This window comes from Haliotis cracherodii, unplaced genomic scaffold (assembly GCF_022045235.1).
Source record: "Haliotis cracherodii isolate W230 unplaced genomic scaffold, xgHalCrac1.p SCAF_1, whole genome shotgun sequence".
Lineage (NCBI taxonomy): Eukaryota > Metazoa > Mollusca > Gastropoda > Lepetellida > Haliotidae > Haliotis > Haliotis cracherodii.
Window position 1 is genome coordinate 36497440 of NW_027266264.1, and position 72089 is coordinate 36569528.

A 72089-nucleotide genomic window follows, 5' to 3' on the forward strand; every position below is an offset into this window, starting at 1 on the left:
GTACATTATGAGCAATGTCCCACACTGTCAGTGTATGTTGTCTGGACAACCAGTACATTATGAGCAATGTCCCACAATGTCAGTGTATGTTGTCTGGACAACCAGTACATTATGAGCAATGTCCCACACTGTCAGTGTATGATGTCTCGACAACCTGTACCTTATGAGCGATGTCCCACACTGTCAGTGTATGTTGTCTGGACAACCAGTACCTTATGAGCAATGTCCCAGAATGTCAGTGTATGTTGTCTGGACAACCAGTACCTTATGAGCGATGTCCCACACTGTCAGTGTATGTTGTCTCGACAACCAGTACCTTATGAGCGATGTCCCACAATGTCAGTGTATGTTGTCTGGACAACCAGTACATTATGAGCGATGTCCCACACTGTCAGTGTATGATGTCTCGACAACCTGTACATTATGAGCAATGTCCAACACTGTCAGTGTATGTTGTCTGGACAACCAGTACATTATGAGCGATGTCCCACACTGTCAGTGTATGTTGTCTGGACAACCAGTACCTTATGAGCGATGTCCCACACTGTCAGTGTATGTTGTCTGGACAACCTGTACATTATGAACGATGCCTAACACTGTCAGTGTATGTTGTCTCGACAACCAGTACATTATGAGCAATGTCCAACACTGTCAGTGTATGTTGTCTGGACAACCTGTACATTATGAGCGATGTCCCACACTATCAGTGTATGTTGTCTGGACAACCTGTACATTATGAGCAATGTCCCACACTGTGAGTGTATGTTGTCTGGACAACCTGTACATAATGAGCGATGTCCCACACTGTGAGTGTATGTTGTCTGGACAACCTGTACATTATGAGCGATGTCCCACACTGTCAGTGTATGTTGTCTCGACAACCAGTACATTATGAGCAATGTCCAACACTGTCAGTGTATGTTGTCTGGACAACCTGTACATTATGAGCGATGTCCCACACTGTCAGTGTATGTTGTCTGGACAACCAGTACATTATGAGCGATGTCCCACACTGTCAGTGTATGTTGTCTGGACAACCAGTACATTATGAGCAATGTCCCACAATGTCAGTGTATGTTCTCTGGACAACCAGTACATTATGAGCAATGTCCCACACTGTCAGTGTATGTTGTCTGGACAACCAGTACATTATGAGCGATGTCCCACACTGTCAGTGTATGTTGTCTGGACAACCAGTACATTATGAGCGATGTCCCACACTGTCAGTGTATGTTGTCTCGACAACCAGTACATTATGAACGATGCCTAACACTGTCAGTGTATGTTCTCTGGACAACCAGTACATTATGAGCAATGTCCCACACTGTCAGTGTATGTTGTCTGGACAACCTGTACATTATGAGCGATGTCCCACACTGTCAGTGTATGTTGTCTCGACAACCAGTACATTATGAGCAATGTCCAACACTGTCAGTGTATGTTGTCTGGACAACCTGTACATTATGAGCGATGTCCCACACTGTCAGTGTATGTTGTCTCGACAACCAGTACATTATGAGCGATGTCCCACACTGTCAGAGTATGATGTCGGGTGTCGATGTACCGACATGTGTCAGATTGTGTTTGCAATATTTGCATGTGATAGGAATACTCACGAGTGTAGTAAGATTTCATGTGGTCGAAGTTAGGTCGTTTTGACAGGAGAATGTATATAACAATATATAATCTAAATATCTGAAACATATTCGTACCAGTTTACTTTTATTCTTATTTGTGCCATTCAACAAACTATCACGTTAATACAAACATGACCTTTGTTGTTGTCGATTTTCATAACTAAAGTCGAATCGTTGATAGGTCAAAGTTACGACTGATTTCAGTAAGTGCGTTGTGTTTAACGCCACTGCTTGTACAGAATTTGAGATAAAGTGCCAGATAAAAGCTCAGAGCGACCGAAAGGTACTGTGATGACAAATCAAAGAACATACTCCGGGCGCATCTGCATAGCGTATCACCTTGTCTTAGACCACTGGGAGTAGTCTCGGGCCCCACACAGGCCTTCAGTGTTCCCATCGACAAATGCTTATTCGTGTCATGTACACACTATGTTCCATATGGAGTGAGTGACTTGAGTTCAACGTCTATTCAAAAAATATTTCAGTTATATTACGGCGTGACAGAATAGAATATATTTTAAACTCTACTGATACAAAACATGAAATAAAATGCGCTGCTCAACAGCTGAAAAATAATAAGTCTCTTGGCATTCACGGCATCATTTATGAGCATATTAGCAATTCAGTAGATGCATTGTTAGATGATTGTTTCAAACTATTTGACATAATATTCGACAGTGGAATAGTTCATGAATCGTTGCATGATAAGACCAATATATAAAAACAAAGTCTGAAAATTACAGACCTGTCACTTTACTAAACTGCATGGGGAAATTATTTACTTCAATCCTAAACACTCGCCTGACAACATTGAAAGATAGCAGTGGGTTACTTTCAGAAGTTTTGTTTGTTTGTTTGTTGTTTAACGCCGCACTCAGCAATATTCCAGCTATATGACGGCGGTCTGTAAATAATCGACTCTGGACCAGACAATCCAGTGATTGACATCATGAGTATCGATCCACGCCATTGGGATCGATGACATGCATCGAACAAGTCAGCGAGCCTGACCACCCGATCCCGTTAGTCGACGCTTACGACAAGTATAGTCGCCTTTTAGGGCAATCATGGGTTGCTGAAGACCCGAATCTTCACGGGTAACTTTCAGAAGTACAACCTGGATTCAGGAAAGGATATTCCGCTCCCGATCATGTTTTCACATTGTTTCACATTGTTTCACAACTGAAAAAAAACAATTATATTGGGGAATACATAGAATTCTCTGAATCATTTGACACCGCCTCAAGAGCAAGCCTCTGGTAAAAAACTTGTGACTGGTCATGCCGAAGGGAAGTGCTTCAATATAATAACAGTACATGTATAAATATATAAAACTTTGTGTTGCTTGTAGAAATTCAACCATTGATTAATTATTTATTTTAATGTTGGAGTGAGACAAGGTGAACATGTATCATCAACTCTATTTTTCCGAAGCGATGCACTTAGACATTTACCACTTTGGTGAACCCCATGAGACGGATATAGTGCTGACTATCCTGAAACATAATCGTGGCGAACCGGGATTCATAGATTTCTGGTACGCCCAAGGGACGCAACTCTGCATGACGAATTGGCCGCTGAAGGTGATCGGACATACACGAATTGATTGCAGATGTCATCTTAATATTTGCAGTTCGTGACATTGCCTGAAACTGTTCGACAACTAAAGATACACTTCGACAACAGATCAATTCTTTCTTTGTGCTTGGTATTGTTCTCCTGTAGTGTTAACCCAAGCCTCACCAGTGCTCAGGGGCTTTAACCTAGCAAAGCGTGACAGTCTACCTCAAAGATCAATATCCATCCCGCGGTGGATGTAAATTAAATTGATCTGGAAACTAAAAAAACCCTACAAGTCGTAAGCATAACACCACGAGCCCACTCCGAAGCAGATCTATCAGGTTTCTATGGCAACAAACAACAAACAATCGAATAAATAGATGAAGCTTGCTTTATTAATAAGAGACAGTTCCATATCACAGTTCACTTTGATAAATATATAAAACGTACTGTTTTGAATTTAAGTTATATTGTTGTAAATTAATATAAAGTACATTATGAATTCTCTCCAAATGTGAAATACAAAACTAGTTCATGGCGTTAAATAGGAGCAGTATGCACCTACTGTATACATGTTTAATGTATTTTTCCCAAAGTATAAAATCAGCGCTTTATGTTGACTGGAGGTCGTACATTCAAACTCTGTACATTCTATCGACAATGCACTGTTTGGATATACAAATGACTCCTGTCAACCTACCCGCAATTCTTGTGCCAAAAGGTGTACATCTAATTCATGTTATTTTATCTGGGTCTTCTCCAAAAGAACGTGAATCAAAAGGAGTGAGTGAGTTGGGTGTAACGCCGCCTTGAACAGTATTCCAGTTATATCACGGCGTGTCAGCAGTGTAAAGTGAGAGGAAAGCCCAAATTGATGCAGGTCTCAGACGTTTACCACTTTGGTGAAAACCACGAGCACGGGTAGGGTGCTGACAAACTAGAAACCAAATCGGGGCGAACCGGGATTCGAACCCATGATCATAGGTTTCTAGGGTGTCCAAGGACGCAACTCTGCATAGCGAACTGCAGCCTCAGATGACTGGGCCACGGATCACAAGGGTGGTGTCATTAAACAAGATCTTTTCATTGTAGACTCTGACCACGATTCTATCATAACAAGAGTGGGACGTTTCCACCATTAGCTCCACTCAATCACCGGTGCATAATATATAATATAATGAATCAGTTCGATGACATATACAACTTAACAACAGAATATTATATATTGTTTGACTGTGTCGCGAAATTTAGCTGTTGGTACACAGTTTTACAAAGAAGGTTTAATGTCCATATGTGTTAGAATGACATTCAAAACTCCTCGGGGCTTCATGGCAAAGTGTATGTTATCTTTCTTGGTTTGTTCAACCTATTTGTGATTTATTTGTAAATATTCAAAACATACATCACATAATGTTTAGACCCATGACACAGCACAGACATAGAATCGAGGATATGAAGGGATATTCTACGATAGAGCACAACCATGTTTCAAAACATTACAATTACCGTGGGTTCAACTGCTAAACAAAGTGTCCAAAACATTAGTATAAGTTAAAAAATGAGTTCCATTGCGAAATGCCGACCTGTGAATTATTTATATTCAGTGCACTAAGGAACCTCTATGTACAAATAACCCAGACAAATAACACATTGTCACAATGTGGGGAGGGGGTATATATATATAACCTATGATACTATGACTATATTCTCGAAACAGACCTAGTTCATACATTTTCAGCTGATTTTCATTGGATGTTGTTTCCTGCAAGCCGTGACAAGAACGTACTTTGATTTAACACATTATAAACATTTTAGAAATATGATAAGTGTATTTCTCTGAAACAATCTGACACCAGACGAATACGTCCTTCCACGCTGTCTGGAAACCAGGAACGGGTATGATGATTATTTAAGAATGATTGGCCGTGTCACATACACTTTGACCTCTTGTACACAGTCAGAAATAATTTCATTTGAACAGTATATGCATATACGCGTCTGAAGCAGAATCACAGTAACACTGATAAGTGCGTGATCTCCGAATATGTGATTTGACCTTACTGAATAATTTGGAAGCTTTTGCAAAGTTTCAGATGAACTTACACAAAGGCTTACAAGAGTCTTACACGAGTCCAATGGGAGAGTACCACCCAACAGATCTAGCTGCCATGCGCAATTATCATGGAACATCGATTGATGTTTCAAAGACTGCAAATATGTTTAACGCTAAACAACCGAGATGAACGTTCACAGCAACAGCTTTCACGTGGACATTGGTTTTCAGGCTGAGTATTTATAATAGTACTAAAGTTTGTACTTCTCTGCGAAGCCTATTGTATTTATTTGTAATGGTAGACTATCATTCGCGTGTGACACAACCAACTCATAGTTTCATCTGCCAGACTAATGAATGAGCATGTATATAGATGCAGGACACCCTAGACACCCCGGCCACCTGGATCCGCTAGTGATCCCTAGCCTGTTTGAACAGTATTCCAGTTACGCGTACTGGTATATCCCGATATTCCACCTTTCCCCTTTCAGCAGTAAACCCCCCACTAAGAGCTTTATGACATGAACAAATTTATCTACTCTCTCCCATAGTGTTACCTCTAATACTGACTGTATCATAAAGCCGTTTCTATACAACTATGTACATACAAACACAAGTACATCTAGGTGTGAATCTACTACCTGTGTGTAGATGTGTTCATTGACAAAGGCTTACGAATATATTTGAATAATATTGCTTGAATACAAACATTTCTGTACTAGCCAAAGACGTTATACTAAGGAAGCATTGTGCAGAATCATTATGCTATGTGAGCGTTTATATGCGTACATGGTAACACGCGTTTACCTTTGTATGCATATCCGCATCACGAATGGTATATCCGTTAACAAATCATAACAGAATGGCCAAATAATAGCAACAATTTGACTTACTGTAACGTAAAACATGTAAAAACATGTTAAAGGTAATTCTAAAAGAAGAACAGCAGAGACTTTGAAATGCAACGCATGAAAATACGATCTAATTTAATGTGAATGTGTTGAAACTCTAAAATCAAAGATGTAAAATATGTGTTCAAAGTGAACACTGAAAGAAGACCGGCACAGACTTTGGAATATAGCGTATGGAATATACGGATTACACATGCAACTTACTGTTAGCTTGCCCTATGATCAAAGTTGTTGTATATATTGTATGGGCAACTTACCCTTATTCGAATGGGTGTATGTTTAACTTTCGTAGATCTGAGCACAACCTTATTCCGTCGTGTTATCGTCGTGTGGTTGAAGAAGATATTGAATGATATTACTATTTGGTTTGACTGGGTTTAACCTGATTCAGCTATGCGCTGTGTAATTTGGTCAGAGTTTCACACGAACCCTGAAACAAACATATGCAATACAGCCATGCAAGTTTACAATAGCTTGAAAGTCTAGATTACTGCAATATAAAGTATCTTGGCTCCCTTTTCTTATATTTTATTAAGAAAATTTTACAACTGCCTTTACCTGTAAAATATGTTCATTTCAGAGACTCGATGTTAGTCTATATTGTGGCCCAAGCATCAGTCTGTAGGATCATGAAATAGTGCTTCAAATATACTACAGTAATAAATCAAGTATTAACATTTTTATATCACAAAATGGGTCTCTTTCAGATACCGCTTTTGTAACGAGTGTACTTGGAGATAGAATACAAAATATTTTGATTTAGAAGCAAATTTGAAATTATGATTACAACTTGTAGTTGTGATTATAAGTATGTTTAAGTGTAGGTATACATATAAATCACTGCCTGCTATAAACCAAATATGACATTAGAAATAGAGCACAATATTATATATTAATAACCAAGACGTCAAAAGGCACTAATTGCAGCGGAAATGGGCACCAGGGATCTAAGGGATCCTTTTCAAAGACAATAATAAGGCACAAAAATATACACTAGTATAAGGGAGAAGGGTAACTTCCGCTTCCGCTGTCTATGTGGAAACATCGGTCCTTACTCTTCGTCTTTTCTGTTCACTTCGTTAACCACATTTCTTGTCTGAAACAGAAAACCTGGGTAGAGAAATGCAATCCCAAGGAGACACATGGGTGAGTTTGGAAGATAGTAGCAGTGTCGCAGGCACATCGAAGAACACCAGGGGTAAACTGAGCATATCAGGGTGAGGGGTCGAACTTGGATTCTCGGCGTAACGAGCGAACGCTTTAGCCACTAAGCTACGATGAACATGACAACAGCGAAGCTTCTTATGGATACTACACTGGGGAGAATAATGTTATTTCTTTCATTGTTTTGAAAAAGAGCCTGGTTTGGACGATAATTGCAGTGTCAGTGATTTTTCAATAATCTATTGGCTAATGCTTATTGGCCAAGAGATTACGATCTCACAGACGAATGATCTTGGCCCACGCCCTTGGTGAACGCTCCTGACTAGAACGCAGGACTAGAATGTTCCAAATCCGATTCAGTAGTTACTTGAGAGGAGAATCTTCCAGTTACCCTAATCAGGACTTGCCCAAGAAAACTAGATTATTTTCAGTTCCAAGATTCAGGGCATACCGAAGTGTAAACTACGTCAGTTCCTTGATTCAGGAGCTTACCAAGGCTTAGTGTATACTGTCTTACTTTCCAGATTCAGTATTTACCTAAATGTAAATTATCTTTGTTCTAAGATCCATCGTCTACTTAAGTGTTAACTATCACAGTTCCTCGATTCAGGACCTACCCAAGAGTAGAATGTTCCAGCTCCGTGACTGTTTCTCTTTACGTCGTCCATGTCGTACTTGGAGATGAGTTTGTTCGCCGTCTTGGCTTGTTCCGCCTCGACACCGACAATGTCAAACTGACCAACCCTCCTGATGACATTGTTTTGACCTATTGTCTTCATCAGCTTCACGATTCTCTGCCACTGAATATGACCAATATGAAAGTTGTAATTTTACTAAATATACGAAATGGGTGCAATCATAATCTGAGACACAATATCATAGTTGTATTAGGAAGGATCTATGTTGTATGTTCTAATTTCGTTGAATAAACCCACTTTTTATTTACGTTTTATTTACGTTTTATTTACGTCATTTTTTAGATGCTTTACAATACATAATGATTATAATTTTTGTGTTTTGAAAGCTTCCTGATATACAGATAAGGATTCAATTATGCCATCCGAAACTGCGTTGATATTAAGCTCAAAGTGCACATTAATACATGTTATAAAAACAGTTTTCATAAAAATTGACATTAAGATATAATATAAAAAAAGAAAACTCTCTGTGTTTGTTTCTATGCCCGAAATATGATATATCAAGACTATGGAGCTTCATCACCGATGGCCATATACCCAACCCAATACGTGACGCACAATAATTGCGTAACGCTAATTCAGCGCTGTTTAGAGCACTGTGGTGCTGATTAATCAGTTTTCACACATACGTCCACCTTTTTGAGTAGACGTGTCGATGTCAACACCAGATCTACATTACATCACGACCCACTCACATCGAGAGTTTCCCGCTTCTCTCCCAGGACTATGTAGGTCGCCTTCATCACGTCCTGGATACATGGCTTAGGTCTCTTGTAGCTGGCAATCTCGGACACCAGACGGGGGTTCAGGTCCATCACCTTCATTCAGAAGAAAGGTGTTAAGGCCAATAAAACAACACATTAGTGGAGTTTGAGATTTTAAGGTTATAAAAGTAATTAAATTTTCACCAAAACTGTCCATCCCACGGAAGGTCCAACACAAAGCATCAGAATACACAAATATTACATGTTTAGTACCTGTCTATTGAACTTCTTGACCCTGGCCAACTGCTCGTTTGTTTCCTTAGCCTCCTGGAAGTCTTCAGTGTCGTCCAGCTTGTCCGCCACCGCCGACTGTTCTGCATCTTCTAGAGCCTTCTGGAGCTTCTCTGCATCACGCTGTCGCCTAGCTTCCTCTAGCTCTTTTGGTGAAGGAAAAATAATTGAATGACTTGCCATGACAGTGTTCATCGCGTTTTGGTATCCTTACAAGGTGACAACGAAATATGCTAAAACTGGTTGTTTAAATAATACTGTCTTTAGTTATTGTATTAACATGTTGATGTATGGCAACATATGGCATTGCTGCACACTCTGATACTGTAGTCCACGTACTTTCCTTGTGCATGTCCATCAGGGTCTTCTCAGCCTTGGTGATGTCACCCTCGTCCTCCAGCCCAGCTCTCTTACAGTCCTCTAAAGCCTTGTCCAGAGCATCCATGTTGTCGTCAGCCTGTGCCTCAGCCAGCTTCTTCCGCAACTTGTCTTCTTCGGACTTCACTAGTTCTAGATGGTGTTACAGACAATGTCATAATGTTTTCACGTGTGCATCTTCTCGTTTCGTTTTTACTACACAACTTTACAAATTCATCTTCACATTTACAAGTCGAAATAAATTCTTCTCAATAACATTGTTTACATTTCATCTGAACGTTAAAATATTCTCGTTTATTTGTCACATTTTACCATTATGGTTATAAATGTCATACAAAGCGTTGGTGATGGTCGTGATCCTAATTTATAGCCTTTAAAATATACTTTGCATGGCTGTTCATCCCAAGTCAGCATATACTGGACTCTTCTTTACGTGTTAATGCTCCGTAACTAGACTTACTATTAGCCTTGAGCTTGACAAGCTTCTCCTTGGCCTTAGTTAGGTCTTCATCCTTCTCATCAAGGCCTGAGTCCTCAAATTCCTTGATGGCCTTCTCCAGTTCATCTGCAGTTGCATTCTCCGTGGCGTCCCGCATCGCCTCGCGTGCTCTCTGAGGATGAGATGCAACAAATAAACATCAGCCATTTTCCTCAATGATTAATATCAGACCTCAGAAACTCCCAACACACATTTTGTCGTACATTCTGTGAAATAGCTGTCCTGAAATCAAACACAAATATAGAACAGATATTTAATAAATTGTGTTTCTGTTAGATCTCATCGTAGCATAGGCAATACTTCTTTATTATCTTTATAATGACCACTATGTCATCAATAATCGTAGAAACCACATTACCTCGTCCTTTGGTTCAGGCTCCTGGTATGCATTGTTCTTCAGTTGTCTCAATCTCTCCTTGGCAAGGGTCAGGTCTCTGTCCCTCTCGTCAATACCAGCCTCCTCAAAGGCACGGATAGATTTCTCCAAGTCCTCTATAGAATCTCCATCTGTATCGTCCCTCATTCGTTGTCTAATAGCCTGTCAACGTTGATGAAAAGTTCACTCTCAATGTTCAATTAATCTACATTATGTCTGCAGGACTATCTGTCATTAGAGCGTTAGATTCACCAGGTAAAGAGTTTATACCGAACCGCCAATTTCTATGATTATGAGTGCAGTGATGCTTAAATTCATACATATCTAGCGATATGAAAGTGTCAAATTCAAAGGGGAAAACATCCCTTGAAAAACAGTCTTAAACTGTCTTTGAATGGCATTTAGAAGTAAGGAAGAGATTGTATGGATGTCAGCTTCGATATTAAGAGGGACACAACGTTTTAAAGTATATACATGCTCCTTCATAAGGTGAATGCCTAAGGAGAAAGCATGTACTCCGAAACGTTGTGTCCCTCATTATAAAGAAGTTGACGTCCATAAATTATCTCCCATTGTCTTGAATTGACTATTGAAACAGAAATATGAAATGATCAAGTGAACACAGAACACTATTCATGTGGAATTAGCTCTATCTAATTGTACTCTATATTCCACCTACATCTTCTTCTTCCTTCTTCTTCTTCAGCTGTTTCAGCCTTTCCTTAGCCTTGGTCAGATCCAAGTTCTTTTCATCAAGGTCTCCATCCTCAAAGTCTTCGATTGCCCGTTCAAGGTCCTCGATAGAGTCTTCCTTTGTGGCATCACGCATGCGCTTCCTTATGGCCTGTGTAGGGAGACAAACATAGTCATGAGCATTAGTGGAGATTTGTGTATGCAAGATGGTTGATGGCCTTTAGAAATTCCCTTCTGTATCATTCTTTACTTGTGCCAGGATCGGCAGATTATGGGTTCATATTAAAGATCAGGCCCCATATTAATCTTTGATTTTTAAGTCAGCCACATACTGATGATCCTGGGTTTCATCAAATTGGTAACCATTTACATTAATCTGAAAGTAATATAAGCCATTCGTGATCTTTATGCACTTTGAGCGAGTCGTTGAAGGCGCAGCACCTCGTGGGAGTCACAGTTTACTAAACTAGTACAAGAAACTCTCCCATGGCATGGGTGTCCCTGTCATCTGAGGCGCCGAAATTCACTGTGCAGAGTTCCATCCCTTGGCAAACTATGATCGCGCATTCTTATATCTGTTCATCAAACTCGTGGTGGTAACACCAAGGTGGTAAACGTCTATGACCAGAATCATAGCTTCCCTCCCACATCTGACACGTCGTTATAACTTGAACACTGATCATTCCAATTACATTTAATTTACTCTTACCTCATCCTTGTTAGCTTTGTTCCTGAGCTGCACAAGTCTCTCCTTGGCTCGGGTAAGATCTTCATCCTTCTCATCCAAATCTGACTTTTCAAAGTCCCTGATGGTTCTCTCCAGATCCTCGATGGAATCTTGATCGGTGGCACCTCGCATGCGGAACCGGGGACTCTGGTAACACAAAGTGACAGATAGAAGTATCTAGGCACGTGTCTATTATCTATACATTATGAAATAACGTTTTTTAGGTTAGATTTACTATTGGCGTATGATAACATGATTCATAACATTGCAATTGTACCTCAGATCTGACTGGTGTTCGTGGCCGCTGTCTCGGGGCAGGCTTCTGCTGGACCCTGACTTGTGCACGCGCTGGCCTCTGCTGGACACGGTTATTGGGTTTTGCGTCTGAATCATCCTTCCACTGGGCCTTGTCCGGCGTCAGGAAGTAGTTACAAACGTTCCTGTAGGAGTCGTGGCTGTCCTTCTCTCTAGTGTTAATCTCCAGAGCATATTCCGAGTCTCTAGTTAGACCTTCCTCCGGCATTGTCACGGTTATCTCAGCTTTTTTGTCGGTGACGTTTTTCTCGACATATTTGTCGAGTTCATCCAGTGTCTTGTCTCGATGATGCATCTTCGTCTCAAACTCGACAGGCTTGTCAACATCAAACTCAAACGTCATCTTCTGTCCGTGTTCCATAACTACAATGCCGCTGTAGGCGGAGGTGGTGACGAGACCAGCGTCCTTGGCTTCTTGGCTATAGCCATAGCCTATGTCTTTCTTTAGAGGGAAAGGGTTAGGGTTCTTCCCTTCTTCTTCACAGCGGATACGAAAGTCACAGATATGGGGTGGGTTGGGTCCATTGCCACCATATACACGGAGTTTATAGAGTCCCCTCACTGGGAATCTAAGGAACAAAGACTTCGTTGTGCCTTGGGTGTTCTCAAGAACATATCGTTCCAGTTCCTCAGATTCTGGCAACGTTTCATCTGATTCATCTTCATCGCAAAACAAATCATAGGAGAGAGATGGATTTTTGTCTTTCGCATGTTCGAATCGTATGGCTTCTTTGCCGTTCTTTGCAACAAGATAACATGTTTGTTGGTTTGTCAATTTAAGTCCGGAATTGAAGTATTCTGTTGTGAGATATGGTGCTTTGACAAACTGCTCCTCGCTCCATGGTTCCTTGAGGAGCTGCCATGGTTGACTGTTTGCACGGCAAAAATTCACAAAGTTTTCGGGGTCAGTGAGGAAGAAAAAATCATCGTTTGCTCGGATGTCCTTGCCCTTGTATTCTATTTCTTTCTCACGTTGACCTTCACCTTAAATAAAGAGAAGGAAATGAAGCACGAAATCAACTTTGCACCCTGAACTAATAGTTGAGCTAATTATTAACACAAAAATAGTTGTATATAACAAATGCTGTATATAATAAGTTGTAGCAGTATCACGAGAGGTACATGTGCTTTTATGTGTCATTTCCCAGGGATTTCCAGGGTGTGTGTGGGTTGGGGGGTGGGGGGGGGGGGGGGGGGGGGTTTGGTGGAGTGGAGTCGGGGGTGGGGTGACCTATGCATTCATACCAGAATATTACGTAGAAATATATTTCAAACCAACACCGGTTAAACCTCGAGCACCACTAGGAAGTAATAATTTCATTGGGGGTATTTCATATCACGTTAATAACATGAAGCAGTAGGTCGTTTGCATGGTCACACGCATGCACCAGCCAGAAGAAATATATAGTTTCATATATTTTGGAAGAGACGCATGACGTTATTGAGATGTATGTGGCCAATGCGATAAATAAGTTACTTCCACCTGTATGCATACCTTTCCTCTCTATCATCGTCCACTTGCCATTGCTGTGTCCCTCTACCCCAGTGAAGGCCCAGAGGGGGTGCACCAGCCGCCATTGACCTCCCACATGTACAGCATTCCACTTGCTGTTGAACTTTGACACGTCCTCATCACCAGGCTCGTACCCAACGGCCTTGGCCTTGCCTCTCAACACAACACATGGAATCTTGGCAGCTCTGAAAGCGAAATAAGCAGCCGTGATGTATTTTCGGAATGATGTCTCCACACGGACATGACGTTCTCCTGATGTAAGGTAAGCAACTCGAAAAGATTCGAGTTTTCATCATTGAAGGCGTATTTCTTTTAATTTCTCCCAAAATGTTTCGTTTTATTGTTATTATTATATTATACATATATAAACTGTGCTTAACCAGTTACTAGTATCTGCTCAAATGCGTTTGTTTTTTCTACTTGTTCCCCGACCATTGGATCCGTTTGCATTCTCAACTTCTTGGGGAGTATATAACCCAAGCTGCCAACGGGCGCTAGAGGGTTTTTAGATCCACCTTACATATCGGTTCTTGGTGAACGGAGGCACATTTGAACTAAGTCACTTGCCCAGGGTGACACCATACGTTTTCACACTTGTGTTTCGGGTGCATGTACGTATTCGTGTTTCCACCATCTGGTCATCTACCATCGGACGAGTAGGTTCTTATGAGTGCACATGGTGCAGTACTCTATACACTAGGGTTAGTGAACACTGCAAAGACCTGTAAACATTGTTGGTGCCAAGGCTGAATAACAACCCGGTCACTGGCGAGATACGATCTCAGCAACTGCCTACCCCTTAAGAGTGAAAATTTGTTGATCCTAACTTCTTTATTATGAGGGATACAACATTTCGGAGTATATGCTCAATCCTTCACCAGGTGAATAAAGGAGTGAGCATGTACTCCGAAACGTTGTGTTCCTCATAACAAAGAAGTTGCCATTCAATGCCATTGATGTTTGTTTCTGTCGCTTCTATTTATGCTTAACTTTGCCAATGGTAGTCAACATGATCATGTAACCGAGGGTGACATTTTTACCAGGTTATGAAATCAAAATAAAAGACTTAGAAAAATTGTTTTAGAAAATGAAAAGTCCATGATATTGAGTCGATGTGTACACGAAGATAGATTGAAACTTCCTCGTCGTGTCCTTGGCGGCACTGAAACGTCACATTGATTTCTCGACGTGTAAAAGAAGGTCACTGAATGAAGGCTAAATGTAAGTGCATCACACACCGACCTGCACAGCAGAGAGAAGAACGCCGCATAGCTTCCACGCTGTTGTTGTATGAGTTTCATGTAGCCGACAGGGGTGTTGGGGTCCTTGACGTTCCCCAGCCTCATCTGCTCGATGCGCTGAGCCCCCAGCCAGGTGAAGATGGCACGCACCATCTGGAGGTCCGTCTTCAGGTCCTCGAACAGGTAGTTGAGGAGGGACTCGTAGTCTGACGTCACGGAGGACGACGCCTGGAATGCCAGTAACGGGTACGTAAGAGACAGGATTGTTATCATCATTACTTTTATACGTGAGGGTCGTCACTAACTCATAGATTGTGTCCAAGGGATTTAGTTATAAACAAGAGAATCTAAGATCGGTTAAGATTACTCTTAGAGTGATATAAAGTTAGAATTATTTCTTCAGCTCAGGACCCGGGGCTCCCGGTCGACTATTAGAACCCCCATGGTAATCACAAACCCCAGGAATCTTGGACTTGACGGCTTGCACGCGCTTGCTTCTGAGGAGTTACCTTGCGCTATTTTGTCACTGGTGAAATGGAGTGGTGAAATTAGAAGAAGGAGTTGGGGCCTTAAAATGAGCAGTGTCATTAATGACACTTTGACTGGTCTGACATTGACTATGTGATGCAATTCATAAACTTCCCAATCATCGCATGTGTATTGCAATGGTCACATTTGACTTGCCTATGCAGGTGATGGTGATGGGTGGGGCAGGATACTCTCACCCTTTCGCGAACACATGGCATCATCACTATTTCATAGTGATTAATATACACATGCTCACGTACGGAATCGTACAATCGATTCTGCTTTTAGCAGATATTTCTTATGAATATGGAAATGGTTTTGTCGCTTTTATTTATATGTTTGTTTGGTCTATTTGAGAAGAAGTGAAGGTAACCAGTTTTATCAAATTGAAAATTATCTAAAACTTGCAAACTCTGATTTGGAGACGAAGAAATGTTGTATGGAGAACTGACAAAGGCAAAAGACACTTAACAACCTCAGATACAGAGATTTGGCCCACATGGGTGAGTGAGTGAAGTTCTACGTCACTTTGTAAATCAAATTCAGAATGTAACGGTATGTCAGTTTAATGTGGATGGAAAGACGGAAGTGATGCAGATAGACCTGAGACTTTACGTTTTCGATGGGTTTAGTGATGATAAGCCAAGGATCAAAATGAGACCGCAACTGGGATCCGAACCCACTTTCGGCGGCTCCTTGCACGACTAAGGAACGCAACTCCGAATTCAAACCCCTAAGACAATCAGTACCCCCTGGTAGATACCAGCAGTTTGAAAAAAGATTAGCTGTGGAACCAAATAGATGCGGGGAAAGTACCACGGCAACAATGAGTCTATTTGTGTCTGATTAGCTAACCCATCCAAAGGTAAGACGACCGACTGCTGAAAAGATGTCAACAAATATGTGCACTCAAACCCCATTATTACAAACTCCTCCACATTTACTGAAACACAAATAGTTCTAACAAGATTGGTACCAATTAATCTTAATCCTTCATGAGACACGAACCAACACACAATAAGCCCCACAGTTACAAATGGTTACTTTCATGGCCTTTATTGTCTCCAATAGAGCTTTTAGGTAAAGTATATTTTTATTCCGTGCACGCTCCATGTCCTTTTCCTCATGGCCTGTGGAATTAGATCTGCAGAATTTATTCTTTTTCTCATAACGAGGTCATGCTGGGTTTGTGCGAAAGACAACATTAGCATGCCCTGTTACGTGTTTGATTGACATCGTTCAATCAGCTGTAGGCGTGTAGTAGGTCAGGATGCCACAGAGATTTTATTGCCTGGACCGTGTTATTTTGTTTTGTGGCATCCTTTCATATATCACCATGGGAACGGACATACGCACATGGGCACAAAAGGTTTAGTGAGGTGAACGTGTGCATCAAGCCAAATGAGGACGCCGATTCCTTGTGAATGGCTCCAGATGGATGGATATATAGATTTAGAGTCCCACGAGAAATGGAACTTATTCTGACATCAAAATTGTGCTTAATAGCGTTATGTCAATCATACACACAAACCTATATGTTAGCTAATATATAATATACCTTCATGAGATGTAGCCATTTATATAAAGAATGAATGAATGAACGAACGAACGAATATCAACTATTGTAAACAGATGACATAATGGATGTAAATTTATCTCAGGTGGGATTTACAGCTTGCAACTTCACTTAAATAGTCATATTACATACTACATGAAAATGGTATGCATCCTCCATTGCAGCTAAGTTCACAAATTCTCAATCAATAATTTATGCTAACTACATCGAAAGTGTGATACAACTATTTGATATTGTGTCAAATTAACCTCAAAAAGATAAATCTGTGTTGATGCATTTGTTGGAGGGGAATATAAATTAAAGCCACGTAAAAGCACACATCTTGAGTTGACAATAGTTTGTCTTATCGATAGCAGAAGAGAACCTGCATCATTTGGTACACACTGATTGTTCCACACATACTACCATCACCACACTCGTGTAACAGGCATTTGACGTGGTGATATACTGAAACATACGCAGTGGTCAAAGTCAAGTCAAAGTCGGAGATATTTATTGTATTTAAGGACTCCGGCCCATATACAAAGGGGTTACATATATGTAGTTTTACATATTTGTATATATACTAATCGTTTCTGAGGGAACTTTCATTTTTAAAATATATAGCCAGTTTTAATGTGACAGCAGCATCTTTTTAAGAGAGAAGAGAAATAAATGCAGGTACAGGGTAGTTTGACAGATAGCCTTCTGGTATAAACCTTTTCTTAGATCACGATAATAAGGACATACAAAAGTAAATGAATTTCATTTTCTATAGCTGAATGATATAAGGGGCATAACCTCTTCGATTTTTCAGTGAACATTTTTTTCCTTCATTATCATTAGAGCAATCCAAGCCTAAATTGAATAAATTTATACACCCGCACTCTCCACTTGAGGTACATAGTTTTGCACACATTTTTACATTTGGACCAGCTCTATTGCCCGAGACTCGTAGAAACCATACCTCTGATACATGACAAATTTTGTTATTGTTACATAGAGTCTGGATCATAAACCAATGGCATTGACAACGATCGACTTCGGGCCAAGATGACAGAAAATGTCTAAGACGTTTTGAAACAAACGTACAATGACACACAATGTCTTAGATGTCGAGGTACGATGATATTCAATGTCTTAGACTACGGGGTACGGTGACACACAATGTCTTCGACGTCGGAGTACGGTGATACACAATGTCTTAGACGTCGGAGTACGATGATATTCAATGTCTTAGACTACGGGGTACGGTGATACACAATGTCTTAGACGTCGGGGTACGATGACACACAATGTCTTAGACGTGGGAGTACGATGATATTCAATGTCTTAGACGTCGGGTACAGTGACACACAATGTCTTAGACGTCGGAGTACGATGATATTCAATGTCTTAGACGTCAGGGTACGATGACACACAATGTCGTAGACGTCGGAGTACGATGATATTCAATGTCTTAGACTACGGGGTACGGTGATACACAATGTCTTAGACTACGGGGTACGGTGACACACAATGTCTGAGACGTCGGGGTACGGTGATACACAATGTCTGAGACGTCAGGGTACGATGACACACAATGTCGTAGACGTCGGAGTACGATGATATTCAATGTCTTAGACTACGGGGTACGGTGACACACAATGTCTTAGACGTCGGGGTGCGGTGATACACAATGTCTTAGACGTCGGAGTACGGTGATACACAATGTCTGAGACGTCAGGGTATGGTGACACACAATGTCTTAGACGTCGGGGTACGGTGATACACAATGTCTTAGACTACGGGGTGCGGTGATACACAATGTCTTAGACGTCGGGGTACGGTGATACACAATGTCTGAAACGTCGGGGTACGGAGATACACAATGTCTGAAACGTCGGGGTACGATGACACAAAATGTCTTAGACGTCGGGGTACGGTGAAACACAATGTCTGAGGCGTCGGGGTACGGTGACACACAATGTCTGAGACGTCGGGGTGTGGTGATACACAATGTCTGAAACGTCGGGGTACGATGACACAAAATGTCTTAGACGTCGGGGTACGGTGATACACAATGTCTGAGGCGTCGGGGTACGGTGACACACAATGTCTGAGACGTCGGGGTACGGTGATACACGATGTCTTAGACGTCGGGGTACGGTGATACAGAATGTCTGAGACGTCGAAGTACAGTGATACACAATGTCTTAGACTACGGAGTACGGTGATACACAATGTCTTAGACGTCGGGGTACAGTGATACACAATGTCTTAGACTACGGAGTACGGTGATACACAATGTCTTAGATGTCGGGGTACGGTGATACACAATGTCTGAGACGTCGGAGTACGATGATATTCAATGTCTTAGACTACGGGTACGGTGATACACAGTGTCTTAGACGTCGGGGTAAGGTGATACACAATGTCTAAGACGTCAGGGTACGGTGACACACAATGTCTGAGGCGTCGGGGTACGGTGATACACAATGTCTGAGACGTCGGAGTACGATGATACACAATGTCTTAGACGTCGGGGTACGGTGATACACAATGTCTGAGACGTCGGAGTACGATGATATTCAATGTCTTAGACGTCGGGGTACGGTAACACACAATGTCTTAGACGTCGGAGTACGATGATACACAATGTCTTAGACTACGGGTATGGTGACATACAATGTCTTAGACTACGGGGTACGGTGATACACAATGTCTGAGACGTCGGGGTACGGTGACACACAATGTCTGAGACGTCGGAGTACGATGATATTCAATGTCTTAGACTACGGGGTACGGTGATACACAATGTCTTAGACGTCGGGGTACGGTGACACACAATGTCTTCGATGGTGTATGTGTGTGAGTGTGCTCTAACAAGAAAATGATGTGTTTAAAGCCAGGTACAAGCAAACACTTGATCAAGACACATATATTGTCCCTCAACATCAAAACACATGATGTTCCACAACAACAATAAATGTTTTGGTGTTTAACGCCGTACTAGGCAATATTCTAGCTATTTGACGACGATCGGTAAGTAATCCAGTCTGGAAAGACAATCCAGTGATTGACATCATGAGCATCGATCCACACAACTGGGATACGATGAAATCCAACAACCAAGTCAGCTAGCCTGACCACCCAACAACTATAGGGACACGGGTGTCCCAGTCATCTACGTCACTGTAATTCAGTGTAAACAGTTGAGACGCTTAGGCGTGCAAGAAACATATGATTGTTCCTCCAAAACAAAGTTGGCGCGACGTGATATAACTGTTATATATACTGTTCAAAGCGGCGTAAAATCAAACTCACCTTTTCATTCGCTCTTTCGAGAACAGTACATTATGATGTGTCTGAACAACAAAACTTGTGCTTTTCATCAACACCAATGTATTGTAGCTTAAAAGTGCTTATGCAGCTAATGCTAATTCGCCAAAACTGTAGTTTCTGAGAGAGGCAGAAGTAGCTCGAAATGTCATGTTTAACATCATGCATTATGTTCGACAAAATGCATTTGATGTAGCTTGAGAGCATGTAGGATGTAACGGAACAACAGTGCATGAGGGGTACTAATCTCTTACAATAGAACATAACCACTTCATAATCATAGGGTTACATAATTTGGGAAAATGTATTTGAAAATGTGCTGAGGAATATGACACAAAAAACTGGATGTTTACTTATTGATATTATGACTGTACCTAACCGAGCCACCAGAACTAATCACCAAGAAAACTCCGGTCGTCGATGCGTACTTTCATTAGTGTAAGTGTGTGGGGATGTTTATCGTTCGTACCCATAGTAAAATGTAAACACAGAGTGCTGAAAAGTACAGAGTACAGAGTACAGTCATAGATTTGTGTGTTAATGTCTGGTGAAGACTCGGAGGAGGATGTTTTATTGTTGCCATCGCTACCACCGTCGAAGGGAAATAGGAAGACATGTATAAAGGCTCATGTTTATTTAAACTTAGTGGTGCTGTGACGTATGTAGGTGTGTGATCTGTCATTTATTGACAACTCATTTATTTTTGCGATCTTTAAGAATTTATGGAATTACAGATAACTCACTAACTGTTATGATAAATAGGCAGGAAGCACAACCTCAAGACTTTAATATTCAACCTCCTTTGTTGTTCTAGAAAATTAACATTATTATAGAAAATGCTTGATGACTTCTCTGGATTATGAAATTATAAATTATGATTAAATGGAGCAAGAACTGAATAATGTTTAAGTTTGAGGAGATGTTCTGTATGTTCACTATGACGGGTATGTGTCGCTTAACTTCATCTATAACTCACATATGGCAACAAAGCCTTTATTGAGGGAATTATTGCAATATACATGTGGTTACTTAATGGATATTTTGGCACTATACACACGAGTGGTTCTAAATGATTTGATATTGTTTGATATAGATATATGATAGACTCGATGTGGATAAGCGTCTGAGTTGAAAAGTAATTTAATTATATGACTGATTATCAGTTTGATGTGCGACAAAAGCCCCAAATGACACGCGTTTTGAACAAGAGCTTTGGCGCAAGAGATGGGTATGATGCCGCAGGTCCGGGCACAGCAAAGGGACGCAACACAGCACAGCTGGAGAGACACGAGGCTAAACATGGGTAGATTTGGTTGGGAATGGGTCAACTTCAACTAAAATGTGTTCTTAGATTAGTTTACAGATACCGATCATCGTCTGAACAGTGGTATAAGGAACGCAACCTCAGTAATGGTTGTCCTGGAGTTCTGACAAATCCGATAATCTGATAATAGTGAACTGTTCAAAGCGTTAATTTAAGTATCGATCTGTAAACGCTTTCCTCTTTTCTAAGACTTGCCAATTTAGGATCATCTTCCGCCCAATTTGATCACAATTAACTACTTTTACGAAAAAGAATTTAAAGTTTCGAACCAACGATGACAAAACCAGCATGTTTTATCTGCTACACATCAGGCTGTGTGCTATAGTTTGAAAAAGGCGCCCCTTTAACTTATATTGGATGTCACAAGTTTTCCTCACCATTTTTATCGGCACTTAATCGTAACATACCACATCACAAATCTTGCGCTTCGTAAACGCTGGCGGCGGAGGTCAGTTGTATGGGTTTAACGATCAGTAAGCTTGACTCCCGAGTGTTTCAGGGGCTTCGCCCCTGCCACATACTTAACTTTCTTGTTACCTGTGGTGTCTCCTTAGGCAAATGCCCAAGCTCACCCACCAGCGAATGGGTTACCGGTAGGATAAAATCTACCAGTGGATGCAAATACTTCTAGCGGCTAACAGACAGACTGGGTCGTGTACAGGAAGCTTATGATGTCATTTGTAATGCGCAATGACTCGTTGACGGGGTTATCGACGTGAGGGTTTATAACATGGCCCCTCCGTGGTGTAGAGTTTTGTGCTCTATAAGTAACCTGGTATTATAATATAACCCAGTAAGCAATCATTATCGCATCTGGTTCCTTGGTCAAGTTGAAATAAGACAAATCATTATCGATGGTCTAATCGTTAACTATCGACGACAGGCGATACTGTCAGATTTCAATTACGCCGTGAAAGAAACGTTGAAGAAGGAATATATGGATGGGTACAGCTGTGTCTGTGCTAGCCGTGTTATCAGTTGATTCATTCACAAATGACGGCAACCGTGACGTGTCACCTGAATCACTGCATCGCGTGGGGATGGCAGACGTTCCATGTGCAGTTAAAAAAGGTTGTTCTTACCGATTTGGCGTGACTGTCGACGTGTGCATAATCCGCTTCTCTGAACACGTCTGTTTTCCTGCTGATCGGTGGCTTGGGAGGGGGGTAGGAGTCGAGGGAGTCAGGGACGCTGATCTGAAACAACGGAAGGTGTGACAATGATGCATAATAAAGATGGAATGAACAAAGAATACAGAATATTCGTTCTGCCATACCCAGTTCAAACATCTACAGACGATGCACCAATATCACCTTCGTTAAGCTACTTGACAACATGGTGTTGTTGTTTTTTATTATAAACTTAAAATGTTAAGGACCATCCGATTCTGTCATCTTACTATAGTTAATCTGTTATGGCAGTATATATTGATATATCATGCATTACCTGGAACCCACACGCAATAACTTCCTGAAGATTATATCTAATACCTGTTTTGATAACTGAGCGGTAGTGTAGCCTAGTGGTTAAAGCGTTCGCTAGTCACGCCGGAGGCCCGGGTTCGATTCGCTACCTGGGTACAATGTGTGAAGCCCATTTCTGGTGTACCGCGCCGTGATATTGCTGGAACATTGCTAAAAGCAGCCTCAAAACCATACTCAATTTCTAAAAAAAAGTATTGCTAATTAGGTATTCAAAATTTTCATTTCAACGATGCATTGCTCGTATAGCTGGGGACTGCAACGGTTAATGTGAACATTTTATATTCATTTTGCATCTTAAATTGCTGGAATATACTAAACCTGACGGTTCCCTTGTTAACCTGTTTCCCTTCTGAACTCCACCTACCGGACTTATTTCCGATCCTTTGTTGTCTGTGCTGGAGGCTGTCCCCATGTCTGTGAGTCTGTTTGTTGTTACGTCAGTACCGCGGTATCAGGACATGTTCGACTGCAACACAAATACTGGTACATTAGTCGGGCAGTTTTCTTTAAAGCAATTCCTTCTAGCCAATTGCCACCACTCATTGCATTGGTGCTTGTCTCTGTCTCTTTCATGGATAGTGGTAAAGATCGTTTTCTCTGCATCGTTGTTTGCTATGAACAATGATGATTGCCACTGCTATGCATTTGCTGCTGTTATGATTAATGGAAATGCATATTGTGAGCACACTGACGACCTGACTCATCGTCAACAGTTATATTGCTTGTATATAAAAGCCACAAAACCCTGCTAAAAGTATAGTCGAGTGTACGATTCCGACTATATCATGAGTATGAGTTTATGAATCACTATTAAATAGTGATGATAACAGATGTTCGCGAAAAGGTGAGCGTATCCTGCCCAACCTGGTGCACCCGTCACAAACACATGCGAAGGCAAGTCAATTGATCACCAGTAAAAAATACGAGAATATATGGTACAAGTAACAATAGAGATTAACTTCGGACATCATTTCCTTCACTGATGAGTCAAATTTGGAAATTTCTTCATATATCTACCATAATACATTTTTGAAACCTTCATTTAGGCTTGAATGTTGTAACCTTCACCAAACAACGTCTGACTAAGGGCTGTATGACGGTCATTGAAATCTTGGTACAAAGCGCATGTTCCATTGTACCTGTAAAGTTGGGAAATGTAGACCCCAGGGGCTGGAGCTGCGGGATTATTACTGGACATAAGGGCAAAGCTGACTATTAGAAAATTGAAGTCAAGTAATCTCATGTTTTAATATGTGCTCACGTGTGTTCATATGAATACACTTACATGTGTTGGGTTTATAAAAAAACAACAATTATAAACCAACTACCACTTTTGCCTATAATAGTGTACGTATCTTGTTATGTCATAGTAACCGCGTGAGGTACTACTTTCAAGTGAGACTTGTTGACAGATTTTATATTTGAATTGTAAGACCTGCTTGGATTGTTTAAAAAGCCATTTAATGTTCATCTAATGCTGATGTTTGTCTGGTTACAAGTCTCAACGTTTTTCCACATGAAATAGACTCTGCAACATCACGTTTAATATTGTACCCCACTGTCTCACGTTTAATATTGTACCCCACTGTCTCACGTTTAATATTGCACCCCACTGTTTCCCACTGAACCACCGAAGCAGGTGATGGAAGGGTGTTCAATCTTACATGTCATGACTTGTCATGCTGCACGTGGTCTTTCTCTCACGCGCTTTCATCGAATTCGTTTATACCGCGACTACCTATGTTGCACTATTAGGTATTCCGATGTTTTCTTATTCTTTCCGGCATTCCTTGCATTTCGCCGATTCGTTGGTTACTTGAGACACTCCCTTTCCGTTTCCGTGGAAAATGTAAAACCTTCAGCTCCCTGAGGTTTTACATTTTCGTCCAAAACCGAGGAAGGAGTTTTTTTTAACTATAACTAAATGTATAGGTCAAACATGACAAATTGGAGGTTTTCGGGAAGCATTTACATTTTGCGAAAAGGTGAGCGTATCCTGCGCCACCAGTGGCACTCTGTGGCAACTCTTGAGCAAGAGTCGTATGAGGGTCTTCTCGAAAGAACATGCTTGACGAAACCCCTGAAGTAAACTGACCATTTGTAAGACATTTGAAACATGTTTGATAACTTTATACCAATATCTAAGTTTTCCAAAAAGCCCCTTATACACCTCATCCTTTAGTTTAACTTTAGTAAAACAAAGCCATAGAAATTGATATTTCGAAAACTAGTTATCATGTTCCTAGAATTCCTACATCAAATTGACCGCCTCCGTGGTCTAGAGGTAGAGCGTGCGTCTGGAGAGCGGAAGGTCCGGGAGCGTCATACCAAAAGTCGTTAAAAGATGGTACTTGTTGTTACCCTGTCTGGCGCTCGGCATTAAGGGGTTAAAACAAGGACTGATCGGCACCCAGTCAGTATACTACACACACACACACACACGCGCGCGCGCGCACGCACACACACACACACACACACACACACACACACACACACACTCGTCGTTATATAAGTTCTTTCGAGAAGAGCCTCATGCGACTCTTGCTCAAGAGTTGCCACAGAGTGCCACTGGTGGCGCAAGATACGCTCACCTTTTCTCAAAATACAAATGCTTCCCGAAAACGCGTCGTTTAACCCAATTTCACCTCACCTGACCTACATCAAATTCCCTCGATAACGTCATTGTTGTAGCTTCTACCCGTATTAATTACGCAAAGATAAACAAATTATATTTATTTGCAGCCATGAACACATCAGTAACCCTAAAATTAGTGAGGGCTTACGGTTAACACGGTTAACCAGTGACTTAAGACAGACCGGCTGGAACCGGAACGTATGCTAACTGAATCAATAGCTACGGTCCACGGCATGGCAAATTGCCTCACTAGGATGCCTGAAATCTCATTATACAAGTACTCGATTATCTACAATATAAATTATTCTGTTAAAACAAATTGAGGAATGACGCCCTACCTTTAAAACTATTGTTTGTTTATAACAGATCAATAAACACCGATCATGGGAAGATGATCACGTTACGGTACGCCCACCAGGTGCAACGAATAAAAACTGTCCACAGATATAGAAACACCCTTTAAAATAGACTTCTGGTGCCGGTTCTGTTTTAATATATTTGTTTAACTGATTTGGGATAGATGATGATTTTGAAGTAATTATATACTTTATTCTGATGCAGTTTCTTCTGATCAGCACAAGCAGAGGTTTTATTCACGATCTGGTGATAAAATATTGATTCTTTACCAACTTGGGATGTGAAAAAATGATTTCCACGAGAACTTCGGAGTAAAACAAAAATGCTTATTTGGCAACTTTTGATTCTGTTGGCACCTATATAGTGTGATTACAAGATGTTCAGGAAGAGAGTCAGTGAGTTTAACGGCGCTTTGAACTCAAGAAGAGATCACATATTTTAACATCTGTCAACGCCCTATCATTTCAATAGGTGTCGGTTTGTAAATGGAATTTGCAACAACGTAAATACCGTTTCCGCCTTTGTTACTGAAACAAACACAAAGAAATCCTACATATGAACATCACCTTGGCAACTCCTTAACGTATTATTGGATACTGGTTATTGGTTCGGAAAAATGGTCTGACAAGAAAGATTTGATGTGCTAACACTGAGATGAAGCAAATACAAGTTGGACAGTGTCGTGTTCAACACTTATATATTGATCCTTGTCATGAGGGTATAAATGTTATGGTTCACCAAGGAAACGATGGACAGTTGGACTCATAGAAACAAAATGTTTTGGTCTGTGGTGCCGGTTGCCATTGGGATGTATAGAAGAACGCCTAACTGTGTAAATGGAACAAGAAATAAATGATGCCAGATAAGTTGGTTATTGGCAAAGGAGCAATACGTGCCACCTTTGTTACACTTCCTATTGTTGTTGGAGGTTACGTTAAGTATATAGTTGTTGGACTGAACCTGAGAGATTTTATTTTGGAAGATAGACAGCTGAATGTTGCATGTAACCTCTCACGATCAATGTGTCGGTGTGTACCGGTGTTCTACTATTTGCCCGTGCATGTAATACAATCCCTGGTCGTCAGCGTGTCCGTATGGCTGGCTGGCTGTCAGTGTTATGTCTGCATATGTCTGCATATCCAGAATGAATGCCTGCGCATGGATGACAGCGGCGTGCGTATGTCTGCATATCCTGTATGATTGTGTATGCATGGCAACGTACGTGTGTCTGCACATCATGTATGCGTGTGTGTTCATGACAGCGTGCGTATGTCTGCATATCCTGTATGCTTGCGTATGCATGACAGCGTGCGTATGTCTGCATAGCATGTATGCGAGTGTGTTCATGACAGCGTACGTGTGTCTGCATATCATGTATGCGCGTGTATGCATGACAGCGTGCGTATGTCTGCATATCATGTATGCGTGTGTGTGCGTTCTCCAACCTGCATAATCTATCAGTGTTCATGCTCATAAGACGGAGGGTTTTCCGTCTGCAACTGTCTGCATCTGTGTGTCAGGGTCTATACATATGTGCATGCGTCCATCTGTGTATATTTTCCTTTAAGCGTTTGAATGCCGGTGTGTGTGCGACTATCATGAATACCCTACTCACTCCGAGCAGACCTATGCTTGTCGTGCGAGGTGACTTACGGGATGGGGTGGTCAGGCTCGCTGACTTGGTTGAAACATGTCATAGATCCCAAGTGCGTGGATCGATGCTCATGATATCAATCCCTGGATTGTCTGGTCCAGACTCGATTATTTACAGACCACCGTCATGCAGCTGGAATATTGCTGAGTGCGGCGTAAAACAACAAACCAACCGAGGCGACCAGACTGTGTTGTATCCCCTTAATGCCAAGCTCCAATCATTGTGTGCTACTGACAGTCTGCATTATCCGTGTATTACTTTAAGACATAAAAAGACAGCTGACACTAATAAAACGTTATATCTAACTTATAAACAACAACAATTAAGGCAAAATAAAGCAATAAGAATGATGATATGTTACCTATGACGGTATGTATATCAGAGTTTGTAAAACCACATGAATAGCACATATAAAATTGCATATCAGGGATACACGAGCTGTCGGGTTTGCAGCATAAACCACGATTTAGCATTTGACACAAATCAGAATAGTTTGTTAAATAGTGTTATGTCATAAAGTATTCACCTATAAAGGGTAAACATATCCACCTATTAAGGGTAAACATGTCCACCTATTAAGTGTAAACATGTCCACCTATTAAGTGTAAACATGTCCACCTATTAAGGGTAAACATGTCTACCTATTAAGGGTAAACATGTCCACCTATTAAGGGTAAACATGTCCACCTATTAAGGGTAAACATGAAGCTGGACGTGTCCACCTATTAAGTGCAATCATGTCCACTTATAAAGGGTAAACATGTTCACCTATTAAGGGTAAACATGTCCACCTATTAAGTGTAAACATGTCCACCTATTAAGGGTAAACATGTCCACCTATTAAGCGTAAACATGAAGCTGGACGTGTCCACCTATTAAGTGTAATCATGTCCACCTATAAAGGGTAAACATGTCCACCTATTAAGGGTAAACAAGTCCACCTATTAAGGGTAAACATGTCCACCTATTAAGGGTAAACATGTCCACTTATCAAGGGTAAACATGAAGTGTAAACGTGTCCACCTATTAAGTGTAAACATGTCCACCTATCAAAGTGTAAACATGTCCACATATAAAGGGTAAACATGTCCACCTATTAAGGGTAAACAAGTCCACCTATAAAGGGTAAACATGTCCACCTATTAAGGGTAAACAAGTCCACCTATTAAGGGTAAACATGTCCACCTATTAAGGGTAAACATGTCCACTTATCAAGGGTAAACATGAAGTGTAAACGTGTCCACCTATTAAGTGTAAACATGTCCACCTATCAAAGTGTAAACATGTCCACATATAAAGGGTAAACATGTCCACCTATTAAGGGTAAACAAGTCCACCTATTAAGGGTAAACATGTCCACCTATTAAGTGTAAACATGAAGTGTAAACGTGTCCACCTATTAAGTGTAAACATGTCCACCTATCAAGTGTAAACAAGTCCACCTATTAAGGGTAAACATGAAGTGTAAACGTGTCCACCTATTAAGTGTAAACATGTCCACCCATTAAGGATAAACATTAAGTGTAAACGTGTCCACCTATTAAGGGTAAACATGTCCAACTATTAAGGGTAAACATGTCCACATTGGGATTGAAATATCTTAGAGTTTACCCTTATCTTCCCGAACCTCATCTGATCAGTGTATAGAGAAGTGCTGATAGTGCTTTCTGTTTACTTTTATGTACTTAACAGCAAATGAATATTTCATCACTTCATGGCCGCTCCTGTCTTTATTTTTCAATCAGGCACGAAATTAGAAATGGGCACACAAATAGAACATTTGGACGCGCGTTCATTCTATATGCGTACCACGGAAATAATAAATATTGGAAATCATTGTCTTCTTGTCAATTTGGCCATAACAATTGTGAAACCACAACGTTCCTTGTTATTGACGCACTTTGCATCGCTCTGTCCATTAGCCATAACCTAACCAATAAGTGACAGGAATTGTGTTTGTGTTGATTGTTTGATGGGATGAATGGGAGGGACAACTGGTTTGCTGGGTCATTAGGACTGTTCTATTACAAGTACTTTCACATAAACAGTTCGAGACAGAGTCTTTGATCTATCAGTGTTATAAGGGGCGGTGGGCTAGTTTAGTGGTTAAAACTTTCGCTCATCATTACCACCGACGAGCACGGGTATGGTGCTGACAAACCTAGAAACATAATCGGGGCGAACCGGGGTTTCAACCCACAGTCATAGGTTTCTGGCGTGCCTAAGGGACGCAACTCTGCACAGCGACTTACAGTGTTTTAGACGACTGGGCCACCCATGCCCCCGGATTTTATGATAGATATGATTAAACGTATATATGATAGACACCAATTCTTAATTTAGGGATTACATAAAATGAATCGTCGGACAATGATGATTATGGATATCAATATTGTGAAAGTCGTTATATGTGTAGTTATTTTCAACAGACCAAACTGGTGTTCAGCCATATTATGTTGCTAAAATTCAAAGCAATCAGTATTTTATAGACTGTTTAATGGTGAACACTTTGAGGGGCGATAAAGAGAACATTGATTAAACGCAAATGGAAAACATAAAATGACAGTAAGACCAGTGAAACAGGCTTTGTTGGTGAATTCTGACTATAACTAGCCTCTGGCTGGTCACAATGGTACAAGGGAACTACGTCGCTGTCGTCATTGTATATCGCACCCGTATTCACTCACTGACTCTTCAGCGTCATTACCTTTAGGTACGAGCATATTGCTGAACTTATTTTAATTGGTTATAATAATATCTTAAGATATCTTTGTTGAAGACAAGCTACAAAAGAGACTTAAAATTGAGTAGAAATGCATCAACTTAAAATCGTAGACTACAAAAATGATGTTATGAGACGTGGCTGTATATGTATATGTACAATAATCCCTTGCGAAAAACAACTACACATAGACTAGTTTCTCAATACGATAAAAAACTCACCAATAGGGTATGAAGGAATGTTACATCCCGAATGACGCTGATACAAATACACTTGCTTGTTATCCAGGAATGTTTTTTTTAAAGTCAAACTTATATTAAGGGCACCGGATGTGAAATAATCTCAATCTCGACAACCTTCTGTTAGTTTCAATATCTTCTATATGACACACGCCTCTTCAGCTGTTCAATGTCAGACAAAATATGACATTAAGTTGCGCCAGATTCCCTTTGTGATGTTGCTGAGCAACACGGAAACAAAGTTTCTAAAACAGTAGAAAAATTGACTAATCAAATAGCAAGAGATAGCGAGGCGTGAAGAGAATGGCCTCAACGATTAGTTGAAGTCTTGCAAAGGGTGTGTGTATCTACTGCCTAGAAACCCGAACGGGGGAGGGGCTTGGGGTTTTGGATGGGGAGGGGTGATTCTGTCATGGTGTCTTTACAGAGCCGTCACTTTCAGATCGATAATTATAGATTTAAGTTGGAGTGTTGTAGATAATGCAGATATATAGTTGAGCATCATGCATATTTTATTTGAGGCTGTCATGACGTTTAGTATAGACACGCCTTGTTGGGGAAAATCGATTAGAGTTCAAAATGCCAATACAGTAATGAACAGAAGGATTGGTCATTGATGTGTTGATACACAATAACAGTTTGGTTTGAAACACAACGTGTTTAATGAAATACTTATGGATGCATCAATTCATTTTCGTAATATATAATTGTATTTATGCCATCATTACTACTGGAGTCGGTGTCGTCAATGTCGGTATGCTCGTCTCCTTGACATTAAGAAATACATACTCATTGCGAAGTTTGATCTTGAAATGATACCGCGAAATATTTACAGGTGTGTCGACCGTGGTGTAAAGTGGGATGACCCTTGTATCTGGTGGTGTAGAGTAGGATGACACTTGTATCTGGTGGTGTAAAGTAGGATGACACTTGTATCTGGTGGTGTAGAGTAGGATGACACTTGTATCTGGTGGTGTAAAGTAGGATGCCCGATGTATCTGGTGGTGTAAAGTAGGATGACACTTGTATCTGGTGGTGTAAAGTAGGATGACCGATGTATCTGGTGGTGTAAAGTAGGAAGACACTTGTATCTCATAGTGTAAAGAGACAAGACCCTTGTATCTCGTTGTGTAAAGAGACAAGACCCTTGTATCTCGTGGTGTAAAGTAGGATGACCCTTGTATCTGGTGGTGTAAAGTAGGATGACACTTGTATCTCGTAGTGTAAAGAGACAAGACCCTTGTATCTCGTGGTGTAAAGTGACAAGACCCTTGTATCTTGTGGTGTAAAGTAGGAAGATCCTTGTATATCCTGTTGTAAAGTAACAAGACCCTTGTATCTCGTGGTGTAAAGTAACAAGACCCTTGTATATCCTGTTGTAAAGTAACAAGACCCTTGTATATCCTGTTGTAAAGTAACAAGACCCTGGTATCTCGTGGTGTAAAGTAACAAGACCCTTGTATATCCTGTTGTAAAGTAACAAGACCCTTGTATATCCTGTTGTAAAGTAACAAGACCCTGGTATCTCGTGGTGTAAAGTGACCAGACCCTTGTATCTCGTTGTGTACAATGGGAAGGTACGTGTATCTCGTGGTGCAAGTGGGAAGACCCCTGTATCTTGTGGTATACAATGGGAAGACCCTTGTATCTCGTGGTGCAAAGTGAGGAGACTCTTGTATCGTATGGTTACAGTGAGAAGACCCTTATATCTTTTGGTGTACAAAGGGATGACGATTGTATCTGGTGGTGTAAAGAGGGAAGAGCCTTGTGTCTTGTGGTGTAAATAGGGAAAACCCTTGTGGTGTAAAGTGATAAGATCCTTGTGTCTTGTGTTGTACAATGTGAAGACCCTTGTATCTGGTGGTGTAAAGTGAGAAGACCCTTGTATCTTGTGGTGCAAATAGGGAAAACCCTTGTGGTGTAAAGTGATAAGATCCTTGTGTCTCGTGTTGTACAATGTGAGGACCCTTGTTTCTCGTGGTGTTAAGTGGGAGGACCCTTGTATCTGGTGGTGTAAAGTGAGGTGACCCTTGCATCTTGTGGTGTACAATGGGAAGACACTTGTGGCTCGTGGTGTAAAGTGGGAAGACTCTTGCCTCTGGAGGTGAACAAAATGAAGACTGATGTTGGAAATAGGAAGATCCATGTATCTACTGGTGCACGTTTAGAGGACAGTGGTACAGGATAACACGTGACGGGTAAATGTGGCAAGAAACTAACGTTTGAAAGTCATTTGGCAAGTTAACTTGCATCTAAAGTGGAAAATATACATATGCTTGCCTGTCATGGAGAAATGTAGAAATGAACCGCGAGATGTGAGCATCGAGGAAAAGGTAAATAGACTTGATTCTAATGTGCCAAGGGAAAGGACATTTGCTTCCACTCTCTACATTGATTGCTACAAACATAAGACCCATCAAAGGAGAACACCGACATGTTGAAAGGAGAATAAGGATATGACAAAAACAATGAAGCCAGTCACTTGTTGAAAGTTCTAATCAATAAAATTCTAAATCTACACATTCCACATTCTAACAACCGGATCGACATTGGTCGGCTCTTGCGAAAATCAACGGATAGTTAAGGCCTTTACATTTAGATAAAGTAATACGAGAACTTCATTTCTATTATGACATAAAGAAGTAGGAGAAACAGATGGATGCATTAACATTAGTAGACATTAGTATTAGGAGAACATCAGCGTAGGGATACATTAACATTTGTATTAGGAGAACATCAGCGGAGGGATACATTAACATTTGTATTAGGAGAACATCAGCGGAGGGATACATTAACATGTGTATTAGGAGAACATCAGCGGTGGGATACAGTAATATTTGTATTAGGAGAACATCAGCGGAGGGATACATTAACATGTGTATTAGGAGAACATCAGCGGAGGGATACAGTCACATTTGTATTAGGAGAACATCAGCGGAGGGATACATTAACATTTGTATTAGGAGAACATCAGCGGAGGTAGAAATTAAGCAAAATAATTATCAGTTGATTGAACAATAAGATTAGTAGTAGAAGAACATCAGCGGATTGATAAGTTAATATTAGCATTAGGAGAATATCAGCGGATTGATAAATTAACATAAGCAGCAATAGAGTGAGTGATGAGGTTTTACGCCGCTTTTAGCAATTTTCCAGCAATATCACGGCGGGGGGACACCAGAAATGGGCTTCACACATAGTACCCATGTCGGGAATCGAACCCGGTTCTTCGGTGTGAAGAGCAAACGCTTTAACCCCTAGGCTACCCGATCGCCCCTTAACGTATTGGAACATTATTAACATTAGTAGTAGGCGAACATAAGCCTATTGATACATCGACATTGAGTTGTAGGAGGCGCATTGCTTGAACCACATCAATGCGGCATCAAGTAGAAATTGAAACTACAGAGAGATACTTTCACAGAAGCAGATACATTGTTCAGTGTTGAGAACTGATACAGAATAGCATCCTCGACAAGTTGGATCGAAATGGCGAATTTTGAACCGACTATGACAATAATCGGTAACGGCACGCCCGTAGCACTTGGATAAATATCAATATACCAGTCGGGGTTAGTGTACGAAGGGTACAGAAAGTCAATCTGACAACAGTGATCGATTTCCTACTGAGTGGATCTTTCCTTTATTCAGGCATAAAAATGGACATGTAATGACACCAGTTACCTTTTAGAACCCATTCAATTCAAAGACAAATCATGTAGCGGTTATGAAGTCACTTTCTCAAGGCTGATTCGTGATCATTTTCACAAATTTTTTTCAACGGATGGGCCAGTTCCAATTAACGAACAATGAGAGAATTATATGAATGGTTCACCGAAAATCAACGATGACACCAGGTGTTCGCGAAGAGGGTAAACATGTCCTGCCCTACACTTAGCACCCGACACTCATACAATAGGAATAAAACAGAAAGTGTTTGTTTGTTGCCTGCCACACAGCAGGTCTCCTGGGACTGGCATAAAAAAATAATTAACATTATGTGTGTTTTTTATATTAATCAAGCCGCTACATGTTTGACAGTGAAAATAACTTTGTGCAAAACATATCCCATGTCATTGCAAGACAGCTAGATGATCTTGTATGAGATTAAATCTCTTTGGGGTGATTTTACTTATGTTGTGCTTTATCATATACTGACTGTTCATCAAACCGTATTCAACAGCCAACATGTCTCTTGTGTAATTACAAAGAAACAAAAGCTTCATTATAAAAGCTTTAAAATGAGCTACAAGGCTCTGTAGCTCACCTGAATTTGGGAGAATAATTACAACATCAACAAATAAACGTCATAAAAGAGAGGTGAACAGAAATATGCAACATGAGTAATGGTTCCTTCATATCTGAAGGTCATGCAAAGTATATTTCATATTAATCCATCAATAATTGCTAGAAAGAGGGTCAAAGTTTCGTTTCCAACAGGATTTCCATGATGATGCCAACCACATGTTTCTGAGCCTACCACACTCGTACTGCACACACTACACATAAATGGCAGAGTAATAGGCAATGAGTGTTGTGGAAACAATACAAGCGAACGACGTAGAGGCGGACAATAGACAAAGTATCAGGACGTATCAAGCCCACTTTGAAGTTTCATTTCAACTGAGCTCCACTATCTGCTGGTAGGATCATGTAAATATGTAAAACAGATAGTTTTGAGGATCACCAAATCAGTTCCTACCAACAAACTTCAAAACAACAATTTCAAAATGTTGAAATACTTTTGGTCCATTTTGATCCTTGAAATGCAATGCCTGAAAGAACAATAGTCGCATGTAGATCAATGATTTATTCCAACAAAACAATATTGACAACCATTACAAAATATCCGACATGTCGCTCAAGGCCGTTCCAATACATCTCTGTAGACTTATTATCGAGCAGATCAGACCCTGTGGACCATGCAGTTGACATTGCTAAGGAACGGGCATTAAACAATGATTGACAGGGACTACAAAAAGTCACCGCTTTCCTCGTCGCAGAAGTCATGTGATTCAGGTTACATAGAGAGGTTATATCAGCCACCATGATACCTACTGAAGAATCGATATGAGTTTTGTTTGAAGATGTTATATATGACAGACGGTTCGAGCCACGGGGGTAAATATGTCACATGATGATTTATATGACCTGCGATGAATAAAATTTTACAAACATGTTTGATTCTTGTGGGCTTTGTGTTTTGATAACGGGATGGCCATTTGGATGGTAAAGATTCTATATCCTGCTGTACACAAGGGTTGAATTGGTTCGGGGTGAAATAAGTCAATACGCGTTATTGCTGTTAGATTTCGATTTGTAGCTCACCAGAACATGTGATTATGACACTGTACTTTGTTCGTCGTCTAGTCGTTAATGAACTGGCTTAACATACTTTGAAAAATGTTTGTAACCAAAGTGTTTTTAATGTTTAAGAATTCTATTCCCAGGAACCAGAAGACCCAGAGAGCTGAAACCATGGAAAGACCACAACAGTGGCATGTTAGGGGGCATGGGGTGGCCAAGCGTCTAAGGTGCCGCGATTCGCTGTGCAGGGTTGCGTCCCTTGGGCACGCCAGAAACCTATGATTGTGCGTTCGAATCCCGGTTCGCCCCGATTATGTTTCTAGGTTTTTCAGCACCATACCCGTGCTCGTGGGTTTCACCGAAGTGGTAAACGTCTGAGACCTGCATCACTTCGGACTTTCCTCCCACATTAAGCTGACACGTGATATAAGTGGAATACCGTTAAAAGCGGCGTTAAACCCAACTCACTCACTCAGGGCGTGTTAATGTAATACGCTTTTAGAAAATGATTGACGTTAAACGTGACACAAACAAACAAAGGGTAATCAATGTTTCACAGCCATACAGTCATCTGTACCGGACTTTACGCTGATCCGTGAAGATCCGAGTTAGAATGGGTCTCCAACAACCCATACTTGCCGTAAAAGGTGACTATGCTTGCCGAAAGAAGCGAATAACAGGATCGGATGGTAAGGCTCGCTGACTTGGTTGATGCATGTCATCGTATCCCAAATGCGTGGACCGGTGTTCATGATATTAATCACCGGATTGTCTTGTCCAGACCGCCGTCATGGAATATTGCTGAGTGCGGCGTTAAACGAGACACAAACAAACAAAGAGTAAACAATGTTTCACAGCCATACGTTCATCTAACCCGGAATTTACGCTGATGTCATGATGTCCTAAAACATTAAATAGACAACACTACGAAAATGTTTCTTATCACAGCGAACAACTTCTAGCTGCAAGTATATGAACAATAAAGAACTTTAAAGATTGTTAACTTAGTGTTATTCAAATGTCTTAAAGGTAGCCATCGCGGGCTCGTTCCAAGCGTTTTGTACGAAAACAAGGCTATATCATTGTGCCATTTTGAACACAGGCCGTAACTCATATATACATTTTTTTCCGGTGCACTTGTATGTGATCATGCAGGAATAAATCGTTATCCACCAACAATCAATAGTATTTACGTACTTATAGTATTTACGTAATGACAACTGTAACCAGCTGCGAGAGCAGTGCAATCAAGTACTAACAGGTATAGCTGATTATTATCTAAATAATTCAAAGATGAGTGTGTAAACGTGAGATGGAAAGCATGTATTTACAATGATGGCCTTAGTTACATAGTATTTGTTTATGTCTTCGTGGACTGGCGGCTACGTTCTGAAGATCATGGACTGCGGTTAAGATCTGAATGAAGGTCTAATAGTCATGGACTGTTGGTCAGTGTCTGATGGCCATGGACGGGTGGTAAAGGTCTGATGGTCAAGGACTGGTGGCCAAGGATTGATGGTCATTGACTGGTGGTCAAGGTTTGATGGTCATGGACTGGTGGTCAAGGACTACTGGTAATGGACAGATGGTTGAGGTCTGGTGGTCATGGACTGGTGGTCAAGGATTGATGGTCATTGACTGGTGGTCAAGGTTTGATGGTCATGGACTGGTGGTCAAGGACTACTGGTAATGGACAGATGGTTGAGGTCTGGTGGTCATGGACTGGTGGTTAAGGATTGATGGTCATGGACTGGTGGTCAAGGATTGATGGTCATGGACTGGTGGTCAAGGTTTGATGGTCATGGACTGGTGGTCAAGGACTAATGATAATGAACAGGTGGTTGAGGTCTGATGGTCAAGGACTGGTGGTCAAGGATTGATGGTCATGGACTGGTGGTCAAGGTCTGATGGTCATGGACTGGTGGTTGAGGTCTGATGGTCATGGACTGGTGGTCAAGGTTTGATGGTCATGGACTGGTGGTCAAGGTCTGATGGTCATGGACTGGTTGTTAAGGACTAATGGTAATGGACAGGTGGTCAAGGATTGATGGTCATGGACTGGTGGTTAAGGTCTGATGGTAATGGACAGGTGGTTGAGGTCTGATGGTCATGGACTGGTGGTCAAGGTTTGATGGTCATGGACTGGTGGTCAAGGTCTGATGGTCATGGACTGGTGGTTAAGGACTAATGGTAATGGACAGGTGGTCAAGGATTGATGGTCATGGACTGGTGGTTAAGGTCTGATGGTAATGGACAGGTGGTTGAGGTCTGATGGTCATGGGCTGGTGGTCAAGGTTTGATGGTCATGGACTGGTGGTCAAGGTTTGATGGTCATGGACTGGTGGTTAAGGTCTGATTGTCATGGACTGGTGGTTGAGGTCTGATGGTCATGGACTGGTGGTCAAGGTTTGATGGTCATGGACTGGTGGTTAAGGTCTGATGGTCATGGACTGGTGGTTAAGGTCTGATGGTAATGGACAGGTGGTTGAGGTCTGTGGATCGAGGTCTGTCGATCAGAGTCTGATGGTCAGGGTAGGAAGACAGGGTATTTTGTATCTTTATTCCATAAAATATCCTTTGAAATATTCTGGTTTCAGTATAGACAGCATGGATATGAATACAAAATGGATACCAAGATATCTATTATGTTTTATCTGAGCATCTATGCCTGGTGGGTTTTATGGGATTGCTGGGAAGAATGAGTCCCAAGTATTCCATGTATGTCTGAATCAAGAGCTGATTACTGAAAATCAGGTCGTTACATTGACCTGACTGATTCACTCTTTACATCTCTTAGAAAATATTGTTATAGTGGAAGCCACCACAATCCGAGGAAATCAATACAAATCAAAGCAAGCGCTGAACAGAGGCAACTTAATAAATAATGATATGAAAAAGCATCTGCATGTGTCATATTTCTGTCAAGGGTTTACTTAAGTGATTGCTTTGGGTTTAATGCAGCTTTGACCAGTACTTCTATGTTTTGATGCAGGTCTGCTTGTTTGTTTGTTGTTTAACGCAGCACTCAATATAGTAATATTCAAGCTTTATGATGGTGATCTGTAAATTATCAAGTCTGGACCAGACAATCCAGTGATTGACATCATGAACATCAATCCACTCAATTGCAATCGATGACATGCAACAACCAAGTCAGCAAGCCTGACAACCCGATCCCGGATGCAGGTCTGAGACCTTTACCACTTTGATGAAACCCATGAGCACAGCTTGGATGTTCACAAACCTAGAAACATAATAAGGGCAAACGAGGATTTAAATGCATGATCATAGGCTTCTGGCACACCTAAAGGTGCAACTCTTCACAACAAATTGTGAGCATTAGATGCTGGCAGAAAGCAACATCCACTCACTCAGTGAATGTCAACTGATCACATTTATTGATGTGAAGCTTTCAGATCTTGACATTACTACCTCCAATCAATTGTGGGCAGTATTGCATTTTATATCACCTTCCCCTAGACAAACAAGATGTACAGATGTCCGAGTCAAGGCAAGGTTCTATAATGGATATCGTGCACAAGGAATAATACAAACAGAAACTGATTGTGTCATTGTCACATTTGTTATTGACTAGATCCCCATTTACAGAAATAGTAAATGGATTACAACCCAAGGCATTAGGGTTTGTTTGACTAGCAGGACATGATATTCCTTTCTCGAACACTTGGTGTCACGGATGCAAGTTTACAGCGATCTATGATTCTGTATTTTTGGGTAAATTTGTAGCTTCCCTTTTCATACGCAGATCTAAAGTGGGTGTGCATGGGTGTGCATTCCACTTTTTGAAACACACCATTCATGTTGACTTGTTAAAAATACAACTAAATCATTTGGTGACATGCAAAATTACAATTAACGCCTTTTGGGCAAACATGTGCAAATAGTGTCCGAATTATTTTCATCCATCATTATATATTTTGAGTGCACAGACCTTGCCTTTTCCAAAAAATTGTTTCCCTTCCCCGCCATCCTTCCTCAAGCAGCTGGATCTGCACTTGCTTAACCCACCCAGGTGCGGGTGGCATAAATAGTCTGTTGTGAACTGATGCATCTAAGTATTTCTGGCTGAGGAAACATTCACTGAAACTCATGACTAATTCATTATTCTTTCCCCAAAGAACAAATAAACACATCAATATGACTGCCATGGTTTATTCACATGTCCTTGAGTATCAAATACATAAAGTGTTTGTGAATAGAACTGTGTTTTTTAGGTCTGCATGGTACCAGCAAGGCTATAAACATCTTCCTAAAGGTAGTGTCTGTTGAGGCAGACAATGGTGTTAGCAGCAGTAAGGGCACTTCAGGTATATCTGTACTCCCTATTGGAGAACCAGGTTTTTTTCACTTTCAGACTCTTTTTTAAAAGGACAATGAAAAATACATATATATTCATTGTTGTCCATTTAAAAAAGAGACTGCAATTGAAAACAACCCTCCAACGGACAGAGAGAGAGAGAGAGAGAGAGAGAGAGAGAGAGAGAGAGAGAGAGAGAGAGAGAGAGAGAGAGAGAGAGAGAGAATTTCATTCATTCCAGTCACATCAACACACAGGGCATACAATGCATGCTGGCTGTGGTAGGAACACGGAAGTAGACAACTGGACAGCGACCACTTCTTCTTCTATTCACACCTCCACACATTAACGTGCCAATTTCTTCAAATAAAAGCCCTTTGCTTGATGTGTGAAGTGAATTCAAGAGCTTTGTCGCCCAAACACCTACAAACACTGAGCATTACAGTCCGTAAATAATGCAGTATCTATAAATAATGCCACACAGTAGCCCAGTGGCTGATGTTTGCCAGTCAAAACTAAGTGCTCGTTTAGAAGTTCTGCTTCATTGGCCTGCCTCTAGAGTTGTGAGTGATGGTTGTTGAACATTTAACCGCTGTGGAAGTCTTCATGAAGTTGAAGTAGTGGCCACTGGTTTCAGTTTCTTGGCACCAACAGCTGCAACAGCAAACATGTTCTCATGGAATGTTCTCTCTACGCTGAGATTTACATCAATACTTAGGAAGTGGGAGTGAGTATGGTTTTACACTGATTTTACTTTTTAGCAGTAATCCAGCAATATGAAGGCAGGGGACACCAGAAATGGGCATCACACATTGTACCCATGTGGGGAATCAAATCCAAGTCCTTGGCATGACAAGCAAATGCCCTAACCAGTGGGCTACCCACCGCCCCATTAATACTTACACCTTCTAATGTTTATTAGTTAGTTTTAAAAAAACAACCAACATAAAAAAAAAAAATTTAAAAAAATAAATAAATAAATGACAAATGATTTTTGGAGCCAACACTGTTTCATGATGAGGTGTTGGTATAATTACCAGATATTTGGAGACTGAAACACTGAACCTGAAACTACTTTCTGCTGGATCAAAACTCCTGGATAACACACTTGCTGACAGAGATCAGGAATCTGGTGACACAAGTGTCAAACCATCGACTGCAAGCACAAGAGTGAGTGTCCTGCCACCAGGCTAAGCTTGCTTGCTTGTCTTTTAATTATTGACAGAAAGTGAAAATGGAAATGCATTTTTTTTTCAACCACCTACATTGAATTTGGGGCCAAACATTTTGTAAACCAATTGAGTTTGACATTATTACACCCTCATCCTTCGGGCTACTTTTACCAAATACTATTATCCATACAATTTATACTCAATCAAAATACTATGGGCATTTCTGGGCAAAGGAAAGACAAACAAATAATAATTCGAAAGTTTCATGCCTAAAAAATAAAATGGGCAGCTTAAACATTATCAAGATAATCATATCAAATTAAGATAGAATGGACAGTGTTCAGTATTTTCTGCACAATTTGTTTGTTTGTTGTTTTAAAAGAGGATTCAGCAATATTCCAGCGGGGCATCCAGCCACAGAAACTAATGTGACAGACTACTATGTCTCACGAAGCCCTTACCTTTAACATAGCAGACCTCGGCATCCACTCCCAGTTTGAGCAGGGCATCCAGCCACAGAAACTAATGTGACAGACTACTATGTCTCACGAAGCCCTTACCTTTAACATAGCAGACCTCGGCATCCACTCCCAGTTTGAGCAGGGCGTCCAGCCACAGAAACTAATGTGACAGACTACAATGTCTCACGAAACCCTTACCTTTAACATAGCAGACCTCGGCATCCACTCCCAGTTTGAGCAGGGCGTCCAGCCACAACATCTGTTTGTGTGACAGGCGATCCCCAGGGCCCTTCACCTCACAGATCTGTTGGGAATGAAGCCCTTATGGAAACATTACACTGTATTGTGCTGGACACTGTTTTAGGTCACTTTTACTCAATGAAATGAATTTTCATGAAAATATCTTACAAAGTTGAATTAAAAATGCATTTATCAAAGTTTAATATAGATTTCAAGATTTATTACAGAAATATTACAGATCTACACAAAACATTTGATAGATTTATTCACAAAGACCTATTGGTACAAATTACATCAGATTTTGTTACCAGGCGAAAACAACTCTTGCAAAAACATTGACATGTGTCATCGTCACAAGGAGTCTGATCATCAATTATAGGTGAGAAAATTTAAACATAAACAGGAAATTCTGATTTATTCTTACAATGAGTGAAGTCTGAAATGGACTACAGAAATATGTGCTTGCGACTCTGTATTAATTATATTAATGTAGTGTGTGCAAATGCACGTGTTGGTGTGAGGTCATCACCTTGGGACAGGTGTTTGGGACAGGTGTTCGGTAATTACTTTATCATCACTTTACCTGTAAAAGTACCCTTTTAGGCTAATAACAGTGTCAGTTAGGATATGTTAGATTAGGTAGATATGCATAATATTAATGTAAGCTATTTTCATAGCCTTATGATACATATTTAATAAATGAAACCAGAAAAGCATTTTCCTAGCATTTCCAGTACTACTTCAGACAGGCTACTTGTCACAGTGAGAATGGTAACTGTACCTTGAATGTCTTCGTATCAGGGTTCCACAGCGTGAGATCGGGGAAGCCGCTGCGTGTATGACGAGGTTCCATGGCGTACCGTCTCATCATCCCTGCCAACACCTTCCCTCCGATACAGCTGACCAGCCCCTGTAGGAAGACAGAACCAGACTCACAAACTAAATACACTTCTGATTTCCATGGACACATTAGAGTCAGTGGCCACACTTTGAAACAGCACCATCATAAACACTGTATCCACATGTGGTTGGTCAGACAGATCTTGTAGTAGTGAATGGCTGTACATCATGTTGTGAGAGTACCTGAGCATGTTCCAGGCTCTTGAACCTCTCCCAGTTGAGTCCTGCACACATCTCCCCATTGTGGGCATCCCAGGTGGCGGCCATCATCTCGTGTAGAGCCTGGCAAGGAGAGAGTGTGTATGAGAGGGGGAATGTAAGTGTTTCAGCTCCAGTGCAGAGGAAAGCCAAACTCTGGTCATAAATGTCTTCAAACCATTAAGTGTTGAAGGTGTTAGGACACTTGGTTACACTTTTCAAATCTGGACATACAAAGGCTGTCCGATATGGTTTGTGCTCGCTTGTCTAAATGCCTCACAAAATGTCCCCAAGAGTCAGAAGGTAAAATCACAAATTGGGTTGATTCTCTGAAATGTTGATTTGGCTGAATGCAGAATGTAGATGCAAAACAGAAATCATATTTGTAAAGGAAGGCAATGACAAGAGATGTTAGTAGAAGGAGTGAGTGAGTGAGTTGGGTTTAACGCCGCTTGTGACAACATTCCAGTTATATCACTGAGTGTCAGCTTGATGTGGGAGGAAAGCCCCAAGTGATGCAGATCGTGATGCAGTGATGTTTACCTTTTTGGTGAAACCCACAAGCACAGGTACTGACAAACCGAGAAACAGAATTTGGGTGAACTGGGATTTGAACCAACAATCATAGGTTTCTGGCATACCCAAGAGTCCCCAGCAGGAGATGTTTGTATCAGGAGACCCGAGCAGGAGATGTTTGTATCAGGAGACCCGAGCAGGAGATGTTTGCATAACGAGACCCTAGCAGGAGATGTTTGCATAAGGAGACCCCAGCAGGAGATGTTTGTATCAGGAGACCCCAGCAGGAGATGTTTGTATCAGGAGACCCCAGCAGGAGATGTTTGTATGAGGAGACTCTAGAAGGAGATGTTTGTATGAGGAGACCCCAGCAGGAGATGTTTGTATAAGGAGACCCCAGCAGGAGATGCCTGTATCAGGAGACCCCAGCAGGAGATGTTTGTATAAGAAGACCCCAGCAGGAGATGTTTGCATAAGGAGACCCCAGCAGGAGATGTTTGTAACAGGAGACCTTAGCAGGAGATGTTTGCATAAGGACACCCCAGCAGGAGATGTTTGTAACAGGAGACCTTAGCAGGAGATGTTTGTATAAGGAAGACCCTAGCAGGAGATGTTTGTAAAAGGAGACCCCAGCAGGAGATGTTTGTAAAAGGAGACCCCAGCAGGAGATGTTTGTAAAAAGAGACCCCAGCAGGAGATTTTTGTATAAGGAGACCCCAGCAGGAGATGTTTGTAAAAGAAGACCCCAGCAGGAGACGTTTGTATAAGAAGACCCCAGCAGGAGACGTTTGTATAAGAAGACCCCAGCAGGAGATGTTTGAATGAGGAGACTCCTCCTGCTGGGATGGTGTCACCTCCTGCTGGGATGGTGTCACCTCCTGTTGGGATGTTTGTACGGTTGTCACCTCCTGCTGGGATGGTGTCACCTCCTGCTGGTATGTTTGTATGGGTGTCACCTCCTCTGTCGCCTCCTCCAGTTCCTGTAGGCGAGTGTCGATGGCATCTTGTCGCCGGCTGTAGAAGGAGCTACTGTGGAAGTCCAGGGGCTGAGTCTGGTATGGGCTGTGGAAGGCGTCAGGGACGTCCATGAAGAGAGCATCCCAGAAGTAGAGATTGAACAGGTTGCTGATGATGGAACCCTCAGCATGGAGACCTGTTGGGTCAAGTTGTTGAATTAATATGGAGGAATCTGTGTTAATCACTTGGGCTGGCTCCAGTACCATCTAGACAGCTAATTAAGCCAGGATCAGAGGGGAGTGCCAGAACCAGTATAACAAAGATTTAATCAAAATGCTCACAAATAACATACAGTAGTCAGACATCATGTGTTTTAGGGTGATGCTAACTTGGGAAGGATTTTATGAACACTTCTAGGTGAATCACAAACAGAGGTGCCACAACTACTTTCCTACAAGGATTCCAGGCCAGATAAGGTCCCCAGAACAGAAAGTCTTGATAAAGATGAAATATTGATGACTGTGTCATGAAATAAAACTCACTCTTAAGAAAGCTGTGGCAAAGAGGTTGCTTTCAAGGGAGAATTGGCCCGGGACAATTTGGAAAATTGACTCAGGTCAATAGGCAGTCCTATGGGCAAATTACATTAAACTCATATGATGGTACAGAATCAGCTATGTGTCCTTCATCAATGTATTCCATCATAAGACATCAGTGCTCGTCACCTTCAGGGTACCCGTGATTCTTGTAGTGACTGAGGACAAGTTCCTCCACCGCGCACACCGTCACATCCTCCGAGTTGCCATTGATGTAGGAGTCCTCCGTCATGAAGCTGTACTTTAGACCAGGAATAGAGTGAGGCAGCACGCGGCCTTCTAGAATTTGCTACAAATGAACAAAATAATTCGCACAAACACATTTATTTGTAATCCCAGCCTAACTGATATCTTAACTTTCTTCAATGACATGTGGTATTTACTCTTAATCATTACTATGTACCTGATGCATGTGCTCATGGTTATTGTTTATCAACCACAAGAAAACAATGTAAATATAAAGTCTATGTTACAAAACATTTGGAAATAGTGATTGGGTTGAGGAGTTCAATCACAGCATGTCAGCTTGATGTAGGAGTGTAGCCCGGAAGTGATGCCAGTCTTAGACATTTACCACTATGGTGAAGCCCACATGCATGGGTCTGGTGCTGACAAAGCTAGAAACATGATCTTGGTGAACCAGAATCCAAACCCAAAAATATAGTTTTCTGGTGTGCCAACTCTGCACAGCAATATTGCAGCTCCTTATACAAATGTGCCACATCGGCCACCCGTACCCCCATTTAGGAATTAATGGTATCTACCGATTTTCACCTTTGGTGCCTCTAGGACTTCATCATGTGAGAACTCCTTCATCCGGTGCTTGTATTTGGAATTTGGCCCAGTACAGAGTTTCTCAGCCCTCTGGTACAAGGCCAGGCGATGTCCGACCTTGACAGCAGGGTCAGCCAGGCCTTTACAGATAGCCTTCAGGGCCTGAAACGTTCACAAACATCAGATGAGCTAAGCATCAGCTGTCCTCTTTACACAGGGGCAGCGTAGCGTTTTTGTTCATCCATCAACTAACCTACTGGCGTTTCTAAAGGTGGACCTAAAGACTGGAATATTGCCGAGTGCAGCGTTAACCAACCAACCAACCAACACCAAACCCAACCAACCAACCAAACAACCAACCCAATTGCTTAGATTGATACTGGTGTCAATCACTGAATTGTCTGGTCCAGGCTGGATGATTAACAGACCGATGTCACATAGCTGGAACATTGCTGAGTGCAGCGTTAAGCAACAAACAAACATGGTACCAGTGCAGAGTTTGAGTTAGAATAGATTTCCAACAACCTATGCTTGTCATTAGAGGTGACAAAATGGATCACGTCTTCAGTCTCAGGGTCTTGTTTAAATGTGTGTCAAGGCACTGACCGATGTTCATTTTATCAATCACTGGATTGTCTGGTACAAACTCGATCAGTTACTGGCTGCAGTCATATTGCTTGGAAGTTGCGGAGTGTGGCATAACAAAACAAACAATTAATTCATGGGCCAGTCCCCTCCAACCATCAATCTCTCCATCAACACACCTCCTGGGCTTTCTTGAGATGGACCTCGAGGTTGAGGGCAAGTCTCTCCCACCAGTACCCACGGTAGTCGGCACAGTACACATCTTGCCCCAGGAGCTCCTCCAGGAGTGCCACTGCTGCAGGGTAGTCCTTCCTGCGCTGCACAATCTCGATACCCTGGTTCAGGACTTTAGTCAGGACAGAACCTGCAGTGCACGACCGCAGGTAGGAGGGCAGGGAGTTGTCGAAACTGAAGCAGGATCACCATCGTCATTAAATATGAAACATGCAACTTCATAAGGCTTGGAAGCAGGTCTACCAGATGATTTGTGAAATAAGCATACCCCAATATACCATCAAACAACAAGAAAATGTCCTCCTTGATAAGATGCCTATCATACATGAGATGCTACATACTCTGCTATATGAGCGGAGTCCTTCATAAGATGCTATATGACTTACCTGACAAGCTGTGTGTCCTTCATAAGATGCTATATGCCCTACCTGATGAGTGATGTGTCCTTCATAAGATGCTATATGCCCTACCTGATGAGTGATGTGTCCTTCATAAGATGCTATATGCCCTACCTGACAAGTGATGTGTCCTTCATAAGATGCTATTTGCCCTACCTGACAAGTGATGTGTCCTTCATAAGATGCTATATGCCCTACCTGACGAGTGATGTGTCCTTCATAAGATGCTATTTGCCGTACCTGACAAGTGATGTGTCCTTCGTGAGCTGCTATATGCCCTATCTGACAAGCTGTGTGTCCTTCATAAAATGCTATAAGCCCTTCCTGACAAGTGATGTGTCCTTCATAAGATGCTATATGCCCTACCTGACAAGTGATGTGTCCTTCATAAGATGCTATATGCCCTACCTGACAAGTGATGTGTCCTTCGTGAGATGCTATATGACCTACCTGACAAGCTGTGTGTCCTTCATGAGTGCCTGGAAATCGTCCTTGGCCTCCAGATAGAAGCTGTATGCCCCAGTCCAGTTGTTCTTCTCCACACAGCCAGACAGGTCATTGTCACACTGCATCGCACGCTCAAACCTGGAAGAAAAATCAGAATCCAGACAGTACCATTCCCAGTGAAATCCCATTAATCCACACAGTACCCTTTCCAGTTGAATCCCATTAATCAAAAAAAAACCATTCCCAGTGAAATCTCATTAATCCACACAGTACCATTCCCAGTGAAATCACATTAATCCACACAGAATCATTTTCAATTGAATCCCAATAATCCACACAGAACCATTCCCAGTGAAATCCCATTAATACACACAGTACCATCCCCAATGAAATCCCATTAATCGACACAGAACCATTTCCAGTGAATCCCATTAATCGACACAGAACCATTCCCAGTTGAATCCCATTAATCCACACAGAACCATCCTCAGAGAAACCCCATTAATCCACCCAGAACCATTCCCAGAGAAATCACATTAATCCACACAGTACCGTTCCCAGTGAAATCACATTAATCCACACAGAATCATCCTCAGAGAAACCCCATTAATCCACATAGAACCATTCCCAGAGAAATCCCATTAATCCACACAGAACCATGCCCAGAGAAATCCCATTAATCCACACAGTACCCTTTCCAGTTGAATCCCATTAATCGACACAGAACCATTCCCAGTTGAATCCCATTAATCCACACACAATCATCCTCAGAGAAACCCCATTAATCCACACAGAACCATTCCCAGAGAAATCCCATTAACCACACAGTACCATCCCCAGAGAAATCACATTAATCAACACAGTACCGTTCCCAGTGAAATCACATTAATCCACACAGTACCATTCCCAGTGAAATCACATTAATCCACACAGAACCATTCTCAGTGAAATCACATTAATCCACACAGTACCATGCCCAGAGAAATCCCATTAATCCACACAGTACCATACCCACAGAAATCACACTTCTGTATATTTGCTCCTGTATCTGTGCCTCACCTCAGCAGCCCCTCCCTGTCCCTGATGAGAGCCGTCCGCTTGTTGACAGTGAACTGGGGATACACTACCTTCCCCATGTTGACCAGCAGCATCTGGTAACTGAAACACAGTGAAGCACGAGAAGGGAACTTAAACTGAGTCATCATGTCTCCAGGTGCCTGGATGTTGCCTCATCATCTTAATGACCCATCACCCATTCTGCAACAATTTGAGAATGTACCTTCATATCATTATCATTTTTGCAGTAAATGGCATCGGAATGTCCTGTCCCTGCTTACAGTAATGCCATCCACAGCCCCTTAGGGTTCCTGGGTTAGTATAGATCCCCAGCAACCCATGCTGGTTGTATGAGGTGACTGAAAGCCTCTCATGGTCAGGCTCTGACAGCAAGTCATCAAACCCTGACAGGGTGGATTGTTACTCTCACAATCCTTGGTACAGAACTGATCTGTCACCATGGTCATATAGCTGGAATGATGCAAATTGTGACATTAACCAACCAATTACTCACAGCTGTGTCTGTCCTCCGCTGCCCTGGTCCTCCTCCAGCCACGAGTGGATGACTGAGAATAACATCAGCAACCTCACAAACACCCGCCTTGGACCGTCCAGCAGGCGGAATGACCGACCTAGCAGCTTTTTGGCTCTGTTCAGTGTGAAAATAATAATTCATCATGCAATGAGATGTGTATGATAAGATAACAATAACTCTTTGCTTCATCTGGTATTTTGTGAACAATCTACATTGATAAAAGTGATAATAGACAGCTTATCCATTGCAATATTTACAAATTATATTTTTATACTATTGCCTTAGTTCTACTCATATTGCCACTGTATTGTGATTATAGCCTGATGTGAACCTTTCCCTCCCAACAATAAAGATTCTCTGGTCGTATTTTACATGATGTCATGTCCTCGCATGTATACCATGTCCTAGGTTCTGTAGGTCGCAGGAAATGTTTTGGAGGGAACACAGACTTTTTATTGTCCATATACACCATTTATTGTCTGATATTATGTTGATTACATGTTCTGGGTAGATAAATTCATCAGCATTTATTTCACTGTATTTATGTCCATGGAATCTATTGGTGTCAACAACTGATATTTTGCAATGCATCGATTGTTCAATTAATTGTTACACAATCATAATAATGTGCAATGGAGAATATTTGACTGGATTACTCTTATGGTGTCTCTACAATGAGATATGGACCTCATTCAACAAGGTAATCTGTGTGATATGTCAAACACAATTCCTATACTTCCAAATAGACATGTAACTGTCAAAACCCTTTGTTTTTGCTTGGTAGAACACAGATTGACCAAGCATGAGTGATTCTTTGTTTGAATTAAAAGACTAGTTGAACATTTTCAACATATCTATACATGATATAGTCAGTGTACTGCACCTGGCCAACATGGCTGCCCCTGACCCCTTCCCTCCTCCCCCGAACATGGAGGTCACTGTGCTCTGCTTGCTCTTCTTCAACAGGGCATCACAAGTCTGTGGTTTGGTCAGGCCTGACCCATTGATATGGAATGATTTGGCCAATGTCTTGAGATCTCCAGCAGACATGACCTTCAGAGTCTGCTCAAGGTCAACAAGGTCAGATTCTGAAGAATAGACAAAAAGAGAGTTACTGACAACAAACACAAGACAGCCGGTCCAGAAACACTAAGGCAACTTCACATGGCCATCCTTTGTAATATTTTTCCAATTGTTTCATTAAATCTAGGGTCCAGTATACATCTACTGAAAAAACACCATCTGTGATATGCACGTAGTCCACATCTCAATAGGACACCCAAGGGGATACCAGGCTAGAATACGTTCTCCATAACCCATGTGTGTTGAAAGAGGTTACATAATGGAAAAGATGGTCAGACAGAGTGACTTGACTGTGTAGGATGATTCTTATAATATCAATCACTGGTTTGTTTGGCCCATACAGTAATTGATGACTTACAGGTAAACATGATCCAGCTGGAACATTGTTGACATTAAACAATAAATAACAAAACTTGTTTTTGATGTACTTAACTTGACATTTGGAAAAAACAACTTAATCCAGATGTTGGACTGAAGGACTAGTGGTCATGTCTGACACAGCAAGGCCTCCTTTCCAACTAGCAAATATTAGTAACTGATCACATATCCTCTCAATACATTCAAGGTTAAAAGAAACTATATCATTAATCAAGCATTGTCTTTAAGCATTATGTGACTGTTCATGAATCCTTAAGAATTGGGAGTATGTGTAAGCAAGGATTATATCCTACCTAAATATTATCCTGGGGCACATTTTACTCTAGAGTATAGTATCCTACCTTAGCCACACTGGTATGGGTTCAAATTCACTGGGGAGAATCATCCTGACACTAGAGAATTTCATCCCCGGGATGAAAAATAAGGTAGGATAATATTCACTCTTACATATGCTCTGGCTGATCACAGCACTCTACTCACCAGTCATGGCCATCCCAGCATCCACCAGCTCCTGCAGGACATCAGTCAGATCATTGCCGATCTCTGGGTACGAGATCTTACCCACTGGCAACCATGACAGTTTCCGCGAGAACAGTCGAACATACAGCTTCTGCCCTGATTCTGAAATAACGACAGAAAATATTCAAGTCTTTGAGAACAGAAAATATTCAAGTCTTAGATATCAGCAAAAGTTGAAGTGACTTTTCATTCGATTGGGTCTAATTGCTTAATTATCTAACACTGTTAGGACTGAATTTTAAACTTTCAGACTCTCATGGCCTCACCAAGATGCGGACTGATCATGCTGATTATTCACTGTGAAGAGAACTCAGACAAGTAGAATCTGGGATTATCAGGGTAAATGTCTTACTCTTTCAACATGTTCACTACAAAAGGCCCAAGGTTGACTATGGTTGACATGAAGCTATACTTCATCAATAGCATCCTTACTGCAATGACCAAATATTTCATACATACCAGTCAGGGTGATCTCTCGTCTGATATGCTTGGAAGCCTTAATCTAGATTAGACATTCCTGACAGAGACATTCCTGGAAGTGGGATTTCTGAACTAACAGGTTGTGGATTAATTGGATCCCACCATACACTGAAGTAGATTTGAGGTTCATTTATCTTGAAGCCTTATCAAACTGACCTGATAATGTATGGAATATTTCGATGCATTTGTTGTCAGCCTCATCCAACAGCCTGCAGTTGTCTTCATCAGCCAGCACCGCAGTGAGGACGGTGCGGAAGTTGTCCAGGTAGTACGGCACCCGATACTTCACCTCCCCCTTGTCGTCTGTGTCCCCCTTGTCCCCCGTGTCAACTGGAGGACCTCCTTCTGCCCCCTCCCCGGCTCCTGTCTTGTCTTCAGAACATGGGCGGGAAATAGAGGAACGGATTTCAATATGTGCTTATTACAACATGATGATGAACTACAGTGTAAAGAATTTTCATATCATAAACTTAAATAACCAATCGAAAAACACAGATTTACTGTTTAGTTAGAGAACAAAAATGGGTGCATCTTGTTTTTTTTTCAGCATTCTGCAAAATTAACACTACAGCTTTATTCCAATAATCCTGTCAGAAATCAAACGAGGGCCATGCAAAACAATGGTTACTATGGCAACTATCCAGCCCCCCCTATTTTTTGTCAGTTTCAACTTTCAATACATTTTTAAAAATATGAAAATTACCTGGTTTGAATTCTTCCAAATCGTGTTCAATGTAATGATGTCATCTCTGAAGTAACGTAGTTACATCTACATGTTATTCACACAAAGTTCAGTCACAATTTTCTCTTTTTTGTCTGAATATTTTTAGACTAAATCGCTACAAATATATATTTAACCTCGAAGTAATGCAAAAAATAGACAAGAGGAAACAGACAAGATGGCTGTATTAAAAAAATATACTTATATGAATATCGTCGATGTTTAGTTCAACAACGAAGATTTTAAAAGGTACTTTATTTGCCAGTCCACGGGGACTGGCAGTCATATGAATTACCGGTCAATGCCTAATTTTACCAGTAAACAGGAACACTGACGCTCTCCTGCAATATTCATGAAGGTGAACTATGTAGTATTGAGGTCTTATTTTCTCCTATGCAGGTCAGTCATTGCATACTGGAAACTGATAGTTACTCTGAACAGAGAAGTTCTCGACAAAGCTCACCATGTTCTCCTTCCTCGTGGAGACCAGCTCCATCCTCCGTTGCCTCCTGATCCCTACGTGGTGGTTGTTCTGACCCCAGCTGCTGACCTTCAGGTATTGTTCCATCACTGGTTAAACTTGCTGTCTCTGCACTGTGCAAGTTGGCCACATTTGAGCTTCTATCACACACTTTTTCATCCCCTGTTTTCTCCTCTTCCTTCTTTTTACTTTGGAACAGTTTGTTCCACAATGTTTTTGAACTTTCCCTTGAATCACTTGAAACAAATTTTGCCTTCACCTCAGACATGTCAGAAGTTCTACGTTGTCTAGAAACAGATTCTTTCATCTTTAGTTTCTGCTGTGACTGAACATTTGTTGAATTGGATTTTTTTAAAGATTTTGGTAGGCTTAATTTTGAACTCAATTTTCTTTTCTTGGCAAGATCATCAAAGTCATCATCACTGCCATCATCAGTGATGGAGGCCGAACTACCAGTGGACTCATATCTTAAGTCTATTATAGGGTTTGTTGAGGGGTTATGTTTTAATGACAGTGATCGTCTGTTTGGCTGTTTCTCCTCTTTAGGAAGACAGTTTCCCTCACTGTGGGATGACCTTTTCATCAATGACAGTTTTTTGGATGGACTTAACTTCAAATCAGATCCACGTACACTACATGAGAGAGCATCATGGTATTTTAGACTATCTGATTCTTTCGAGGTTATTTGTTCTGGAACAATTTCACCATCCTCATCCGGCCTTTTTAAACAAAAAGGCTCAGATGGAGGACATTTCTTTTCATTTTCTTTTTGAGACGAACCCAAGGTATCCTTTTGATATTTGTCTGACAGATTTCTTTTACTGGCAGAGCGTAATCGTAGACTTAGTCTTCTAGACTTTGATGTTGATGGCAGCTGAGGAGCTCTCTCAACACTGGATGTATCAGCTTTAAGAGGATCATCTCCATCATTATTAATGCTGCTTTTGAAATATTTGGATTTGGATTGTATTTTCGTCAAATTAAAATCATCCTCATCCTCACGGTCACTCAATATCACAATTTCCTTTTCATTGCTTGATTTTCTCTTATCCCCGGACTTTGATACAGTTTTGGCATTCTTGAACATAGATATAACGGTTTGATTTTGTTCTTTCTTTGACTTCCCTATCTTTTTCGGAGATTTTAAATCCTTTGACAACTTGACTTTTCGTTTTGAACTCATTCTCCTTAAAGAAAAAACAAGCTTGTTAGTATGTATAGTATTTACATGGTATTATCAGACTTAAATTATAGCATCATCTACACATAAAAATAATAAAAATGAAAATACAAAAAAATGTGTACAGAAAGTTACCTGTTGTACATTTGTGCATAAGTCCAGGTGTTCCCCTATACTCACATTCACAAAGAATCACACTGAAATAAAGATAGCTTACCTGACTAAGACAGATCCATTTCTTTATTAAATATTGTTTTTCTGAATATTTGCTATTCAGATTGCAAATAAATCATGTATTTCCACATTATTTTAAAACAGCGATGTCGTCCGCCATTGTTTCAGAGGGAGATAAGAGGGTCCTGATGGGAGTGTCACAAATCAGTAGTAAGTACAACTTTGGGTCTTTAGTCAGTAGTCATTAATCATTCGGCTTAGTCTGTAAAAATGTCACAAACCAGTTTTCCGTATCACATTACGTCAGAAAGTTTGAAAGATGTCTTAAAAGGTAATATATTTTGTTCATAACTTTGAAATGTGAACAACACCAGGAGAAAGTGTAGACAGTTACATGAGCTGAGACCCAGTAACACGTTGCTTTTACTGCAGTAGAATCTATCAGCATGAATGAAAGCAGAACTTTTGAGAATCATTCACCTGAATAGAAATCAAATACTTTTGTATGTGTTGAATGCAGATCGTGAGTCTGTAGGGAAACATGGTCTGTAGGGAAACAGATCAACAGTTCTGCTTTCGTTTCATTACTGTAATTCTCATTTTGCACAGACTGGTTCTGTTCTGTTGTCAGACTTATAGTTTATATGTATGACATCTACAAGATTTTAGAACAATTGCGATAAATAGTAAACATGGTAAAGTTTTAATTTACACTCAGCAATTTTCTATGGACATTTGGGGATGTTCCTTTCTGTTTATAACTAAATAGGTGTTGCTGTGAGAATAGCGAACCCGCAATAACAGAAAAAGCAAGAATAGAAATTATTAGAAAGGTACTTGGGGTACATATTCTTTAGTAACTGTCTCTAAACAACCAGCTGAACAAAATCAATTAACATATGATTGGCCTTGAATTAAAACCAAATCTTACACAAAAAGCACTTTTTCACTGTGGCCTTCTTGTACAGATCTAGCCAAGAGCTGCGATGGGGTCCTACAGTCAAGACATGACCCAACGGTCATGTCCTGACACCCAATGGTCATCATGGTCTGTCTTGACTGTAGGACCCCATTGCGGCTTTCGACTTGTACAAGACATATAATACAATAATACTTAAAACATGAAGCAAATAATTTAGATAATTACTGTAGATCTAGTCAGCAACTTTAGTAAGAGTCTAAGACATTGGTATAACTTTTAAATAATTGTTGGGCAACAATGCAGTTTACGGGGTGCAGCCTGAGCTCTACCATCCAGTCAATTACAGCGCTATAGTGCCACCGTTGTCTCGCTATACCTTTACCGTGCCTCACGCTCCAATGACTGGCCTCACAATCCCGTTTTCGGTCTTAGGAAAACTTACATGTTTTTACAATCCAACACGCTTTCGCATTCCAAATTCAATTTTATGCAGGGTTAAATCTACAGGTAACCTAGCTCTACATTGAAAACACTGTACCCTATTTATCTCCTAATTGTTGACTTGCGACCTGGAGGTAGAATAGTGGCTGATTGATAACACGGTTTGGGAAAGTTGATATGTAAATAAAACTAAGTAAACACTGATTGTCCGTATCATCAGAAACTAATCACGAAATTAATCAGTCATGTCAGTGTCATTTCGTGATTTTGATTTGCGTGTTGGTGTCACATGTTATTTGCAAAGTCTAGACAAAAGAGCATTTCCGAACACATTTACATGATATGATCAAACTCTCCATAATGACAACTGTTGATTTAGAGACAACATACCTGACGTTTTCTACTTATTGATCTAACCGAAAACCGATCATTGCAATTATTTGATTATGACTATGAGGCTTCCTTCGGTAAACAAACGGCATGTTTCCAACTTGCATAACAGTAAATGAGAGTTACGTCCCCTTAAGATATAAAATCCGGGCAATGGACCCAAACTGGACCAAATAATCGGATCTATATTTAAACAGCCGTGTACCAACGTCCACACACTACCTCAGTTACATGTACCAATTGACTACTAAAACAGACACCGTATCCACAAATTTATGTTTACAAAAAAACGAGACGTTTATTCAATCCATCTTTAACAATAGATATTATGAAATAAAAAATGATGCACACTCCTGAAATTGATCTGAACATTAATTTCATCTCAGTACCAAACAATTGACATTCACATAAATAAAAAAATTAGAAGGGCGTAAGCAGTCCATTTTTGTTTAGATCAAACTCTGTCACAACAGTATGAAGCTGGCACCCTGAAACTTCACGAATTGTGTTCCTATGCCCCCCACCATCCAAGGTCTCTTTTTTGTTTTCAGTTACCAGAAGTTTGAACGTAAGCACCGCCCTGAATTCCAGTGCTCGTTGGTTTTACCTAACTGGTAAGCGTCTAAGACCTACATCATCTCGAACTTTCCCTCACATTAACCTGAAACGTTGTGATACATTAGAATCATCGCAGTACATGCCAAAGGGAAGCCACATGCTACCTTACAGGGGGGGCACACTGTTAGTTATGGCGTCTTTAGTTACTGTATATTGTGTCATATTAGGTTAGCAGAAATATAGTTGGCGAGGCGTGAATATCTATCATGTTCTATGACGTTGCTATTTGCAATTTAGTGACCTCCGATGTGAGCCCTTTTTCTCTATAGTCACGAACGTGGTTTCTGTAATAAATAATGTCTTTGTGCATCACAATAAATGATATTAAAACACAAAACAGTGTCGAATAACGAAATTCGGTACCACAATTTCCATGTGAAAGATGTGAGGTGGGTGTTGGAAAATCCAAGATGGCTGTTACTGACGGTGTACGGTCTAATATTAGGTCAGTAACAACCATCTTGGATTTTTGCTGACGGAATACGGGCTCATATGGGGTTAGTTATTCTGCTCTCTCATTGGTCAATCTCACTTTCTTTGAGGCATAATAAAGGGCGTTATAAAGTACGAACAGTCGGTACCCCAAACTGTTTTAGTGTAGAAAGCACGAGTTGAGGTTGTGTGAAGTGTAAATAGTGAAAAGTGAAATAAAGACACTAAGTAGATATAAGTATTGTAACTACTGTTCAGAGCGGCTTTACTTACTCACTGATATGGCTGTTAAAAGTGTTCATAGCGACGTTAAACCCAACGCACTCACACTCATGTATGGTATTGTTCTCTGCAAGAATCGATTGATCTTGTGTGCGTGGTTGTCGCAATGAGATCCCCACTGTGTGTTGGAAGCGCTTATAAAATATCCTTTCATGTGATTCGCTGTGTGTTGTGGGCGGTATACTTTGTAGCAACACAGATTTCAAAATTAACCACTACGAAATGGAATTCTCAAAATTTCAACATCAGTCTTTTTATCTCTTGTATAAAAGAATCACTGTCGTACTTTAGACTTCCTTCAGTTGCTGGATGTGGTGTGGTGGAGCAGGAGGTGGTTTAGACAACTGTCAGAGCTGAATGTATCACTGTGTTGTGCCTTCAGTTGCTGGATGTGGTGGAGCAGGAGGTGGTTTAGACAACTGTCAGAGCTGAATGTATCACTGTGATGTGTCAGTGCCTTCAGTTGCTGGATGTGGTGTGGTGGAGCAGGAGGTGGTTTAGACAACTGTCAGAGCTGAATGTATCACTGTGTTGTGCCTTCAGTTGCTGGATGTGGTGTGGTGGAGCAGGAGGTGGTTTAGACAACTGTCAGAGCTGAATGTATCACTGTGTTGTGCCTTCAGTTGCTGGATGTGGTGTGGTGGAGCAAGAGGTGGTACAGACAACTGTCAGGTCTGAATGTATCACTGTGTTGTGTCAGTGCCTTCAGTTGCTGGATGTGGTGTGGTGGAGCAGGAGGTGGTTTAGACAACTGTCAGGTCTGAATGTATCACTGTGTTGTGTCAGTGCCTTCAGTTGCTGGATGTGGTGTGGTGGAGCAGGAGGTGGTACAGACAACTGTCAGGTCTGAATGTATCACTGTGTTGTGTCAGTGCCTTCAGTTGCTAGATGTGATGTGGTGTGGTGGAGCAGGGGGTGGTTTAGACAACTGTCAGAGCTGAATGTATCACTGTGTTGTGCCTTCAGTTGCTGGATGTGGTGTGGTGGAGCAGGAGGTGGTTTAGACAACTGTCAGAGCTGAATGTATCACTGTGATGTGTCAGTGCCTTCAGTTGCTGGATGTGGTGTGGTGGAGCAGGAGGTGGTTTAGACAACTGTCAGAGCTGAATGTATCACTGTGTCAGTGCCTTCAGTTGCTAGATGTGATGTGGTGTGGTGGAGCAGGAGGTGGTTTAGACAACTGTCAGGTCTGAATGTATCACTGTGTTGTGCCTTCAGTTGCTGGATGTGGTGTGGTGGAGCAGGAGGTGGTACAGACAACTGTCAGGTCTGAATGTATCACTGTGTTGTGCCTTCAGTTGCTGGATGTGGTGTGGTGGAGCAGGAGGTGGTTTAGACAACTGTCAGAGCTGAATGTATCACTGTGTTGTGCCTTCAGTTGCTGGATGTGGTGTGGTGGAGCAGGAGGTGGTACAGACAACTATCAGGTCTGAATGTATCACTGTGTTGTGCCTTCAGTTGCTGGATGTGGTGTGGTGGAGCAGGAGGTGGTTTAGACAACTGTCAGGTCTGAATGTATCACTGTGTTGTGTCAGTGCCTTCAGTTGCTGGATGTGGTGTGGTGGAGCAGGAGGTGGTTTAGACAACTCTCAGGGCTGAATGTATCACTGTGTCGTGTTGGTATTAGTACTTGATCACCGATTCACGCAATCGGGATATGATGACACGCCCTCGGCCAACTCACAGAACTTGCAACTCACACTGTCTCGCCCTGGCGTGTCCCACTGACGCACTGACACTTTATGTGCCGCTATCCTCAGATGAAACATAACTTCGTCAAGGAAACTCAGCTGTTCTTATACCCAGCAGTTGTTCATCCCAAATGTTGTACATCAATTTATTAAATTACCTTTGATAGACAATTGTCCATAACGTTTACATCTCAAAGTCTGAAAGTTGGCTTGTCCCAGTATATGATGCCATCCATTTCAAGTCCAGCTATAATAAGGAAACTGTTTCTCAATTTCTACAGGTATCTATTATGCCTTTAGGTGTGGTTCAGTTAAATGAATATTCTATTTCATGAAAGAAATATTCTATTTCATTAATATTCTTATAATTAGAACCTCATACAGTGATCACAATCAATGGATCTATTATACCGCGTAAGTACTAAATATGAAAATGTTATTGATTAATATCACTCAGATTCACATGAGGGTTAAGAAGCCACTATAAATCTATTATGAAAACGCATTTAAAACCCGTTCTATATGCTAGTATTATGAAACTACGATGCGCTGCAACCATGTACGATATCAATGTATAGATGGCACCATTGCCCTTTGTCAAATATGCAAACAAATTGTCTCTCTATGCGTGAAAATCAATCAGAATGTATCATATATTTTTGATAATCCATCTTCTGTATTCAGTAGAAATAGCTAGGCTTCATGTTAATTTGGAGGAGGGGTAGCCTGATAGCCTGATAGAAGATCTAGGTTCGATTCCCCACTTGGATGTAACGTGTGAAGCTCACTGGCTAAAAGCTACGTGGAATCCCACTCATTCACTTAATGTTGTTGTTTTTTTCGAATACATGTACGTGAAAATATATGAGAACCTTTTACAATAGTTTAAAAAAAATAAGGATAAATAACACTAGTGTCTCAGGATGCTTGAAACCTACAAGTAACACCATGTCTAGCACTTTGATCCAATCACGCACGGAGTTGACAATGTATAACAAAATACCTCTCTACCGCTCTATATAGCTGATGCCCCCTAGATGGCTCACTTTTCAATTGTTTTCCAAAGCGTGAGATCTCTTAGCAACAAAGGCACTCTTGTTAGGAGTAAAATAAGAGGTCGGCTCGAACGTTTTCATGTCGATTGTGAAATATCGATTCACTATGGCAAATATAAGGAGCAAACACGCCAGACAGAAGGTCGAATCTTGTTACATCTTGATGAATAAAGCAATTTTTTTGCATATATACTTTATACAGGCATGGGAGGATGTTTGTGTGGATTTTGTCGATAACCAATAACGCACGCACTCTTGTGAACGTTGTTTTATAAGATCTTATAATAGCATTTGTTGTTCAGTGCAAACTTGTATCTATCAATATTGATCGCGGTCTTTGTCATTTAAGATAGCGCGACGTTCAGAGCAATACGGCATTGTATTCCGTCTAATTATATAGATTAATGCTTTGTCTGGTGTCTTTAATATTTAGTACTTTTAATTACTATTATTGATTGTTTTCTGATATTATATTGGGGAGGGAAACAAGCATGTAGTTTTTTTTAATTTTTGCTTGTCGAAGAAAAGAGTTGAAGCTGTACCTGTACATTTGCACAACACTATCAGGCTCTCGAACAAATAACACTGGCAGATAATCTCTAAAAAAACCTAGTACCTACAAAGCAACTAAAAAACTTAACACACGTAGAAACCCAAACACCATCACATTTTCTTGCAAACCTGACCCTGACTCGAAAAAAAACATACCAACTAACTGCAAACATCAACTCCTGAGGCGATGGTCACTACACCGGGATATCATCACAAGGCCATACAGACCCCCTGAGGCTATGGTCAATACACCGGGATATCATCACAAGGCCATACAGACCCCCTGAGGCTATGGTCAGTACACCGGGATATCATCACAAGGCCATACAGACCCCCTGAGGCTATGGTCAATACACCGGGATATCATCACAAGGCCATACAGACCCCCTGAGGCTATGGTCACTACACCGGGATATCATCACAAGGCCATACAGACCCCCTGAGGCTATGGTCAGTACACCGGGATATCATCACAAGGCCACACAGACCCCCTGAGGCTATGGTCTATACACCGGGATATCATCACAAGGCCACGCAGACCCCCTCAGGCTATGATCAATACACCGGCATATCATCACAAGGCCATACAGACCCCCTGAGGCTATGATCAATACACCGGGATATCATCACAAGGCCATACAGACCCCCTGAGGCTATGGTCCATACACCGGGATATCACCACAAGCCCATACAGACCCCCTGAGGCTATGGTCAATACACCGGCATATCATCACAAGGCCATACAGACCCCCTGAGGCTATGGTCAATACACCGGCATATCATCACAAGGCCATACAGACCCCCTGAGGCTATGGTCTATACACCGGGATATCATCACAAGGCCACGCAGACCCCCTGAGGCTATGGTCTATACACCGGCATATCATCACAAGGCCACGCAGACCCCCTGGGGCTATGGTCTCTACACCGGCATATCATCACAAGGCCACGCAGACCCCCTGAGGCTGTGGTCTCTACACCGGCATATCATCACAAGACCACGCAGACCCCCTGAGGCTATGGTCTCTACACCGGCATATCATCACAAGGCCACGCAGACCCCCTGAGGTTATGGTCAATACACCGGGATATCACCACAAGGCCACACAGACCCCCTGAGGCTATGGTCTATTCACCGGGATATCATCACAAGGCCATACAGACCCCCTGAGGTTATGGTCAATACACCGGGATATCACCACAAGGCCACACAGACCCCCTGAGGCTATGGTCTATTCACCGGGATATCATCACAAGGCCATACAGACCCCCTGAGGTTATGGTCAATACACTGGGATATCATCACAAGGCCACACAGACCCCCTGAGGGTATGGTCAATACACCGGGATATATCATTCCAAGGCCATACAGAACATCAGAGGCGATTATCAGTAGACCGTGATATCATCCCAAGGTCATACACACATTCTTAGGAGATGGCCAATTCAACGGTTGGTTGGTTGCTTGCTTAACGCCGCACTCAGCAATATTCCAGCTATATGACGTGCGGTCTGTAAACAATCGAGTCTGGACCAGACAATCCACGCAATTGGGATCGATGACATGCATCAAACAAGTCAGCGAGCCTGACCACACGATCCCGTTAGTCGCCCCTTATGACAAGCATAGTCGCCTCTTACGACAAGCATAGTCGCCTTTTACAGCACGCATGGTCCAATTCAACGGGATGTCATTACAAGGTCATACAAAACCATTGATATTATGGTCAATGTAAGGGGATCTGATCACAACGCCTTACAGAACCTTTGGAACAATGATCAATACACCTCGTTATCAACTCAATGCCATATCAAAACCGTACTCCAATATTTAATACACCGGATATCAACACAAGGTCGAACAAAAACCTTATCTATATGATCAATACACGTCATTACTGAAGACTTGCAGCAGAGACAAGGTCCGGCACAGTCACAATATGCCAATCACGAGAACTGAGACATGTACCACTAACAAACATCGATCTTGGCGTCTCTACCCTAGTGGTATTATTTAACTGATTTCATATTAGGAACACGGTCGACATTAGACTTTATTGTTCCATTGTGAAGAATACACAATGAGTTGAAATAATATCTTTACAAATGATAGCAAGAACGAGTGACTGTAACTCAGCAATATTCAGCTACAATATGGGTGAGTTACAGCGGTGTAATAAAGTGTAAGAAGTTTGGGCTGTAGCCACCAGGCCCATTGCCTGTTATAGACAGATTGGGCGACCGGGAAGGGGTCTAGGAGTGGAAGACCTCCTGTCACCTCCCAGGAACTACTGCTTACGTATCCTCCTTATAATCAGACATTGACCTTCCTGGAGTCCAGAAAACAATGCAATATCAGGACTTACTGATCACTACGAGGCGTCAAAGATATCTGTGGGCTCCAACAGTGCGATACTGTCAGAACAGAAACTGGCCGACAGGCATGTTCACAGGCGACAGCAGGATTCCAGATTTTCAGAGCAGATGGTAGAACTCGTGTCTTCTGCCGATACGGAGGACGAACGTCGTTGCTTTCAAGACATCGAACTGTTTGGAGGTGGCAGTATTATAGTTTGGGTTGAATGTGTGGCCAAGCCAAGAAAGATCTGGAAATTAATGAAGGAAATATCACTGATCAGCGTTACATTGACTAAGTTCTCCGCACTATTCTTCTTCCGTTCTTGCAAGAGGATCACTGGAACTGGTTTCAGCAAGATAGCATAAGACTACATACAACGTTTTGCATTGGCAAGCACAATTACAAGACTTATCACCTATAGAACACATGTGGTATCACCTTGACCAACACATAAGAGCACGACCAGTTAAGTCTTATAACAGGGAATAGTTAGCACAGCCTCTCCGAGTCTTCTTCCCGAGGCAAGGGAGTTAACTGACTATAAAAGTCCAGTTTCCACCCTTGCCGAACTAGGCTGGTATTATGGAATTACATTTTGGCTGGACTGACGGGTCTATGCATAGTCCAATCAAAATCGCGCACCGAAATCGAAATCCGATTCGTAAACTGTCATGCAGATTTCGGTCGATTGCAGGATTTGCAAAGCATGTGCACCGCCCACTCGTTGTCAGCAGATATTTTCCAAATCTTTTCATGTTGTTAATCAAGGTGCTCGCGTGATTTGATGCATTTCGCGAAGTAAGGCCCGTTTTATCACAATATAGATCTCGATTATCGATCAGATCGTCCTGACTCGGCGCCACCATTTTGCGTGAAGTAAACGCAAGTGATGCGAGAGGTGGAATCTGATTGGTCCATAGGAGAGGCTTAGAAGGGACATAACTGGTAATAGCCGCTGGTGGCGCTACGATCGAGCCCAGTAATTCCAGCCTAGTTCGGCAAGGATGGAAACTGGACTTTTAAAGTCAGTTAACTCTCTTGCCTCGGGAAGATGCTCCGAGAAGAATGGCATCGAGTCCCATTTCTTCTCACCAGACGTCTCACATCCCGTCGTCGTGTTAGAGCTTGCACTGGTGCCAGCGGTGGACATACACGATATTGACTGACAATTGTGACATTCTGAAGGATCATAGGGCGTTTCATGTGCTGATTTCAGTCTTGATGTTTGATCGAATACTGAACAATTGGCCCCATCCTCCAAACTATGGGCACAGTACCTTCTCATTCACGGCACAACTTGTAATGATATTGTTAATCTATGTCTTTTGACAATACAAGTATCTCACTTGACGTGTGAGCTGTTCGTTTTTGGTGGCACAAACAATGTTGGTAACGATTTTGCTCTTCAGTTTAGGGGCGGTGGGGTAGCCTAGTGGTTAGCAATGCCGAAGACCCAGGTTCAATTCCCCACATGGGTACAATGAGTGAATTCAATTCGCCTCAATTCTTGTGTCAACCGATGTGATATTGCGTAAAATCCTACTCACTCACTCACTCACTCACTCACTCACTCACTCACTCTTCAGTTATTGCAATAAACTATTATTATGCAAATACACTCTTAAAAAAAATAAACGCATAGGTGTTTTGAGAATTACAATTTGAGTTTTTCTCCTAGCAATCGTCATAAAGACAATTCTTATGTTTGATTCCCGTTAATCATGTCATGTTTGTTGTGCATTGCGCGCAAACACATCTCAAAATGTTTTTGTAAACGTTTATCAGCAAAAATGCAAAAGATGCACAGAGATTGCTTTCAGAAAAAGTTTTCAGCACAATGACCGTGCAAAGTGTTGGAAACAAGAGTAGAGACACTGACTATAAAATTACGAATTTTCTGACGTGAACGGAGAGCGAAAAATGCCAAGATTAACTGCAGCTGACCGAAATATCGCCATTGGACGTTTGGAAACAGGGGAGTCTAAGTCTGCCGTTGCAAGACACTTCATCGTTTACCAAAGCACCATATCTCGACTATGGGATCGATATACCCGCACTAATTCGACTCAAGATCATCCCAGAAGTGAAAGACCAAGAGTGACCACCCCTGCTCAGGATCGGTACATCCGGTTGCATCACCTTCGGAATCGATTTGCTACAGCAACGGACACTGCAGGACAAGTGGCTAGTATGCGAAGAATTTCCGACCAAACCATCAGAAATCGTTCGAGGGAAGTGGGAATTCGAGCGAGACGACCACAAGTTGGACCTGTCTTGCGACGTCTACACCGTCAACGACGTGTCCGGTGGTGCAACAGAGTACAGACATGGGATCTCAGGAACTGGCGAGGCGTTTGGTTCAGCGATGAGTCACGTTTTCTTCTTCAACGACGGGATGGAAGACGTCGACATGAACGTTTTTCACCGAACTGCGTTCGACAGGTGGACCGATTTGGTGGAGGGAGTGTCATGGTGTGGGGAGCCAAGTCCTACACGGGTAGATCACAGTTAGTGGTTGTCCAGGGCAATCTTACAGCAAACCGATACATAGACCAAATTCGGCGTCCTCACCTCCTCCCAACTTTGGACCGCCAGAGGGAGCTGTTCCAACATCAATGTCCTTCCATGGCCGTCCAAATCGCCTTATCTCAACCCGATTGAACATTTGTGGGACGAACTTGATCGACGCGTCCGTCAACGTCACCAGCGTCCCCACACACTGGCACAGCTCGCCAACGCCTTACAGGAGGAATGGCGAAGAATTCCCCACGAAAAAAATCGACGACTTGTGCAATCTGTGCCAACAGGTGTCGAGCAGTGACGGCTGCAAGAGGTGGTGTGACCAGGTACTGACCATGACTTCCCCTTGTGGCTACACATGTGCAATGACTGAACTGAGTTAATGCTGACAATGACGACAATGCTTTTGTCGATCACTGTGTCTAATTTCATTTGATTGTGTTCACGCACATTCTGTGTAGATACTTTTATATCCGCTTAATAAATATCCTTATTTTCAAACTATGCGTTTCTTTTTTTGAAGAGTGTATATGTTTTTGCTTGTATTATTGTTCTAAGCAATTATGCTTAATGAGCACATCACAGTAAAGAACTGTTTCAGTCATATAACAGCGGGACAAGTGGAGTTAGTGAGCTTGTCTAAGGATACAACACAGTGACTTGCATGAAATGGCATCTTGAACAGGAAGGCTTGAAATGATTATTAATTAATTGTTGCAGGCATACGGTCTCTCATGATCATGTCTCTCTGTCAAAGATTATGGCTTTGCTCACGAAATACCCCGCACTGACGAGGATGGCAATAATGATTTTAAGATCTTTTGATGAGGCTAAGATTGTTATTTTCAATCAGATGAAGGCTGATGTAGTTGTACGCACAATAATGAGCTATGTTATTTATTATTACCCTCGCCTCCTAGAAATGAAATGATCCGCAATTCGCTATGCAGAAATGCGTCCTTTCAGCACGCCAGATACCTGGGATGCTAACCTACTGAGATACCATGCCGCAGTTTAACATAAATACCCAACCCAGACACAAGTGTACTGACTCTGAGCCGACCAGTCCTTGCTTTAGCCCCTGAATGCCGAGCGCCAGAGAGGGTAACAATAAGTACCATCTTTTAACGACCTTTCGTATGAGGCGGGGCAGGCGTTCCTCTCTCGGGGCAGACGCTCTACCACTAGACCACGGAGGCGGTCCATGCATCATGACACGTCATGTTAACCATGGTGAAATGATCATAGAAAACCTATAGTATTTTATATTTTTTCGACAGATATTTGAACCCTTATAACCTTCTTATTGTACGCTTCTGTGTTCGCTCAGATACGTTTCCTTTCTTTGATAAGGAAGGTTGTGTCACCACTGAAGCTATGCATATATATATCAACTCTGCGCCCTCAATACATCTGAAATGATTTCTTATCCAAATATTTTTTCCTGTGATTCCTTTAAAAACAAACCAACTGACCAGTACATTGAATGTTTTAAATCATCTAAAACAATTCTTCTGATTTCATCTTTTCCTCCCCGTTCCACAATGCGATCGTACCAAACATGCTGTAAAACATCTTCCATTTGACATGGACTTGGCAGGCACGAGGATCAGGTAACTATACTTCAATAAATATAAGCGACAAAGGCATTTCCATGATCACGAGAAATGTGTCCAAATGTTCGCGTATCCTGCTCCACCGGTGGTACCCGTCAAAAACACATTTCAATGTACACCTCTTCAATGGCACTCCTTCCTGTGATGCAAAACAAGGGATGAAATATTCATTAGCAAAACAAGGTGTATTGATCCCGCACCGACAACGGTATGTCTGAATAGTGTCATTTTCTGAAACGAGCGAGAGGTTGTTGGTCACGGATGCATACGCTGAAGTTGTTGACAGGCCCAGGCTGTTAACGATGCCTGGCGATATAACTCGTTGTTCACGTTAACATTCAGGAGCAACTTGATTCCAGACAACCAGGCTGTCGCACAATCAGGTGCTTATAGAGTGTCCGCCGTCGAGGTGGCACAAGTGGTAGTACCGACATTATGGTAAGTTTGCATGTTGTATATCAGGATTGTCTCGGAGTCGTGTAGTTTGTAGCAGTGGCGGAGTCTTTAGACAGAAAAATACGTCATGGTTATTGTTGTTTTAGGTTTAAGACTATGTATTTATGAATATCATAATTATCATGATGGTCATGGTGATGATGACTGTATCGATGATGGCGCAATGGTGAATCCATTTCTGAAGTTCTCGTGTTAATCTAATGTAATAACCGGTACAGCAAACACGAAAGAGGAGATATGCATGTGTGTGCGCGCGCCTTTGTGCGCGCGTGTGTGTATAGTTTCATGTGGAAGGATTCCCTGACAAACAGGGTGGGGTGTGGGGCGAACCTCATCCAGTAGTATTCTGGCTTGTCTTTTTCTTACTGTCATCTGTCCTTGCATCAACAGAGGCTTAGTTATGTCTTTCATCTGTACTTTGATTAACAGAGGGTTAGTCTTGTCTTTCATCTGTACTTTAATTAACAGAGGCTTAGTCTTGTCTTTCATCTGTAATTTAATTAATAGAGAGAGTTAGTCTTGTCTTTCATATGTACTTTAATTAATAGAGAGAGTTAGTCTTGTCTTTCATATGTACTTTAATTAACAGAGAGTTAGTCTTCTCTTCCATCTGTACTTGTATTAACAGAGGGTAAGTCTTGTCCTACATCTGAACTTGTATAAACAGAGGGTAAGTCTTGTCTTTCATCTGCACATTAATTAAAAGGTGGTTAGTCTTGTCTAGCATCTGTACTTTAATTAACAGAGAGTTAGTCTTCTCTTTCATATGTACTTGTATTAACGGAGGGTTAGTCTTGTCCTTCATCTGTACTTGTATTAACAGAGAGTTAGTCTTCTCTTTCATCTGTATTTAAATTAACAGAGGGTTAGTCTTATCTTTCATCTGTACTTAAATTAACAGAGGGTTAGTCTTGTCTTTCATATGTACTTTAATTAACAGAGAGTTAGTCTTCTCTTTAATCTGTACTTGTATTAACGGAGGGTTAGTCTTGTCTTTCATCTGTAATTGTATTAACAGAGGGTTAGTCTTGTTTTTCATCTGTACTTAAATTTACAGAGCGTTAGTCTTGTCTTTCATCTGTACTTAAATTAACAGAGAGTTAGTCTTGTCTTTCATTTGTACTTGAATTGATAGACGGTTTGTCTTGTCTTTCATCTGTACTTGTATTAACAGATAACTGATCGTATCGCAATAATGTGTACTTTTTGGAGACCTATCTCTGGGCCTACCTGTTTATTATGATACAGGTTTTTTTCTCTAACAGCCGAAGTTGGACCCAGAGGAACTACAGAAGCTACTTAGTCGAACAAAGAACATCCGCAACGTCTGCATCGTAGGCAAAGTAGGTCAAGGAAAGACCTTGTTCGCCAATGATATCATTGCCAGGGCCAATGACAGTTCCCAGGGTGGTATCCAGGGGGGAAGACGGGGAAGAAGTAGTGGGTATGGAGGTGAGGGCGCGGAGGATGAGGATGGACTGTCTATATATGACGATGATGGCGGTACTGACAGTGAGGATGAAGAGGATACGCCAGATGAAGGCCCTCCACTGGGAATAACAACGTAAGTGTGTTGATTTGTTCTACTTGTGTTTGTTGGAAAATGGAAAATAGATTTTAAGTTTGATAGCTATTACGCACTGTTTATTTATTCTTACGAGCGAATGGACTATGGTGATATATCTAACTTTAATTTTACGCCCTTTATTAAAGTAAATATACAATCGACTGCAGCTAAGGCGACATCGGCAAAAAACATTTCTGTTGTATTTCCCAAAACGTTTAATCATCGATGATCTACTGGTAAGCAAGGATAATTTGAGTTGAGACCTGACAATTAACCCCGTATGACTATGAGGCCACCCCACTGGCGAGTACCTCAGGTGGTCCGCCACAAGTAGTACGATTGATATATGCGTGTACTGTCTCGGCTAACAACGAGTTCTAGTGGATGACAGAAATGGGGTTCACACATTGTACCCGTGTGGGGAATCGAAACTGGGTCTTCGGCGTGACGAGCGTTTACTTCAATCACTTAGGCTACCCCACTGCCCCTATTTCCACAGACCCGTGAAGATCCGAGGTAGAATAGGTCTTCAGCAACCCATGCTTGCCGTAAAAGGCGACTATGCTTGTCGTAAGAGGCGACTAACGGGATCGTGTGGTCAGGCTCGCTGACTTGCTGGATGCATGTCATAGATCCCAAGTGCGTGGATCGATGCTCATGATGTCAATAACTGGATTGTCTGGTCCAGACTCGATTATTAACAGACCGCCGTCATATAGCTGGAATATTGCTGACTGCGGCGTATAACAACAAGCTAACCAACCAAGCAACCCTATTTCTACTGGGAACTGGTCTTTCGTGGTCACTTAACTCCTTTGCCTCGGGACGTTGCGCGATGCCACACATGGACAAGAGTCATGTGATTAATGACTCACTTGGAATCATTCTTGTGTATCATCCCGAATCACTTGCAATCAAATAACAAACTTTGTCTAATCGATTAACCCAATCGATAATATGAACAATGTGACTGTCGATGAGTGTACGTTAAAACCTGCTCTTTACACAAACACGAATAAATAAAAACCGTATGGAACAATGTAAAGCTTATCATTAAGAAGTTTATTGATTAACTCGGGATAAGAAGCATTGAAGACTGATGTGTTTCAACTATCATTGCGCACTCTATTGAACCACCCTTCCTTCCGTTTTTATTGTCGTTTTACAGTACTTCAGGGTATGGAAACATGACATTGTTTGTTTGTTGCTTAACGCCGCACTCACCAATATTCCAGCTATATGACGGCGATCTGTAAATAATCGAGCCTCGACCAGAGATCATGAGCATCGATCTACACAGTTGGGACACAATGACATGTAACAACCAAGTCAGCGAGTCTGACCACCCGATCCCGTTACTCGCCTCATACGACAAGCATAAACTCCTCTTACGACAAGCAAGGTTGCTGAAGACCTATTCTAACCCGGATCTTCACGGGTGGGGAACATGACTATGAAAACCTCGTCTCAATATCCTAATGGGGGAGGCAATGCACCGTACGTCGTGTGCTCAAAGGCTATTACTGCTGTGCTCCATCTGGTCGTCCTCCCCCACATTTTCCACAATGAGGTAACCATTGGTTTCACTGGGACGATCTACATTCATTTTACAAATAAACTAGTAGCATCAAAAATCGGTTTGTGCACTTTTGTTACTTTATGATGGGATTTAGATTTTAATTACTTTACGCTTCACAACCTGGAATCTAGAATTATTTGTGTTCATATTTTCACTGTCTTGATTTATTAAATGATTGTGGCAGTGTCAAACCCTCTGTCAATAGGATCGAGGTGAGACAAAGGCTGGATAGCAACGCACATTCAGTTAACTACACGCTGGAATTTAGCACTGATACATTTTACAACGTCGGTTGTATCTGGTCTGATTATTGGAAAATCAACGTGAAGGGACAAGGCAATCATTATCAAAATAGGCATTGCTTCGATAATCGGTCTCATGCTTCAGTTGTTGGTACAAACTGGTTAATTTCGAAGAACATTCGTATTGACAATAACCTGAACTAACGCTCAGTTATATTAGGTTTTCCACGACCCGATTCTTTCCAGCCGTCTCTTACGACAAGCATAGTTGACTGGGGTTCTAACGAGTTCTAACCCGGAATCCGCAGAAGGCAAACTTATGCAATATGGCTTAATTCTAGCCCAAGAAATGCATGAACCAAGTGAAATCCACAACGACCTTCGCAACGACTGACTTTACTATTGTGCGTTTTAAATACACTTTCAATAAGCTTTACCCTAAGTTCGCTTTATAAAACAGGCCCTGGACTCAAATATGAAATCTGGTAGCATAAATCAAACAATTTACTTAATACCGACCGAATCCTGATTTTAAACCTATAAAAACAAGTATTGTATACGTATGTCGAATAAGGTGAGGGTAAGGCAATTCTTTCACAACTGACAACACAGTGACTGTCACGTCAACTGGTCCCCACACTGTTTTCAAGGTGCACCAGCGTCCGCTACGAGATACGGGATGAAGACACCAAGCTGGTGACAGACTGGGACACCAGCAGCAAGGAATTTCTTATTACTCTCATTGACCCCGATGGTCACGTGGACAACACATCAGAGGTCACTTCCGCTCTCAGAATCACCGATGGATGCATAGTCGTTGCAGACTGCGTTACTGGTAACATATTCATGACTAGATCTAATATGACGTTTTTCAATAATAGGGTGAAAATGCACCAATCAATGATTGGCTTTAAAATCTGAGAATCAAAGAATAATGTCAGAAAAAGGGTCCTTTTTCGTCACGGGGATCTGCATAACTTAAGAAATGGTCAAATCTTTTAGAAATCGTTTTGAAAGTTCAAATGAGTTATCCTTCTCTCTTCGGATTGTGTCAAAAAGGCTGATTTTAGAACTATTC

At 41.5% G+C, this 72089-nt stretch overlaps 3 protein-coding genes across 3 annotated transcripts in view; 1 reads left to right on the top strand and 2 right to left on the bottom strand.

The window, feature by feature from the left end:
- Nucleotides 1-3588: 3588 nt before the first annotated feature.
- On the bottom strand, nucleotides 3589-30747 carry LOC139477155 (uncharacterized). The gene is made up of 15 exons (XM_071259708.1): nucleotides 30562-30747; nucleotides 23337-23438; nucleotides 22571-22684; nucleotides 14762-14988; nucleotides 13502-13704; nucleotides 11969-12990; nucleotides 11674-11838; nucleotides 10951-11115; nucleotides 10254-10433; nucleotides 9857-10007; nucleotides 9358-9528; nucleotides 9001-9164; nucleotides 8719-8841; nucleotides 7943-8125; nucleotides 3589-7257 (listed from the first exon to the last, which is right to left on the bottom strand). Exons 2-15 carry the CDS (start codon nucleotides 23382-23384, stop codon nucleotides 7213-7215), a joined length of 2961 nt encoding a protein of 986 aa, XP_071115809.1. The 5' UTR covers nucleotides 23385-23438; nucleotides 30562-30747; the 3' UTR covers nucleotides 3589-7212.
- Nucleotides 30748-41937: 11190 nt separating this feature from the next.
- LOC139477165 (fanconi-associated nuclease 1-like) lies at nucleotides 41938-56133 on the bottom strand. Its single transcript, XM_071259719.1, has 15 exons — nucleotides 56043-56133; nucleotides 52918-54122; nucleotides 51890-52105; nucleotides 51215-51355; nucleotides 50157-50361; nucleotides 49253-49387; nucleotides 48742-48840; nucleotides 47686-47820; nucleotides 46783-47011; nucleotides 46019-46180; nucleotides 45374-45533; nucleotides 44648-44844; nucleotides 43161-43259; nucleotides 42859-42987; nucleotides 41938-42141 (listed from the first exon to the last, which is right to left on the bottom strand). Exons 2-15 carry the CDS (start codon nucleotides 54116-54118, stop codon nucleotides 41998-42000), a joined length of 3252 nt encoding a protein of 1083 aa, XP_071115820.1. The 5' UTR covers nucleotides 54119-54122; nucleotides 56043-56133; the 3' UTR covers nucleotides 41938-41997.
- Nucleotides 56134-67470: 11337 nt separating this feature from the next.
- The window catches only part of LOC139464045 (eukaryotic translation elongation factor 2-like), a 20323-nt gene continuing 15704 nt past the window's right edge, over nucleotides 67471-72089 (top strand). The window contains exons 1-3 of the mRNA XM_071245571.1: nucleotides 67471-67605; nucleotides 68889-69187; nucleotides 71662-71846. Of these exons, the coding sequence (XP_071101672.1) occupies nucleotides 67603-67605; nucleotides 68889-69187; nucleotides 71662-71846 (487 nt within the window). The 5' untranslated portion in view covers nucleotides 67471-67602. The remainder of the gene's footprint in view (nucleotides 67606-68888; nucleotides 69188-71661; nucleotides 71847-72089) is intronic.

What these genes read in the sequence shown, in the direction of transcription:
- LOC139477155 (XM_071259708.1), bottom strand. Translation starts at nt 23,384, where the DNA reads ATGGGGACAGCCTCCAGCACAGACAACAAAGGATCGGAAATAAGTCCG. An exon ending in GACGATGATAGAGAGGAAAG is followed by an intron (nt 12,991 to 13,501) that starts GTATGCATACAG and finishes TCTTTATTTAAG; the next exon opens with GTGAAGGTCAACGTGAGAAA. An exon ending in TGTCAAGCTCAAGGCTAATA is followed by an intron (nt 9,529 to 9,856) that starts GTAAGTCTAGTT and finishes AACACCATCTAG; the next exon opens with AACTAGTGAAGTCCGAAGAA.
- LOC139477165 (XM_071259719.1), bottom strand. Translation starts at nt 54,118, where the DNA reads ATGAGTTCAAAACGAAAAGTCAAGTTGTCAAAGGATTTAAAATCTCCG. An exon ending in AGCGGAGGACAGACACAGCT is followed by an intron (nt 48,841 to 49,252) that starts GTGAGTAATTGG and finishes ACTGTGTTTCAG; the next exon opens with TTACCAGATGCTGCTGGTCA. An exon ending in AAGGACACACAGCTTGTCAG is followed by an intron (nt 47,012 to 47,685) that starts GTAGGTCATATA and finishes ATCCTGCTTCAG; the next exon opens with TTTCGACAACTCCCTGCCCT.